This window comes from Brachypodium distachyon, chromosome 3 (assembly GCF_000005505.3).
Source record: "Brachypodium distachyon strain Bd21 chromosome 3, Brachypodium_distachyon_v3.0, whole genome shotgun sequence".
NCBI lineage: Eukaryota > Viridiplantae > Streptophyta > Magnoliopsida > Poales > Poaceae > Brachypodium > Brachypodium distachyon.
Window position 1 is genome coordinate 47,434,071 of NC_016133.3, and position 55,660 is coordinate 47,489,730.

The 55,660-nt window shown below is 42.9% G+C and overlaps 7 protein-coding genes and 1 long non-coding RNA gene across 15 annotated transcripts; 4 read left to right on the forward strand and 4 right to left on the reverse strand.

Moving 5' to 3' along the window:
* Positions 1-3,910: 3,910 nt before the first annotated feature.
* Positions 3,911-6,664, forward strand: LOC106866323. Its single transcript, XR_001406704.2, has 2 exons — positions 3,911-4,930; positions 6,134-6,664. It is a non-coding gene; the product is annotated as an uncharacterized LOC106866323 (long non-coding RNA).
* Positions 6,665-10,599: 3,935 nt separating this feature from the next.
* Positions 10,600-12,289, reverse strand: LOC100826877. The gene is made up of 2 exons (XM_003572564.4): positions 11,594-12,289; positions 10,600-11,504 (listed from the first exon to the last, which is right to left on the reverse strand). Exons 1-2 carry the CDS (start codon positions 11,948-11,950, stop codon positions 10,911-10,913), a joined length of 951 nt encoding a protein of 316 aa, XP_003572612.1. The 5' UTR covers positions 11,951-12,289; the 3' UTR covers positions 10,600-10,910.
* Positions 12,290-18,907: 6,618 nt separating this feature from the next.
* On the reverse strand, positions 18,908-25,754 carry LOC100836671 (N-glycosylase/DNA lyase OGG1). Of its 5 annotated transcripts, none has more exons than XR_731784.3 (5): positions 24,874-25,750; positions 24,140-24,350; positions 23,264-23,518; positions 23,016-23,197; positions 18,908-19,200 (listed from the first exon to the last, which is right to left on the reverse strand). XR_731784.3 is itself a non-coding variant. In XM_003575080.4 (4 exons), exons 1-3 carry the CDS (start codon positions 25,647-25,649, stop codon positions 23,282-23,284), a joined length of 1,224 nt encoding a protein of 407 aa, XP_003575128.1. In that variant the 5' UTR covers positions 25,650-25,754; the 3' UTR covers positions 22,667-23,209; positions 23,264-23,281. The 5 variants fall into 5 exon arrangements, 3 of the variants coding, with proteins under 3 accessions (XP_003575128.1, XP_010235540.1, XP_010235539.1); XR_731783.3 differs by having other exon boundaries at positions 18,908-19,206; XM_003575080.4 differs by lacking the exon at positions 18,908-19,200 and having other exon boundaries at positions 22,667-23,209; positions 24,874-25,754.
* LOC100827177 lies at positions 18,911-22,481 on the reverse strand. 2 transcript variants are annotated; one of them, XM_003572565.4, is made up of 3 exons: positions 22,296-22,481; positions 22,053-22,194; positions 18,911-19,206 (listed from the first exon to the last, which is right to left on the reverse strand). In XM_003572565.4, exons 1-3 carry the CDS (start codon positions 22,393-22,395, stop codon positions 19,179-19,181), a joined length of 270 nt encoding a protein of 89 aa, XP_003572613.2. In that variant the 5' UTR covers positions 22,396-22,481; the 3' UTR covers positions 18,911-19,178. The 2 variants fall into 2 exon arrangements, with proteins under 2 accessions (XP_003572613.2, XP_010235541.1); XM_010237239.2 differs by having other exon boundaries at positions 18,911-19,200; positions 22,296-22,453.
* A 1,424-nt stretch (positions 25,755-27,178) lies between the features above and the next one.
* LOC100836984 (probable L-ascorbate peroxidase 8, chloroplastic) lies at positions 27,179-31,632 on the reverse strand. 2 transcript variants are annotated; one of them, XM_010237240.3, is made up of 12 exons: positions 31,407-31,632; positions 31,184-31,324; positions 29,757-29,877; positions 29,552-29,652; positions 29,361-29,448; positions 29,156-29,223; positions 28,982-29,068; positions 28,377-28,451; positions 28,217-28,294; positions 28,015-28,119; positions 27,637-27,780; positions 27,179-27,549 (listed from the first exon to the last, which is right to left on the reverse strand). In XM_010237240.3, exons 1-12 carry the CDS (start codon positions 31,563-31,565, stop codon positions 27,397-27,399), a joined length of 1,320 nt encoding a protein of 439 aa, XP_010235542.1. In that variant the 5' UTR covers positions 31,566-31,632; the 3' UTR covers positions 27,179-27,396. The 2 variants fall into 2 exon arrangements, with proteins under 2 accessions (XP_010235542.1, XP_003575129.1); XM_003575081.4 differs by having other exon boundaries at positions 31,184-31,327.
* Positions 31,633-33,384: 1,752 nt separating this feature from the next.
* Positions 33,385-35,917, forward strand: LOC100837502 (tetratricopeptide repeat protein 33). The gene is made up of 6 exons (XM_003575083.4): positions 33,385-33,664; positions 33,783-33,993; positions 34,547-34,685; positions 35,097-35,128; positions 35,283-35,369; positions 35,489-35,917. The coding sequence occupies exons 2-6, from the start codon at positions 33,790-33,792 to the stop codon at positions 35,648-35,650; spliced, it is 624 nt and encodes a 207-aa protein (XP_003575131.1). The 5' UTR covers positions 33,385-33,664; positions 33,783-33,789; the 3' UTR covers positions 35,651-35,917.
* A 783-nt stretch (positions 35,918-36,700) lies between these two features.
* LOC100837805 (RNA polymerase II transcriptional coactivator KIWI) lies at positions 36,701-39,054 on the forward strand. 2 transcript variants are annotated; one of them, XM_003575084.3, is made up of 4 exons: positions 36,714-37,027; positions 37,144-37,249; positions 38,098-38,120; positions 38,657-39,054. In XM_003575084.3, the coding sequence occupies exons 1-4, from the start codon at positions 36,893-36,895 to the stop codon at positions 38,720-38,722; spliced, it is 330 nt and encodes a 109-aa protein (XP_003575132.1). In that variant the 5' UTR covers positions 36,714-36,892; the 3' UTR covers positions 38,723-39,054. The 2 variants fall into 2 exon arrangements, with proteins under 2 accessions (XP_024317832.1, XP_003575132.1); XM_024462064.1 differs by lacking the exon at positions 38,098-38,120 and having other exon boundaries at positions 36,701-37,027.
* Positions 39,055-40,739: 1,685 nt separating this feature from the next.
* LOC100838109 lies at positions 40,740-53,553 on the forward strand. The gene is made up of 18 exons (XM_003575085.4): positions 40,740-40,863; positions 40,988-44,384; positions 44,479-44,683; positions 45,158-45,297; positions 45,426-45,505; positions 46,192-46,323; positions 46,411-46,527; positions 47,491-47,583; positions 48,228-48,305; positions 48,546-48,602; positions 49,029-49,722; positions 49,800-49,855; positions 50,364-50,440; positions 50,517-50,599; positions 50,689-50,768; positions 50,995-51,074; positions 51,785-51,833; positions 52,398-53,553. Exons 2-18 carry the CDS (start codon positions 41,093-41,095, stop codon positions 53,283-53,285), a joined length of 6,201 nt encoding a protein of 2,066 aa, XP_003575133.2. The 5' UTR covers positions 40,740-40,863; positions 40,988-41,092; the 3' UTR covers positions 53,286-53,553.
* Positions 53,554-55,660: the final 2,107 nt, after the last annotated feature.

Sequence of the window (55,660 nt, forward strand, 5' to 3'; positions counted from 1 at the left end):
TGATTCCAAGAGCTAAGAAAGAAGGAGTGAGAGATCTCTTGGGCAATGATGATGTTGTTACTAATTCTCCTACCTTCGATGAAAGCTTGCTGCATGGAGTGTATATAATCAGGAAGGTGGCTTTTGAGACGGTTGGCAAGAGTTTTGGCAATAATTTTGTAGATTACATTACAAAGACTAATAGGTCTAAAATCTCGTGGCGTATTAGACACCATTTTCTTAGGAATAAGAGCAATGTGGGTGTCATTAATTCTAGGGGGAAGAGAGCCAATGGAATAGAAGTTTCTAACCGTGGTTGTAACGTCATCAGCAATCCAATCCCAAGCTGCAAGATCAAATGCAACATTGAATCCATCTGGACCAGGGGAAGCATTCCTTTTCATCTGCTTTAACACCTGAAAGATTTCTTCTCTATCCGGAACTGAGTAAGTGAAATCATGTGAGGGGTTAATTGAACTATGCAGGTTGAGATTAGGTTTAGGAATTACATTGTTAGAAGTAAATAAGTTGCGAAAATAATCAATAAAAGCTTTAGCTATTAACTCTGGATCATGGTGAACCATACCTGCAGCGTCCTGGATAGATATGACCGAGTGATGGAAAAAAGTTGTATTCCTATCTCCTTGCACCGTCCAATGCTTCTTTGCTCTTTGCCTGTATTGTTATGTGATTTTTGTCATTATTTCTTCATATTGCTTGGCTAGTTCAGCTTCTTGAGAGTGGATTTGGGTTTGCGGAGGCTGTTTTTGGATCTGAGCTATCTGATCTTCGATTTCTTCAAGTTGTTGGCTCAAAGCACCTGCAAGGTTAGTAGTTCCAAAAGCAAAGTCCTTGTTAGCCGTTTGAGCCCAACAGGATTTAGCCGTGTTCTGAAAGTCATTCTCCATGAGTCACCAATTTTTAAATTTAAAATTCAGTTTCGGCCTTTTAAAAGCAGACTCCGTATCAAATAAACAGGGTCAGACATGAAGCGCTTGTTAGTCCAAGTATAGGCTTGACCATTGTAACCCATATCAAATAAACCGGAACGCTTGACAATAAGATTAAAAGCACGCATACGAGCTCGGTTAATGCACTGATTACTTTTATCCACGGGACTCATAATATCGTTGAAGTCACCCATACGGAGGACGGGAGTACCTTGGTTATCATACACAAATTCTTCCACCAAGTCCCATAATCTTGCAGTTAAACGATGGTTAGGATCACCATACATGCAAACTAAAGCGAAAGACAACCTAGAAGTCCTACTATAAACCAAAGCTGTTATGAGATGATTGGAGGTATGCTTAACATTCACATCAACTTCATCAGTCCATAAAAGCCACATACCGTTAGATCGGCCCGACGAAGGAACAACTAAACTATCGGAAATACCAAAATGATTATTAAGATGTGAGGGAGAGAATTTACAGGATTTGGTATCATCCATATGATATTACTCTGCGTTACTAGGGGCTTCATTTATTGACTTATAAAAAACATTATGCCTTGAAAAAACGTTATGTTACCGGTATCATATTATGATACCACTGCCATCTCTTTTTTTTATTTAATGAGGTGCCACATCATCTAAATGCCAACGTGGTTCTGCATGATACTATCTTTGTTACTGACACTATGACCAGCCTCATCTCCAGTGGCGTCTCCTAAGCACAAGTAATCAGCTTTTCGACACTGCGGTTCAGAGCAAGTCCAACTGCTCTCCTAAAATTTCTCCCCTATATGTCAAAATGAGGGACTCCCCTAAAAATATTCTAGTCTGAAAATTGCCCAACTCCAGCAGTTCCCTAAAAGATCTCTAAGAATTTTCTATAACTACCATTTGAAACCCAACCGTTACTTCTTCAACGGCTTGTTTTTGAACAGCTGGATTTCTAACGGTTACTTTTCTGATCTATATATACATGATCATCTCTCACAATCTGGGAAGTACCAATCTCGAGCTCGATTCAGGCTTGATCCGAACCAAAAAGCCAGAGAAACGAGGATGGGGACGTACCTGTCGACGCGCATGGTGGCGGGAGGGAGCGAGCGGTTGCTCCCTGGCATGGATAAGGGAGGCCTCCACCACCCTGATCTATAGGGGAGAAGGTGGTGGATCGGGGACGCCGATTTTTCAGGGAGGGGATAGGGGAACTGGTTGAGAGCGTTTTTTGCCTTTTCTTCCCTAAAAATGCTATTGGGGAGGTGATAAGAGAACTGCTGGACTTGCTCTTAGAACTCGGATCATGCATGGTAGGCAGTACGGCCGTTTGCAAGAGCTAACATATTGTATTTGTACGTGATATTAAAGCAATTCATCCAAAAGTTATTGGGATATGAGCATCATTGAACGTTAGGAAGACAAAATTTATCAATCCTAGTAATACCTAGAAAAGTAGGGTAACCAATCCCACAACACACAAAGGTATAGAAGTATATTGAGTCAAATGATGTTTTGAACACAAGAAAACATTTTATTTGTAAGCAATTTTATATTGTCGGGCAATGGATCAAATGGTTGTAAACATACTGATTGAAGTTTGTACGTCATATTAGCTTAATATCATAAATTAAAGTTCTGATCACTTGCCAGCCACAAAGTTAAAGTTCGCATCCAAATTGGTCCAACGGTTGTTTACACTGATTGGTTGTCTGTATGTTTGTAGTAGTAGGTAGAATTTTCTATGGTTGTATATCATAATAGTACAAGATTATTGTCTTAATGAATATTCTGTTGATACTTGAATTAAAGCTCAAATTGCGACCTATTCGCTCTTCTAACTTTGCATGTTTGGTTCGCTACCTCATGAGTCGCTCCTCGCTTGCGTATGATATAAAATTAGTAGCAGGAGTTAACATTATGGAATCATGTGTAGTCCATATCTTAGCAATAATATGTTGACAAGTAGATTTAGAGTTTTCAAATATCTTTAATAATTCATCCTTACAAATTTATAGATTATGATAAATGGAGTTGCACTTGGTACTTCCTAAAATTCTCATGGTTTACGAAGAACCTGATCTTTTCGACTTATTGATCTGAAGCCCTTAATTGAGTTTTTTATTTTGGCTTTCAGAACCGATTTTTCCGGAAAAGCTACCCTTTTCCAACTTCCTAGAAAATCAGTCACCCACAGGCTTCCAAACAAATTTAGAATAAAAATATAAAATAATTTAGAAGCATAACCAAGTTTCGGGTCGACTTCTCTAGAAAGCTTTAGAGGAGTGTAGTTTAGTGGCAAAGCCGTGGCTGTGCCACCTACGGCATCTACCCCCACCGCAGGAACCACACATTTCGGAGAGAGAGAGTATTAGAGAAAGATGATTAACAAAAATGTAGTACTTGTGGCAGACTTATTAATGCTTTTGTGTCAGATTTTTCTTTCCCTTTTAGACTTGACCACTACCAATTTTTCGTATTTTCTTTGCTTCTCTTTCTCCTCTCTTCTTTTGTTGCTCAAATTTTGAAAGACGAAATAATTTACTCATGGGACATATTTTAGTGAGTCATGGTACATATACAACAAATGACGGTACATTGATCGTTTCTTAATGTACCCATCGGTACTAACGAGAGTACATGACAGTACTCAAATCACAGAATGAACATCTACCAAAAGAAGACGAGTACCTCTTCAATACTTAGTTGTACGTGATGGTACTCAAATCAAAGTACATCAACTTATAATTGTACATCATGTACCGGGAAATAAAAACACAAACATTCATCAAATCATAGTATCTCGTCATGTACGATTCATCAAAATTTAGTACCTCATGTGTAAATAGTGTGTACAGCAACTCATAATTGTACATCATGGACCAGAAAAATATCACAGCTCAAACATTCATCAAAAATTAGTACCTCGTCATGTATCCATGGTACATGATGGTACTCAAAAATTATATCACAAATATGATAAATACCTTATCAATTTGTGATGCGAGTACATCGATCCACAACAAAAATACATAGAAAAAAAGAAATAGGCAGCAAACTACGAACTTTTCAGCTAGCTAGCAGGCAAATGCAAGTACCAAATACTCATCCCATGTACCAAATAGACGTGAACAAGAAAAATGCAAGTACCAGCTAGGTACATCATGTACTCATCACATGTACTCATCCCAAATAGTAGCACATACATCAAATTCACACCAGAAATCCCAAAAGGGACGAGGAGGACGCGTGGCCTGGCGAGGGAGAGCACGAAGTGGTGGCCGAGCACCGGGAGTAGCAGCGGTCGCGGCGTCCCGACACGCGGAGCAGCAGCTCGCAGCATGGGGAGCAGAAGCTCGCGGACCAGCACCTCGCGGCACATAGAGCAGCATTACGCGGAGCAGCAGCTCGGCAGGAGCCCGTCCCGTGCCGGATGGGGACGGGATGGAGGAGGAGGAGGCGGGGCCGCAAGCGCCGCAGCAACGGAGTCGGTCTTCCCTGCCATGGCACTTGGGCTCTTGCTGGACGAAGAAAGAAGAAGGGGAGAAAAGAGAATAGAGAACAGAGAGAGACGAGAGAGGAACGGGAGAGGAAGAACGTGGGTGCCAAGGATTAGCCAAAAGTACATAGAGATTAAGAAGTGAAAGTGAACACGTGGATGTAGATAGGTGGGTTGGTACCGGGAGGTTTGGCGTTTAGTGGAGTACCTGTGCCTAAGCAAAAGTGGAGTAAGAAAAACCAGAGAAAAATGAGTATTTTAGATCTTGAGAGAGGATTTTTTTTCTTTGCCTCTCTTGATGATGGACAGCTCCGGCGCGGCGGCTGCTGCTACGGCGGCGGGACGGACGCGCGCGCGGTGGTGCTACTGCCGTTGCTTCCGGCGGTGGGGCCGCTGCTTCTGCTGCTGCTACTGCTGCAACTCCTTCCCCACCCAGGACGACCTCCGACGCGACGCGACGCCGCCGCCTGGCCCCCGCCTCTCCCTGTAGCTAGGGTGGTCTCCAGGTTCCACTCCCATCCCAGGCACCCAGGCTCTGCTCCTTCTCCCCGCTAATCACTCGTGTGACTCACGTGCCTCGTCGATTCGGGCGTGCGCCTTCTAGTTGGTGTGGTGTAGTCAGCATGATTAGGTTGTTAGTTTGTTATTCCGCTTCCGCGTGCCTGTCGCGTGATCATGGCGGGAGATTTTGCTTCGGTTTGCTCCAGATCGTCGTAGCTAGCAGCGTGGTGTGTCGTCGGGCGTTGCGTGATGTCCACGGGCGGCCGGAGGATCGCGTGATCGCGTCCAGGCTAGCTGCTCCTCTGCTCTGCCGGGATGGACCAGTTTGTTAGTTCATTAGGTGCACTCTGCAGGTGATCACTATGTTAATCTGTGCACGACCTTCTCATGCTTGATTAGTTGATCTTTGTAATAGGGAAGATATGCAGTTGATTGTGTATTGCTGTTGCGTCGGGCTTGTTTCGGCACCAGTGTGTAAACTAACTGAATTCAGTAATCAGTAGTGAACTGGGTCGGCATTCCAGTGTGAATTGCGCAGACTAACAGGTGATCTTGTGATTTGAGTATGGCCGCGTGTGGGGGGTTCTAGTTCTTGTATTCCAAATCTTGCTCTGTTTGTATGACAAAGAAATGAATGGATATTAATTGGGTGTTTTCTGTTGCCTATAAAACCACTCTGTGCCATTCCAGATTTGTCGCTGATTACTATTTGAACTAGTACTCTGCCATGATGCACTCTGTGGTTGAGCAACAAGTGTAAATTCAAAAGATTGTATTAATTTGATCAAGAGGAAGTCATTGATGATTGCTCTTGGCTGATGGTACAGATAGAATAATCTATGTGTCATTAGTTGTGATTATACTTTATTTGAGTGTGCATGATTTACCTTCTTAACTGTTATTAGCGCTGTAAATTCAGTTCATTGATAATAACACGAAGTTATCTGTTGCTTCTACTAGTATCATGAATTTAATTGTTTCTGCTACTGGTGACATAACCTATATGTTCTTGACAAAAGGCACTGGGCGCTGATACGGTAAAAAAAGCATTTCATTGGGCAGATACGGTAAAAAAAAACATTGGGCGCTAATTTTACATGTTTTAGATAGTTCTAAGCAACAATCCATTTTCTTAGCTTAATGTCCTGCTTTCCGTGTTGGGTTTCCACAAATGTTTGGTTTGACCTTCATTTTGTTCATTTAATCAGGTTCACTTTTCGTTTACACATATGCGAACCATGAGGAGAACTGTATCAGGTTTTGTTGCTATAGTTCACAAAGAAGTGCAAAAGACGTGAAACTTCATTAGTTGTTTGGCTGGTTGCTAGACAAATATATACTCCCTCGGTCCCTCAAAAAAGTGACGTGGATTTGTATTCCGGACGGAGGAGTACTTATGTTGCAGCTAGACTAGTAGGCTGTTTGGATTGGAAGTAATCTAGTTTAGTTAGAAGTCCATGACTAAAATTTTACTACCATGTGCAATAACAGGGACCAATTGTGCTTATATCTATATCAGTTTGCTAAACCAGAGGTGAATGCTTCTTGGAACATACATTGAGTACTTTAAGGCATATGCTTGAACTGTATATAAGGTAATTTCATGTGCCCCTTTACCGTACAATGCTTGAATTACCTGTATATAAGGTAATTTTATGTATATAAGTACATATTGATCATCCTTGTACAATCATACTGCTCCTCTCAGTGTGCAACGGCTGTTTAGCCTGCTATAAATTCATCTGGGTTTTGCTGGAGATCGACATTTTAATTTGACTTGTCATTAATTGAGCAATGCTCATTCTGTTTTCATTTTGTTGCAATTGGCATAATTGCATCCCTGTAAATGCCATTTTCAGATCTATCCTGGCATATAGTCATGTACTTCCTCCGTTCCATAAAGATTGGGGCGGCTTTTTTTTTTTTGAAACGGAGGCTAAAGCTTTGCCTCATCATATCTTCTATATCTAAGTAGAAATCTCCCACTACCTATTTTTCTCAACATGCAAGCATGTCACATCAAACCATGCCACCTTATCAAGTCATGCATGACTTTCTTTTTTTCAAGCCATGCATGTATTCATTTACAATTTTTGCATTTAATTATCAATTCAAGCATCTCACCTCATCAATTAATTCAAGTACTCACTTCATCCTGAAATAATTGACGTGGATTTGTATATTTTCAAGCCATGCATGTATTCATTTACAATTAATGCATTTAGTTATCAATTCAAACATATGTCACCTCATCGCTCCATCCTGAAATAAGCCTCTATTTCAGGACGAAGGGAGTATTAATTTTTTGGGAAAAATTTATCTCTCTTTATACATAATTTTGTCACGAAAACCATGCCACCTCATCAAAATCATGCATGACATTTTTTCAAGCCATGCATGTATTCATTTATATTTTTTCATTAATCTATCAATTCCAACCGTGACATCAATTTAATCATATCTTCCTTTTTTTAAAAATTGTTCCCTTTATATACATCATTTTGTCACGTACTCGTTCTGATCCTAAATTCTTGACTCAAATTGTTTTTGACCAAAAACAGGAGGAGAGGCTACTACTGCTGTATATATTATATATAAATAATATTTACATATTTACAAATGTACAAATAGGGGCATTCTCCTATTTTATTCAGAAAAGATCTATCAAACTAGTAAGAGAAGGAGAAAGGGATTGAGGCACCCTACAGCCTAGTAGAGATAAATCTGATTTGAACTTTACTAACCAACCCTGGAAATTGGCTCTCTCTCCCTCGAAAATGAGTTTATTTCTAATTTTCCAGATATTCAAAGCAGCTAACGAAAACACCTCAAAAAAGAGAGGGTCATTAAATCTTCTTTTGATCTCAGGAAGAGCTTCAATGCAGGTAGAATTTCTTGGCCAGTTTATATCAATGTGTCTCCAACACCTTTGACTGAATGGACACTCCAAGAAGAGGTGATTCAAGGTTTCTTCACATCCAGTGTTGCAAAGCACACAATTCAAACTTGAATCAATATTAAAGTGTCTCCTGGAGAGCATATTTCTGGTGTTCAATCTGTCACTAAGAAGAAGCCAAGCAAAAACCTTCACCTTTAGAGTATTTTTAGATTTCCAAATCCACTTAAAAGGGGCAGGTGTGATGATCCTGGAGTAACAAAGCTTATAGAATTTGCTTGATGAAAAGGTAGTACCCCAAGATGGCAGCCAAAGATCATTTCTGAGAACTGAAATATCAGCATCAATTATTAACTCATCCAGGACATGCATTTGCTCAAGAGCTTCTGGAGAAATTGGAGTTAAAAATCCTGCAGCAACTGAGCCAAGGTTGCAATATTTCTTAAAAAGCGTCTAGATACATGTAATATTTCGATAACAATTTAGGATCGGAGGGAGTACTTCTTAAATTTAATTGTTTTAAATGTAAAACAAGAACACTTTATATTTTTTTCCATTAGGTTTAGTTAATTTTAAACATATATTTATGCATTTGTATTAATACACGGTTCCGCGGCAACGCGCGGGTCATCATCTAGTTGATTAAGAAAGAGTGTTACAAGAGAATAACAAAACAAAATCTAGCCAAACCGGCACATGAACGAACTACTCTCGCGGTAAGAAAGATCTCAAATCAATGGCACCCGCAACCCCCCAAGTAGAGGCCTCCCTTTTAATTTTACTTGCGACGACCATGGGCATAGAGAAGATCTTCCAGAACACCCTCGCGTTTCTTTCATTCCAAATCTCCCAAGAAACAAGCATCACCAAAGTGGCCATGCCTTCTCGTCGATTCCCTTGAATGTTGATAACGGAACACCACCAATCCTTGATCGAATTAAAGCTTGACCAATGTAACAAATCAATATGAACGAGACCCAACCAATCTCTGATCATTCGCCAAACATTCAACGAGTAACGACATTTGAAGAACAAATGAGCCGCAGATTCCTGCTCCCTCTTGCAAAGCTGACAAAGGTTGCAGTTAGGCCATCCTCGCCGCTGCAGCCGGTCAGCTGTCCAAACCCGATTCTGAATAATGAGCCACGCAAAAAGTTTGCACTTTGGTGGCGCCCAATTCTTCCAAACAGCAGCCTTCATAATTGAACCGGCGGTTCCTTCAAAGTGAGCTCTATATGCCGAGGCCGCCGAATAAACCCCAGAGGCACAGAGACTCCAAGTGATGTCATCCGGAACAGGTGCACGGCCTGCAATCTTCCCCACAGATCAAGAATTTGATGAGATGCTGCACTGTGAGACCCTCAGAAATATTGATGTTGCTAATCCAGAGATTATGGCCCAAAGCTTTTTTGACACATGAATTCTTCAGCTTTGAAATTGCAAAGATGGAAGGAGTTGGGCTTGCGCCCTCCAATCCAAAGGGAGTGCCAACCTTTATGGAATGGAAGAAGTAGCTAATCTCTCTTCAGATTTGTACATAAGAAGTGTATCATTTGTCATATTTCTGTACTGAACTGCAAAATATGGGGACGGAGAGAGTAGTATTTTTTATGAACAAAAATGAGAAACAAGAAACGAAAAGGTTGCTTCTTGTCATGACTTGGCAAGCAAAGCAAAGCACCGGTTTAAGCAGGCAACACCATGGCGCGCGAACAGACGCAGAGCTGTCTATCTGTTGTTGCACGGAGACGGGGAGAAAGCGAAACGAGGAAGGAACTGCATGCGGGGGCATTGGATAGCTGCTGCTGCTTCCACCCTTTTCCTATTTCGTTGCCTAGCCTGTCTCATGTGTCCCTACCTCCCAAGTTGTTCACTTACACAGACAGACACGCCTTCTTTCATTTTTCCCAACTAGTACTGCTATTGCCCATCACACGCCTCTGTTCAGTCATTCTCGCACCACCTCTGACCTCCCTCAACCACTGCTCTGGCTACTTCTTTTATGCTTAAACTGCACCTTCTGCTGCAGTTCTGATACTTGGCTGTGTAGAGTCTAGACTGAGCTCCCTGAAAGCTGAAACTCTGAAACAGACCAGCACCTCAGCTCCATCCCTTCATGTTTGCTCTGCAAGCAGCATCAAGCCCAGAGCATGCATCTGAGCCAAAGCAACTGCTCGCTCAACTTTGACATGGTCAATACAGCACGAAAAGCCTTTAGCAACTTTTTTCCTTTGTCCACTTTCTGGCCGGTGCAAGTACTGTTTTTGCCGGAGTCAACTTTGTACGTCATGGAGGAGTGGATGTGGAGGGGAAGATCTTTCCATGCCAGAGAGATCTCCCTCCTGGCCGGGGTCAACAAGCGGATATGGATTCCATCCGGACAAAAAAAAGCTTCAACCTGCAGCAAATACTTTCAGTTCCGATTCTGTCGTACAGGAATGGGGGAGATCGGATCAGGTCCCTATCCGTCCTACTTTGTCCCTCCATCCATTCGTCCGTCCACTAGCACTTGTATGATCCATTCATTCCTCCCCTGTTCCGCCGGAAGGGCGTCCTAGAATCAAACTGTTCCGAGCTTTTTAGCCAGATCTCTCTTCGAAAAGTTCACACCACATCTTTTTTTCCTGTTATTAGTAGCTTTTCTGTTGCTCTGAAAAGAGGCTAGTGGTAATTGACTTGTTGCCCAACATCTTGGTTCCTGGGGAAAAGGAAAGGAATGTACAGCCGGTCAATCTTTGTACAGGAGGCCTAGAGGAATTATCTTTCGGCTAGACAAGATATGTGAGAATTGTTTATTTCTGAAGATCGTTAATTACAGTACAGCAGGTTAGGTTAGCCTTAATCATGGATGGGTACGTACTCCACTGTACAGCGCAAACTGGAAGAAGAAGTTAAAAGCATCTTTTCCCCATCCATTTCGGGTGCCATTTATGATCAGACAAGCATGTCCAACTGTTATGAACTCGGCAGGCAGCATTTGGTCGATCGGTCGGGAACCCCAAACAAAGAAAGAAAGAAACACACAAGGGTGGTGGAAGTGGAAGAAGCAGAGCCGGCGGCGCCATTGACGAGTGAGTGAGTCCGTTAAGTTAGTTGCTGCCGCTGCAGAGGTCGAGCAGCTTCTTCCTCCCCTCGACGATCTCGTCGAACAGGTCGTCGATGAGCGCCACCATGTCGTCGCAGCCCGACCGCAGCGTCCCGGCCCACTGGGCCACCTCCTCCGCCGCGGCGCCCGCCCCGCTGCCGCCGCCCCTGTCCATGGCGTCCTTGAGCTGCTCCACGGCCGTCCTGGCGCGCCGGAACTCGTACATCATGGCCCCCGCCGCGGACGCCCTGTCGGCCTCCGCCGCCGCCCGCTGCTGCGCGCGCGACAGCGCCGACGCGAACGCCGGGCCGAAGTGGGCGCCGCCGCAGTCCCCAGGAGCAGTGGAGCCGGCGCGGGAGGAGGGCGAGTAGTGGAGCAGGCCCCAGGAGAGGAGCGTGAGGAGGAAGGAGGCGAGCATCCTGGTGGCGCAGAGCACGCCCCGGAAGCCGTTGAAGCCGCTGAGCGCCTTGGCGGCGTCCGGCGGCACGCCCTCGCTGAGGCGGAGTGCGAGCTCCTCGCCCCGCGTCTCCACCAGCGCCCTGTTCTCCTCCTTGAGCGCCGACGCCTCCCTCCTGCACACCGAGATCGCCCGCGTCACCTGGTCACAAATTAATCACCGATTCGAGCCATTAATTAACCATGGCATGATGCAATGCAAAGGTTAATTGATCGATCGAATTGGCTTGCCTGGCGGGAGAGGTTGGGGCTGGCGCCTGAGGCGGAGGTCTGGAGGAGGGAGGCGGCGTGGGCGGCAGAGGCGGAGAAGGCCTCGATGGCGGCGGCGCCCAGGCGGAGCGCGGCGCATGCGTCGCAGAGGCGGGAGGTCTCGTCCATGTACTCGTCGAGCCAGGCGGCGCCGCCGGGGAGGTGGAGGGAGGCGACGAGGCGGGTGAGCCCCGCGTGCGCCGCGCGGAGGAGCGCCAGGGCGGCGCGGAGGGACGGCAGCGAGAGGAAGGACCCCGACGCCAGGGAGCGGTCCAGGTCGTCCAGCCCCCGGGCCAGCGTCGCGTAGAAGGCGGCCGCCGTCGAAGAGGACGGCTTCATCAGGGCTATACCGGCAGTCCGTGTTTGTGGGAAGCCAGAGAGAGAGAGAGAGAGAGATGAGCTGTGCTGTGTGCCCGTGTGTCGTAATAATGGCGCGGCGCGAATGCAACCGTGCGGTGGGGGAGGAGGACGAAGGCGACCTTGTTCTTACTCCCAAGACAACTAGGCAAGCCAAGGCAAGGTGAAAGCGATGTGTGGAGCTAGCTTAGGCTGCCCCTCTCTTTCATGTGGCCATGGAGGCTGGCTGGTCCAAGAGAGCGAGATGGGATGGCGAATTGGCGATGGGAAGATGGAAACTCTCTGTGGGGCTAGCTGTGCCTTATATAGGGCCGGCATTCTGCTAGCTACGGCCTGGAGTAATACGGCGGGTGCCTACTGTGGAGTATCAGCCAGCCGGAGCCGCACACGCGCTTGCCCACGGACGGACAACGGCAGGCAGAGTCGGTGGGTCGCAGGAGACCGTGATGAGTCTTTTGCGAATTTCTAACTTGATTTAAACTTGTGAGACTTCGTTAAGATATCGAGTAAAATAGACATGAATCCATAGACTCTAACGAAATAAACATTTTAGCCCACGAACTCACAGAACGCACACCTAAGTCCATAAAGTGTAACACTTTGGTCCAGAAACGGTTCGGCCAGACTAAAACGACGTGGCCGTCACATCGGCTAAGGGCAGGACGGGGGGTTGGTACCCCTCTGTCTTAGGGTGTTCTTTTTTGCATCCAAAGGGAGATTAGGAGACGAACGGTTCGGCTTCCGCATTGCGTTCGTGCGCTCTGCTCTGCCTCTCTCCCCCTCGACGCATCGGGGCGATCAAGAGAAGTAAAGAGTAGGAAGAAGAAAGAAAAAGATGAAAAGACCATCCTACCCTTCTGAGTTTGGGGAGGGGGGTGTATTGAATTGGGCCTCGATGCAAGTAGAGCCCACATTTAATTTCGACTGCTGAGAGTTGGCTTCATGCCTTCATGTCTAGACCCCGAAACTTTTGCTCTGGTAGAGTTTAGAGCGATCGCCATAATGGAGGTTTAGAGCAAATTGCAGGAACATCCTGCCCAAAACTCGTACCACATTGCGTTGCAGCATTTTTTTTTCCGATGTGTAGCATTCATTTCATAGGAATTGAGGTGCTAGATTCCTAAGGACTGATCCCAGATTGATCTAATTCCTCAGTGTAGATTAGGTGAGACCTCATTTAAAATTTCTAAGGATTGAAGTGTACATGACATTTCAATCCTCTACTTTTTCCATTCCTATGATTCTAAAATCCTACAAACCAAATAGGCTCTCCATCTACAGCAGCACTTAGATCTCCGGGATCTTATTCCGATTCCATACGTACTCAACATCGTGTAGTACAAGCGAACTGAGCCTAACTCAGGTGGTTGGTTCCTTGTGGTGGAACCAGCCCACCAAAGTTCAAGTCCCAGACTTGGCATGGGTGCTCGCATTTCCTGAATTTATTCCAGGCTTTAACCGGCGTTGTGCTTTCAGTGGGAGTGACGTACCCGTCAACTACGAGGCGCCTGTGGTGATTTCGTCAATCTCAAGATGATCAGCCAGTGGATCAGTCTCTCGGAGGTGCTCATTGGAGGTGTTCATTGGGGTAGGGTGTGCGTGCGTGCGTTCATAGGGATGAGTATACGTGCTTGTGTGTGAGTGCTTGCGTCTGTACTGTGTTTTCTAAAAAAAAAACATCGTGTAGTACAAAGGTACATTCTCCTGCTTCTAAATAGTTGCAGAGATATGCTGATCTTATTTGACAATATAATACCACTCTTTGATTGGCAAATACTAATATATACATCGCCGATCGTAAGTACGTACATTCTCATTTGAATAAAATGTTCTTTATCTTGTGATGGGATCGACATGAAACGTCTGAACATAATTAAAAGTGAGTCCATGTCTTCACTAACCTACACTACTTGCATATATTGCCGCCTTCTTCTCCTCCTCTTTTCTTCTTTTTATGACAAAAACATAATCAAAAGGTGCCTCTCAGGTTTCAAAAGGTCCTAAAAGTTCCCAATGGTACATGTAAAAATGTTTTCCTTTTTGGTACGTAGAAATAAACAAATATGATCATTATGTACCTGTGCTCTAAAAAAATATTGACCACTAAATTTGCTTTTTACAAAACTCATCGTTTTCTGGTAATAGATGATCACAAACATGCATGGGTAGAAAAATATTAACATTTGAAAAATTGTCTTTCCCGTGGGAGCGCAACTTTGAATTAACCTTATCTACCACCCAACTACAAGAGCGACGAACTGGCCCTCACAGAATGAGTAAACATTTAGAATTGTCAAAAGTTTCTAGCACATGAACATGTATCATGTATGTGCGTTTTGTGTGCCGCCAATTTTTTAATTTTAAGGCCGGCAAAAATATTAATGAAATGGAACCATTTTGCACTCAGGGCTGAAATACACTCTCATTAAACATTTTCACACAAGGCACAAAACTTATTATTTGTTTCCACCAAAAAAATTTAGGGACACCAAAGACACGAAAATGTGAATATGCAACATCCAACTATTACACAATAGACATTTTAAAAAAATCACTCAGGAGTGTTTGCTAGTTTTAGCTCATCATTTTGTTAAATTTCTGCAGCCCACGCATGAATTTTTCATGAAGTCTTAAAGACTCATAATTTGGAGCTGTACCACTAAATTGGCACACTTGCTTCTGTTTCCCAGGAACCTGGATTCTTGAGAAGTAGTGGCAGTGGTTATGGTAGGCTAGAAACAACATTGATTGATTCTAAAGAAAAGGTCGTTGATTGTAATATCGAAATGATTACATGGATGCCGAATTGCTGATAGCTTTCATTTCATTTCACTTCTGTTCCCATTCAATCCCAACGATCGATGGCAATGTTGAATATATCAGTGCAATGTGTTCACGGTGGTTTATTACCGAGACTAATCATCTGTTCCTCTTTTCAAGACTTTGGAATAATGATTCACCATTCTGTTTGGGAATCATGAACTATGTGACCACACGGATCAAACAAGTTTCTTTCTTTTTGTTCCGATCAATCACTCGCTCAAAACCCCTACTAATTCCCTTGAGATCCTTGGGAATTGAAGTAGGGGAGGGTGCGTAATGCGCTGCATCAAATCCATATCTTGAACCACTGTGTAGATCTTCTTTTCAGATTCTCCCTTGGCCCAAGCTCTCTGCTTTGTCCTCTGGCAATTGATGCATCTTATTGGAATCCTCCTGTTTTTTTATGTGCATAATAGTTATCTGGCACTTCCTTTGGGGCCTTTACATATTCCAAGCGTAATAAATATGTTATTATTCGGTCAAAATAAAATAAACACTATGCTACTACGCTAGTCTATTTCAAACTTGAATAAAGAAAATACTCATAAGGAGTGTATTTCAATTGTAAGCTGCGGAGCCTACTCGGTTTTGTTTGAAGCTAACACTTTTAACAAGTTCCCAACAAGTGTTTTTTTTTTCTCAACTGAACTGAAATACTCCTTCCATTTGTAAATAGATGACTCTTTTTACATTTGCATGGTCTTCAGTATATAACTTAGGCTATATATATGAACTTTTCACATGAACAAATAAAAAAAATATAAACTTACCATACCATGAAAATATTTTCCGTAACCAAGATAGCATGAACATGTGAGCAATCTGAATTCATTTTCATATACTAGTATTCAAAGTGTGAGATGGATAATATTGATTCACTTTTCCAATAGAAATTATGCAGGGTTCTACTTTCGTTACGGAATCAAACACACATGATTGTCTGAAGGAGTGATCTTTTTCTCAAAAATACTACTACTATTGCATATTTTAGGCATTTTCAGTATAATTCCAATGAGAACTTTATAATATAGGCACAGCAGATCTATAATTACATGTTCTCTTAGGTTGGTGTTCGTGGGTTCTTGGAGAATGTGATGCCCGGACTCGGAGGAAGGCATGTTGGTCCTCCACGAAGATCTCATTATCTACTTGAAAAGCCTAGTCTTCAGCACACTCACTCACCACTTTAGGCTGTCCTCTAGTTATATTTTGAGTTTTTGACGATGGTCTTCCAACTGAAAAAAAGAAAGAAAAGGAAGCATATTTTTTTTAGAGACCAGCATACTAATTTATTCTGCCGGTCTTGATTTCAAGCTAAGCAATGTGGTCACTCCTCATTTGATATATTATCTTCTTCTTCTTTTTCCAGTATCAAGGCAGTAGCACTATCTTTTTGTAAGGTGTTGTCTTGCCTTAACTCTAGTAACAATAGCAGAGAAGCAAGTATTCTTTTACCATTATGATTCTTAATCAGCTTTCATCTCAACTCATGACTTCAAATCACTTATCTGATTCTTTAATTGAACTATGATATGTTTTCTGAAGTTTCAAATATCATACGCATCATCATCATAATCGATCACTTTTTCCTGTGGTACCTCCTGTCAATGCTGTAGTATCGACATGGTTGAAGAAAGGGAGTCCATATGTCAGCATCTCAGCTCTTCTCCCCCCTCCTCCATCTTTTATCTGCAAGTGTTCCTTACCCATTACATAACTGCAAGAAAAGCTTGGACAGAGCCTACCTATTCTGAGCTGAGCACAATGGGTCCCAAGAAATTTATTTGGAGTATCTAATATGCATATCATGTGCAAACTCAGCATTTTTGGATGGTGCAAAACCATCAGAGATATAAATAACATACTAATAGTACTAGCTAGATGCATGAGCTTTGCTAGGGATAAAAATGTACTCCATCCTTCCCATATTAAGTGTGGCAACTTTATCTAGATATGCATATAACTACACATTAAAATACATATGAATATATGTATATTTGGTAAGTAGACAAAGTTACAACACTTAATATGAAACAGAGACAGTATAATGTTATATTAGGTTCAGCTTGACACCAAACCTTCACACACAGTGCCCCTCAGTCCACAACTGTATATATATCTAGCCGTGGCTCTGTGACACGTGACATATTCCAATTTTTGCAGTAGAGATGTAGGTGGTGGGAAGTGGTGAAAGACGTGGACTAACCACGAGTGGTGTTTCTTTAACATTCAGCATGCTTGTAAATTTTCATCCAGAAAAAAAAAATACTTTGTTTCTACTCTCTCCGGTCCACAACGAGTGTCAATGATTTAGTATAAGAGTCTTTCAACATTTAACAAACAACTTTGTACTAAGTCTCTGACACTTATTATGGATGGGAGGGAGTAGAAGAAAAAAACAAATTTCATGCTTCTGCATTAAGCTCAAAATGATTCTTTTACACGAGCATTTACCAAAGGCAGATATACTGACATGTATATTTTTTTTGTAACTTTTAGATTAAGAAACAAAAAAAAACACTCAAGAGGGCTGCGGTGCGGAATTACCAAGAACAACCACCCACTCTCATTAATTTATGGTAGTAAAGATCATTCGGAAAGCACAATTTTAGACTTCTAGTCATACCACTGAGACACCTCTCGATTATAGGCAGTACGAAGGCATCTAGTACGGAGGCACCGTAGATTCCACATCACGTGTGTCTCATTAATACAGACTATCCTTATGGTAGTAGATGAAGTATTTGTTGATAACGAGGTGTCAGTGGTGATGTCATTAATCTCAAGACTACATGATTCCGTTCTCTGCCCGCTTTGTATGAATGTGCGCGCATCATTGTAAGTGGTGTTTCAAGTAAAGGATATACACGATAGGTATAATTTAGGGAGACCTACCTGTCGGTGGCTGGTACTAGTGACATTTTTATTATACAGTTCTCCTCCCTTCCGATCCATAAAGGGTTGAGGTGACTTGCACGATCGTTGGTCTTACTGTTACAAGCTTAATTTAGGATAGATAGGTCAAGAATGACCTTTTGGGAATTCTCACAATTTTTTTCACCCTTTCACATTCCTAGCAGCTAAGCCAGCGATGTGTCCTGTGTGATCTCACATGTGTTCTTCTTATTCTTTTATTCTCTTTTGGACAACGGCCACCTGAAACATTCTTAAGAAAATATTGGCTGGCTCTACATCCTGAACTGTGCCCTTTTCTGATATGCTTTTTCTTTGCATGATGGGGTCTTTCTCCCTCACTCGGCTACCTACCTAGCTTTGCTTTCGGTCTAGAAATTAGCCAGGAAATCTTACCGAAATCTAGAGCAGCCGAATCCACCACTGACACTGATTACCTTGGAATCTCCATAATGCTCAAAATTCGCTAATCATGCTGCCCACACCCACCACACCACACCGCTAGGTCCCCTGAAAACGCTGCCAGCCGATTTTCAATGACGGCGACCGGTACGGTCTTCGTCCTCGTCACCGGCGTCCTTGTCAGTCGTCCTTTCCGGTAGGATATCAGGCGATCAGGGTTTCAAGGGGGGCTGAAGATTGCCATAAAAAATGTGCCTGTGCTTGCTTCACTTTGTGCCACTAAAGAGAAGCGCGGCTCCCTGAAGAGGTCCAATGTACCATCATTCCATTCCTGACGTTTCTTAAGTTGGAAGCATTTTGCATCACTCTTTTGGAAGAAAGCAAAGGGAGAAGAGATGTGTTCGGTTTGGGTTGGGCCTTTGTTTATGTCAACCCGTTCGGGGGGTTGCGTAATCGCGTGCGCCGGTACTGTTTAAGGATGAACAGGTCACACTAGTCCTGATTAAAGATGGGATTACAATCATAGGGAAGCAACCTTTCTGGTGCAAAAAAAGGAGTGGCTTTCTTTTGGGCAAATGATGGTGATGCATGGTTTCCTTCTTGCCAGGTTAGGTTAAGATCCTCAACCTGCCAGGTCACCCAATGATTGAATGGATGATCATTGATCAGCAAGGAGGAATAGAATGAGAGGCACAATCCCATCAGATAAAAGCAATCTTCATCTTTAGGAGTACCATCATAAGCCAATGATTAGATCTCAACTTAACAAGGAAAACTTTGTGCAACAAAATGGTACACTGATTATTCCAGAGGACAAGTGGTTCTCTTTATTCTCGTACAGGTGTATCATATTTACAATTTAGTTTTACATGATCGTCGACTTTACACTGTGCAGCGCACAAAGGATAAGATACTGTGTATTTTGGGGCTGGAATCTAAATATGTAGAGATCTGCCTACAAAAAGAAAAACAATTCTGCCATTTATTGGCAGTACAACATCCTAAATTGGAGGGGCGGGATTCAGATGCTGTGGTCTGAAGGTGCTTCTTGCAAAGTGCCAAAGTTTATTCCTTAAGAGGTCCCTTCTGGTTTACTGTTCCTGTCAACCAATATCAAAGAGCCATGTCCACGTTAGAATCTCAGATGGTTTATGGATTTCCACTTACTTTTTCAGCAAAAGTGACCCCAGGCTATAAGCCTATAAAGCATATACAAAATGTGGGCTATCTTGTCAGGATCTCATTTAAGATATAACTTTTGCAAGTGACCACACTAGGACTTGTCAGGATCTCATTTAAGATATAACTTTTGCAAGTGACCACACTAGGATGTGAAATATTGGCATATATCTGAAAAGAGTGCAATACTCTGAATAACCAAGGTTTTCTAGAAAGCACCCTGAAAGCAATCCAGCTACTTATCTTGTCTAGATTTCATGTCAGAACAATGTGTTGTAAAGTTGCAGGAAGAAATCAGAAAAGAATGCAATGTCTGAACTACAAAATATGTTTGCTATCTAGTATTTGTATTTCTAGTCTGAATTTCCTAGAAACCAGCATGAAATCATTCCATTCAAAGTTTCAGCAGCTCTCAACCACAGGTGTAATTTAACATTTGATATCAAACTGGTTGCCACCACAGCTATTTGTCAACTACCAGCAACAAACTCTGCACCATTTTTTTGGCAAAACAATGATATGTTGTTCATAAGTTCGAAGCAGTTCTTAGTCCCTGAGATAAAGGAATGTTATTAGGGAATAGCCACATATTGCCATGAATGAAAGGTAGGCTGGTAATTTCAGATGTTGGCACTATGGATGAAAGAAAAACATGAAGACTCTAGGGAGACCAAAAAAAATCTAGATCAAATAATACATCATAATAGTTTGAATTTCCTCTATTCAACAACTTGACCCCGTACAGGTAACGTCTGGATTGAAAACAATGCTTATTGATGTATGATTTGCAATTAGTAGTGAATTGAATGATGAAAAGCAGAAAGTATCATATGCACTTCTAAATTTTAATCATAACTCAGATTTGTTATGCTATGAAAAATATTACTTTAATAGGGTAGCAGATGAGTATTTATATAACTGAGCAGGGGTAGCATTACAATAATTTGACACCGAAAATGTGGCCGACTCAGGAACCTGCAAAATGGGAACACTACTGCAGGACATCGGCCCAGCTTTGTTAACTCATCTGCTACCCTATTAAATCTCACTTCTCAAGCCAGAACCTGGCAAAACTGAGGCCAGCTACTTGATACTATATGACATTGACATTATTTTCTTCTATAATCTATCCAATGCTATCCAGATATTCCCAAAAAGTTTGATCGAAAATTTAGAACGTCCAAAACAATATAGCCACTGTAACCCCGTTAAATTAATTATGCTTTTTAAGAGTGCCTACAATTCTATCACGGATTGCTGCTCCACACCCTCAAATGCAGCTGTGAAAATAACAGCCAGTGCGACATCTTAACATATTTTATCATTCCATAGCCATTTTCTTAGATAGAAACCTGCTTCCTATTCCCAGGAAATGAGATACACAATTTAGTGAACTGTCTAGGTTTCTTTGAATTGGGACACAACACTTTTACTTCAGCATCAACATTTGACTTGCATGGACACAAGGACCACAATGCGCAGACAGGGCCGTCGACGGGCATGAGCAAAGTGCTCGACCGCTCAGGGCCCTCAAAAAAATGGGCCCCCAAAATCGAGTAGTTAATTAGGATATTAATAGAGGGAAAAAAGAAACAATCGATAATCGCGGTCATGCACGTCTCCCGCGGAGGAAAAATAGGAAACCGCCCTGCCGCTTCGCTCGCTGTGTGACTTCGATCCGGCAGCGCTTCGTCTAATGGTCTGCTTGCTGGCTTTGGATTGCTGATGTGCGCTTGTTGGTCATCTCTGTGCTTCTCTCGCCTGCGTGGTTGGGACACTGCGCTTGCATTCCGCATTGACGGCCCGTCGCGTCCATCTGTGTCCTCCATCCAGATCCGGCGAGTTGGCAACACTGTGCGCTGCGCAGGCAATCTCTGGTCTCCACAATCCAATTAATCATTTTGCACAAGGCGATCAAATTCCCGAACATAATAAGGTCAATATTGTTCTCTACTTCTCTATTGATTCGTTACGTCAATACAATCGATTTCAATTTCCAGGCCTGATCAATTGATCGATTTTGTAAATTGTAATTACCATTGATCAGTTTAGTTATCCGGAGTTGTCTAAGTTTTAGAACAAATGTTTCAAGATCGCTCCCGGGCCCCGAATTCATGGAGACGGCTCTGTGCACAGATAACACCACCTTCAGAGTTTAGATACCTTTAGCAGATGCCCTAGCCTAAGTAGCACACAAATTTCAGGTGAACAGAGAGCTAATGCTTCACATCCTCAAAAGTCAGGTTGACCTATTGGATCAAACCAATTCAACCTTTATATACTACCGCACCCAGCTCAAACTGCAAGACTGTAGTGCAATCCCAAAGAACGACACAGCTAATGCAGCAAACCTCAAGGCAAGTGGGCAATATATAGCCTAAGTGACAGCAGAACTGTAATACCCCCTCCATTCCTAAATATAAGATGTTCTAGCATTGTCCTAAGTCAAACTTCTTAAAATTCGACCAAGTTTATAGAAAAATCTACCATAAGTTTTATTAAATCCGTCATGATATATATCTTCATAGTACACTTATTTGATTTTGTAGATGTTAGTACATTTTTCTAATAAGAACGGAAGTAGTAACAAGCATATATACTCATGAACAATTGCTGGCATCAACACACGGCTAACCATGAGTACACCGATCTAATCTACAATGTGCATCGCAACTATCTCAGCCTTGCCAATACTGACATACTCAATCTTGGGTCGAATTGAGCGGAAGTGAATTGAACTCGATAGCTTGGGGGCTAGAGCCTTCACCTCTGGGCTTGCGACTCGTAGAACCTGGCGATGCGGCCGCGGTTGAGGGGCTTGGGCTTGACGGGCTTCTTCCGGCGCAGTCCGGTAATCTCCTGCACAAGTGGGACATGCACCAGCACCGTCCTCCACGCCACGTACCAGCCTGGGGCTCAACAAATAACCAAAGACGAGAAATTTCAATCAGGAACCCACCCAGCCAGAGCGCATACGGACGAGACGAGGAGATGGAAAGAGCCTCCGTACTGAGTACGATGAAGGAGATGACGAAGGCAACGGCAAGAAAGGGGCGGAGGATAAACAGCACGGTGAGCTCCCACGCCGCCGCCAGGTTGCCACCGGCCATAGCGCCGCCGGCCTTTCGGTCGGGGAGAGGAAAGGGATCAAGCAAAAGGAATCTCGTGCTGGGAGAGGAAGGGGTCAGCAAATGAGTCCATGACGTGTGGGTCCCCACACAGAGGAGAGCAAGCAAGCCCGGTTCGAACAAGGAAACGTACCAGGCAAAACAGTTGGTTGCTAGGGGGTGTAACCGTGCGAACTGTAATAGGACAGGATTCCGACTGAGTACTGATAAAATCATGTTTGCTCATATCCCCTTGTAAGTGTATGGCTCCAAATTCGATTCGACTATTGTTCCAATCAGATTAAGATGTTTACGCAATCCCCACATCAGAAGGAGCCATAGCCAAAGCCAATGGCAATAACCTTGTACGCTCACATCACATAGAACATGAATACATGATAGGCCATGTGACTTGTTACATGACCTATCAGAGATGAATCCAATTAAATTTCTGGTTGCAATTTGGCTCGCGATACTCTGTGCACCTCCATTTTATGGAAGATGCGCCAGGACAATCATACAACAGAATCACAATACCGCCACCAGCACGCACACAGGAAAACAAGATTGGAACCGATGACTCCTGGTGAATGGGATGTTGATGTGGTCAAGATTCAAGATACCTTCTAATGAGTTCCTGCTGTAAGAAGATTTTTGCCATCAGGCTCCGAGAATCGTGTTGGATGGTTGGAAACATTTCTCAGCACTTCAGCTCAACAAAAGAAATTGCATCTGTTGATGAAGCAATCATGCCACGCATTCTGAATCACTCCTAATCCAACATTCTTTGGCATTCCTGCAAAAACTGATATATAACCTGTGAACAGATTAACAGTGTGATCCCCGAAAAGAACCGCAAAAGAAGGCAAACCTTGGTACTCATGATGTCTTATGTCCGCATTTCAACAGTCTTTCCCCCACGCTTCCTCTTGGCAGGTTTTGTGGCATCACTGGGAACTTCTGCAGCCAGGAGTTTTTGTGTAGGCAGCTGACCGATGAAAAGAACGTTCTGTGCCCAACCGGCATAACTCCCAAATTTAGCGACAAATGCATCAGCAACAACAATACTGAGTTTTGGTGTCAAGCTCTTGCCAGCTAGCTCAGGCAACAGGTATTGTGTAGCAACCTGTGTTAAACTCACATGGTTAGGTTTGAAGACTGAAACAGAATAGGCTTTAGAATCATATACTCCCTCCGTCCCATATTATGACTTTCTATTACATGTATCTAGACGTTTTTATGAATAGATACATCCATATTTGGACAAATTTGAGTCATTTAATATGGGACGGAGGGAGTAGAACATATGCATAGATTCCTTTTCCTTAGTCTGCCTCCTCAAGGTTGAAATATATTTTCCAATGCCACGCGGATTATTTTCATTTCAAAATAGGACATTTATTGTCCATAAATTTCAGTAGTGATTGGTTTATTTGCCCGTTTCAAAGGATGAAATTTTATTTCAAAATAGCATCCATGGATCCATCACCCATGCAATTTAATCATAATCAACTTGGAAGTGTGTAAGATGTTACCATGGTCCAAATGGCTGAAATGAAATTATGTAGCTAACACCTTAAATGGGTCTAACAAAATAGAAAAGGACTACTGTAACTAATTCCAACTCTGCCCATCAAAACCACCTAATTTTCTTACAATGGGCAAAGAGTAAAGTGGTAGAAAGGCAAAGCAGATTGAGCTGTTATTACAGCATGAATACAACAAATGTTTGATCGATATAGTATACCTTCCAGACATGTGTATCAACAGGAATAGCCTGATTCTTATCCAGGGAGAACAGAGCAATACAGGCTGCAACTTTTGGGCCAACGCCTGGCAGGGTGCAAAGACCCTCAATCACCTCTGGAAGTTCCCTGTCACGTAACAAGGCAAGCCATTTCTCACCACCGCCAGGCTTGGCCATCAATTCTGTAGCAGTGCCAACGATGTACTTTGCCCTGCGCATATATTAGCACACAGCATTTGCTCAAATCAGCAAAGTATGAACTATCTAGACACAACAGATACTCAATATGATGTTGACCATCAATTGAAAATCGATATCTTTATGCCTGCTATAAAGTTTGTTTCCCCAACGTTGAAATTTTAGTGCACAAATAGTTAAATGTGAAACAGAGATTCTATACATACATATATGTAAACAAACAGTACAACATAGGAATACCAATACCATTATTGCCAACATAAATGCTCATCGCTTGATTTTGATCCTCAAAGGAAATACTGTAGATCAAAGACAACATAACAATGCAACTGAACTAACAGCAGGTAGATGGAAATTCGCGATCCACACGGACCACGTGACCACCTCACAGGCTCACAAGCTAGGAGTTTGATCATCTCAAGCAAATGAGGCTACAATAAAACCAGACTAGCTTGCTGAATTCAACACAAAGAAGTACCAATGCGTAGAGCGTAGTATAAATTGCAACTAGAAGCAGACAGAGAACACCAGCTGACCTGTAGCCAAAGCCGGCGTCCCGAAGCTCCTGCTCCGACACCTGCGCGAGCTGCTCGATGGTGGGAAACCGGTGGAACACGAACCCGCCGACCTCGCCGAGCCGCTCCCCATAGCCGGCCAGCGTCCACACCATCTTCTCGATCCGCGCGATGTTGTTGTTGGAGGAGCAGAGGAACTGGAACAAGCACTCGACCGGGTCTTGCCTGAGCACCCGAGCGCCACCGCCTCCGAGCCGCGCCGCGACCTCGGCGAAGCGCGCGTCGGCGGCGGTGAACTGGCGCCAGAGGTCGGCGAGCGGGACGGTGGCATTCAGGTAGTCGCAGATCGCGGCGCGGGCGGTGGCCACGGAGCAAGAGGAGGTGTCGGCATCGTCGTTGTGGAGGAGGAAGGCGAGGCCGCCGTCCGGGAGGTGGGAGAGGGAGAGGAGGTGCGAGCCCACGGCGCCGGTGAAGCGGAGCGGGGAGAGGGAGGTGCGGCGCCAGAGGAAGGTCTGTCCGGTGGGGAGAGTGAGAGGGAGGAAGAGGTCGCCGGCGGAAAGAGGGAGGGGGTGCCACTCTTCTGGTTGTGCGTCGCCGTCGAGGGGAAGGCGGCGGCGGGCGGGCGGAGGGTGCTGCTGAGGGGTTTCGAGTTTGGGGGTTTCTGAGAATGGGGTGGGCGGTGGGGTGGAGGAGAGGACGGGAGGGATGGGTGGCAGGGCCGGCCCGGCGAGGCGGCGGCGGCGGCGAGGGGGCATGGCGGGGACGGCGGCGATGCGAGGGGAGAGAGGGAGACGCATGGTAGACGTTCGTATACTCTGCGCGAAGGCGGAAACACGCGATTACACATCCGTCGCCTGAAAATTGGACGTTCCGTGCATTCCGTGGCTGTGACTGTGAGTGGCCAAGACGATCGCAAAACAATGCAACTGACACGCTCATCCTGTATTCGATCAAGGGCCGATCTATCATCCATGAGTTGGATGCAACTGAAGAAAAGAAAAGGACAAGAAGAAGAAAAAATGGTTGCATCGTGATCGTGGGGAGCCGAGCAACAAAGATGGATGGGATATGTTTGACAGTTCGAGACGGTATTATGATGTTTTGCTCACCATGCGTCTATTTTTTTTCTTTATCTCACTGGCATGTGATTAGTAGATACATCCGGCAGTGATTCTCGCCCTGCCATCCACGCACTTATCTCTCTCATTTCTCTGACACATTTATCTCTCATGTATCTCACCTCTCTAACATATTTGCCTCTCTCATCTTGCCGCTGGGACCGTGATTGAGAAGGTACTTAGTACTCGCTAAACGTAGCATCGATGTGTCTTGGCAGTGTTGTTAAAATTGATGATTTCTGTGATGAATAAAATTGATGACGTACCTGTCGTATACCTTGATGTATTTGGTGGAAAGAAAAATATCGCTATACCTCATAGCCTCACACCACGTGCAAAAAGCTGGAGAGAAGTAGAGAAGAGAGAAAGATTGTCAGGTATAGTCATATCTCTCAATGAAGAAAGAATAAACTACGGTTTGCTTTACTAAACTACGAAGTACACCTTTAGTTACTCCTTTAATAGCTGGCACACATCTAAAAAATTAATCATGTGGCTATGAGGATGGATGTAGATCACATACGTGTGTCATTTTCGGGTTACAGCCAGAAGGCGTGACACGTTTTTCTATGGGGAGCAATTAGTCTATCACAATTATGACAAAAGTTGGCTAAAAAATAAATCTACAACATGTGGTTTAAGGAGTTATGAAAGTACATCATGTGACGATTGAGGCTGTAACCTAACATTTTCTAACATGTTTGCCTATGGTTTGGCAAAGCTTGGCTATGACCAACATGCCCCGCTGTCACCAAATGTTAGTTTTGCTAACAATTTATTTTTTATGATCAACGATCTGGCTTTATTTATTGATTGAACCCTGGTCACACTAGCATTGTGTCCGTCAACATCGTGTGGTGAGCGGTTGACAGGTAATCATTGAGAGATCATGTTTGACATAATATCTTCCCTCCTACAGAAAAAAATACTAATTTGGTGTCGGCAATTCGTCATCTTTTAACTACATCACTTGTTGATTTGGCGCAAATTCTCAAGACAAAACATAGTAGTTTATACAAATCCACTTCATTTATTTTGGGATGGAGGGAGTATAAATTATACAATATGATCGAAAATAACAGATGATAGTGCAACGTTTATTTTAAACATGTACTGTCATTTTTTAACATGTATTAGCAATGCAGGGATGATGCGCAAGTATTACTCAAATTTTCGAAAAGTATAACAAGAACCGGACGAGACACGCCTGCACAAACAGAACAACATCTGTCTTTTTGTTACCAAGACGTGAGGAACACCAGGGGCTGCTACAATAGGAAAATGTGGTTTTGTGTTGCTTATGTAGCGGTACATAAAACAATGCAGCTGGTTCACATGCTCATCCTGTACTCTGGTCAATCTCTGGACAAATGACACTCCGTATATTCCAACAAAAAAAAAGGCAGATCCGTCAAGACCAACGCTCTCAGCTCCCGAGCAGAGATGTCAAGAATGCCAGCCCTGCGATGACGATCATAATGTTGAGGAAGTAGTTAGACTGCAGAGCCTTCTCCGGGCTGCCTCCAAGCCCCTCGTACTCCGCCCTGATCTTCTGCTTCATCGTGTCCGACAGCTCCGTCTGCAATTTCACGGAGCAGGCAGTTTCTCAGCATCCTACTTCCTTACGTTTAGCATCCAGCTGGGCCTGGATTGTACAAGTGCAAACCTTTTTGTAGGAGTATTTGGCGGCAACGAAGGGTTCTGGCTGCGACGCTGCTCCATTGTTATCATCTGCTGGTGCTGGATCAGCATCAGCAACCTTCTTCTCCTCCACCGGGGCGTCACCCTTGTCATCGTCCAACGAGATTCCCTGCATGATATTATCAAACCACACGTTAGGTTTTACAAGAACTTGAGCAGCTACGCAAAACTGAACACTGAAAATAGGACGAGCAAGCAAGCATGGCATATGCTGGAAGAGCTAAAGAACTGGATTGCCTTCCTGGTGATTTTGCTCCATTTGGCAAAGTCTCCCTTATTAGGTAAGTTTGACAAGAACCCCCAAATATGGCAAACAACCAAACAGGCCCTAAACAGGGTTCACCTCAGGAGGATCAAACTTTGCACCAAGGTTGCTGAGTTTAGCATGGGCTTCAGCGTAGTCTTTGAAGAATGCCTCTTGGTCTTCTGCGTACTTCTCTGCATATACCTGCGTGCATGCGTGTTTCAGATTCTCAGATTCAACTAGAAGTACCACCGTTTCATAGCATCCTCACCAGTCACAAATTAAGCATAATCAGGTATACCTTGAATGATGGGTCCTCAAATAATGCAGCATCTGTAGGCAATACTAGAAGATCCTGATCCCTTTGCTCTTTTATGTCCTGAAACATTGTTAACCGTTCGAACCATCCGAGACTCAAATGAATAATTTAACTCGCAAGTCTTGAAGAAAATGGAACACACCTTGAAATAACTGTTGTCAAACTTCAACCATTCAGCTGTCCATGACTGACCTCCAGGTTCACCGGGCCCATCCTTCTGTACACACAATAGCAGAACAGCTTAGTTTTCTCAGATGATCACCGATCGACCGTCAGTTCAAATTAATCACATGATCACATCCAAGTAAGATCAAGGACTCAAAGATTTTGAAAACACAACATTCTTTTTTATTTTTCTTCAAGCCTCTAAATGTGTGCCAGAAGAGTGGTGGTGACCAGGCAACCAAAACCAAAACTAACAGAAAACTCCTAACGAACTAAAAACCAAAGGGAGAAGCTAGGAGGTTAGGATTTCAGGGGGGTTTGGTTTTGTGTGCCATGAGGCTTCTAAGCACATTGTGGTTTTTAAATAGAAAAATTATAGCAACACTGTGCATTTCTTTCCAACTCGATTATAGGATATGCAGAATCCCCACAGGTCTCGAAAGAGCAGTTGTGGGTCTATAGTCTATACCCACATGTACAGTAGTAAACGCTGTATGGGACTGACATTTTTCACTCATATTACAAAAAATAAATTAATGCCCTGCAGCTTTAAACCCGATAAAGAGACCCAGAAAAACATACTGTATATTTTGTTTCTGACTTTCCCCAGCCACTCCGGTCAGGCCTTGATCTTCCAAGTGTATGTGCTCCGGATAGTGCAACAATTTCCTGCACAATACTCCAAGGGATCAACAACACAGCTCAAGCACAAACAGGCCGAAAGGGAAAGTTCCAGTTTCTGGCATGATCCCACACCTTGTCATCAAGGCCCATTCTATAGAAGACCTCCCTAAGGTGCTCAGCAGGTATACGTGGGCCAGCATCTGCGGAATGTGCATATTCAGCAGCAACCAATTTATACATCTTGATAAGTACCTCTCACAGATCATAACATCAGAAATCGATCGAAACATGGAAGGAGAAATCACTGTGGAATGACGAGCTTGTCCGAAGCACTAACCAGGAAGCCTCCCTTCAGGTGGACATTGCTCAGGTGATGTGATATCTGCCCGTCCATATTTCATCGGAATTTTCGGGCCACCAGCTTCCTGGAATGAGATTGACAAGACATATTAGCACATATATACACTCTACTGATCCTCTGTCAAAATGGCCTAGTAAAAATACGTGAACAGAGAAAAAGGCTGAGACCTCAACTGCAGTAGCACTCGCCAACTGGAACAAATCTGCATAAGTGATACCTGGGTATTTATCCTTGATTGGCTGAATAAGCTTTAAAGCGCTAGTCAGACCTGGCCAAAAACAACCAAATATATTAGCTATTACTCTACACTTTCAGAGTTTGGAAGATTCAAGGATTGATGATATGAAACTGTCAAGAGTCAAGGCAAAATACCAGCATTGGCTCCATGGCTCAGCTCAGGATCAAACCTTAAGCTACCATCCGCTCCGCCTCTCAGTGGCCACTCCTCAATATTTTTGTCGTACGTACCAGAATCATGCCATCCCAAGCGGATCTGAACATAGTTGAAAGCATTAGCATCTGCACACAACAACGGGTGTGTGTGACCAGAGTGTCATGATGATTGATGACTCCTGACTATATGAGCACTTTTACAGTACCCACGAACTAAAATAAGCCGTTAATTTCTTCTAATCTAACGGACAGATTTTATCTGTACTCCAAGCTAGCAACCGGGGAGTACCATCGATCAATAATGGGGAGTACCGTCGTTTGTGGGGCTAAAATCGTAATTACGAAGTCAATTAACAGGGGATAACCGGGTAAGTGCTGGATGGACGGACTTAGCGCAGTTAATTACGGCGGCCAGTATTGAGGTGGCGAGATTTGGCTCCGATATCTAGGAAATTTAGTCCAAGCAGTAGCACGCCGGCCGGCCGAGCCTGCCGTCAGCCCAAGCCACTGATGGCAAACTTGATCGGTCCTGTACTCTCGTACATGGAGCATGGAGTTCGATCGATCAGGCAGCGGCGCGGTGTGCAGTCAGGAGGCGCTCGTGAAAGTCCAAATCATCCTAGGCAAAAGGTCTAAACTACCCTAACAGATGGACGGACAGATTTGTTTGGTACTCCTGACCCCTTCTGGGGAGTACCAGGGTACCATAAAAATTCTCGACTATATTGCACAGGTACCACTATATTTTGCGATGGTTGCCAAACAATGCATCACTTAGCAACATAACAACCACCTATTACATTCACGAAACTATAAACTAAGATAACATAAGAACAATATCATGGACTAGCACTGATTGCAAGATGCAAGATAACCGATAGCTCTAGCATTGTTCCATGACACATTTCTTGAAAAGTTGAAAATATGAACAACTAGGGCTGATCAGAAAAGACATGAAATTACAAGGAAAAGATGCGTTTCAAGGTTTAAAAGGATAATTATCAACCTATAAATAACATTATTTTAAACTTACAAAAAAATAGTGGAGTAGGTAGCATCGCACAGGTCACATAGCAATTAGGGGAGATTTCTTTCATTTTCCTTGTGAGCAACTTATTTTTTCTACTCTGCCCACAACCCATGCATCTTACATTGTGTGAAAACGACACGGCAGCCCACAAGAAAAGCGATTCGATTCAAACTGGGAGTATCTAAAAACTAAAGTTAAGAATGAGCGGCTAACAGTGACAAACCCGAACTGCACACTTCGACGTGTTACAGTCTGGCGATCATAATTTGCAGCAATGTGGCATCAACAATTCACGACTGGAATTGATTTACCACCTACGTTAACTTAGCCTAGAGATTATAATTAAGAAGAGCACTGAATAGTAGGACATCCATACCAGGATGGGATGGCAGTAATTGGTCTTGAGGATCTCCTTGATGTCCTCCCGCGCGCTCTTGAGCTGCCCGGCGTCCGACGCCGCCATGCACCGGACCACCCGCAGCCCCCCGCCGGCGCCACCGCGGCCTCTCCCCGCAGCCTTCTGCAGTTCACTCCCACGTAAGCAGATAGCAGATGTAGGCGCAATCAAGCTAGAATGCTAAACAAAAATCGAACCCGACCTGCGAGAAGCGCGAGGGCGACGGACGGAGGCGGAGCCCGGTGCGGGCGGAGCCGGAGCAGGAGGGGAAGGAGGCGACGGCCGCTGCCGCGGCGCGGCGGGTGGACGGGGAAGGCGAGGCCGGGAGGAGGGAGGCCGAGGAGGCGAGGCGCTCCGCCATGGCGATGGCGCGGCGTGGGCGGGGTTTGGAATATTTGGAGAGGAGGATTGATGGCTGGTCCACGGCTTGGGCGACTGAGAACAACTGGGAACTAGCCGGGGGACTGGAGGTGGCCAGCGAGAGGCGCTGCGTGGGCGTGGGAGACGAGTCTAATCTTGGCCGTCCAATGATGGCCGGACGCGTGGCAAATATGCGGCCAACTAGTGTACTCCGTACTGTACTGTTGGAGCGCTCTCGCGAGCCTACGGCGTAAGTACGTGTGGACTGATGGTTGTGTACAACTGCTTGATGCATACTCAGCTGTGTTTATAGTTGGGATCCCTTTATAGTTAGCTTGACTAATGTCGTGTGCGTATATATTTGGATTTTTAGACATGAAAACTCAAACTAAAATTACGACAGAAAATGTGGAACGGATGGAGTAGTTCAAATCTCATCGTGCCAGAAAATCACGTCGGTATCGTCATGGACCATTTTGGGCATGTAATTTAGGGTTTTTACCCATTGTTGCTTAACCAACACATCACTGCTTGATTGATGATCTTAAGTCCATACTATAAACAATGTTACAATTTCGAAAAAAACTACTCTGTATAAACAATGTTTCTTGTAGAGCAAAATGCATCGGAAGTGCTTGAAGTATCGACATGTGCTATATACGAAAAAACTAAATCACCGGGAGTCCTAACATTACACAGCGCAACTCTGAACTACATGTCTGGCGGATTGGCTAGTCATGTGTGCAAATTTTTTACAAACAAAGGCCCCAAAAAATTTCTTGATTCTAATGTTGTGGTATTTCTTCCTATTTCCCGCATGAGCTCAAGCACCGTCGCACGGGACTCCTAATCATGTGACGTGTTATCTTTCGTCTGATTGTGTCGACGAAGCAGGTCGACCAGCCGTGCGAGCTCGATTCCATAATACATCAGGTCGGAAGAGGACATGTACCTCTTCTTTGAGTGTATTTTGGCTAAGGTTGTTTGGGGCTGTATTGGTCACTTCCTTGGCACTAATTGGATCCCTCGGTCTATTTGACAGTACTTTATATGGATCGGGGGCTGTATGTTGGGCCATCTTGCAGTGATGTATGTTTCGTGAAGAAAGTGTTTCTTAAAGTGGTGTTTTTTCTGTTGTGATCTTTTATACAGTATTTGACAGATCTTCAAAGGCAGTCGCAACAACAAGACATGAAGGATGGGACAAACTGACTGATGTATACCTCGGTGGGGTTGCTGCGCTGCCAAAGGATCGCTCGTTTATCGGTTGGGATGGATGATAGCCTTCACTTGGTAGTTTGAAATCTACTTGCGCATCTACGTTCCAACTGGTTATATAATGCTTTATCATTGGGATTGGGTGTGTGGTGGTTTTATTTAGAAACAAATCAACTATTTTGATTGACTCTTCAACCAAATTGGTGCTTGTGTAAGACGTGACCTGTTGTACCGATGATGTGCATCTCAAAGAGTCATGCATAACTGAACTTGCTGACTACGGCGGTATTAACCCTTCATTAGAAGCGACATCAGCTATGGTGGTCAAAAGGAAGAAGAAATTGATAGTGTCTATAAAAAGAAAACAATTTTTTTTTGTGAATTGAGTCTAGATGAGGTGGTCTAATTCCTTATGGTGGAACCAATCCACTCCAGTCTTTCGGAGGTGTTCATAGGGGTAGAATGTTCGTGTGTGCTTTCATAGAGGTGAGTGGGTGAGTATATGCACGTGTTGTTAGAACGAAAAAACATTTTTTTTAGGTTAGACAAATTCCGAGACTACTTTCTTCTTCACATGGGCCGGTGCTGGTCTATTTTTCCTTTTCTCCTTCTCCTTCTCCTTCTCCTTCCTGAGCCGCATCCCTCGCTCGTTCGGGGCTTCGGGCCCATCTCGCTGCCGCCTGCCGAGCGCCTCAGCCCCCTCGCTTCGTCCGCTTCGTCGCTCGTCTTCCTCCTCGCGCGAGCGCCGCCGCCGCCGGTTTTGGTCTCCCCTTGGATTCTCTCGCTCCCGACTGTTTCTCCTCCCATCACCCCACGAACGGATTTAGCTCCCCGTCTCATCTCCTTAATCTTCCCCAATTCGTAACTGAGGCAAAAATCAAGGTAGGGAGGCCGCCCTACCTTGCCCTAATGGGTCCTCCGCCCGTAGCTAAGCAAATCAAAACTATTTTCCTTTTTGATGATGTTGTTGTTGATACATAAATATGATCTTGTAAAACAGTTCCATAATGAAGATAGCTTGGAATAAGAACGTCAAAGCGAAGAGGCAGCCAGTGGTGGCACCACTGAAGCCAAGGCTGCCATTTGGTACCGAGGTTGGGGAAAATGAGGATGGAAAGGACGGGAGCAGAGAGTCGGAAGCTAGCTGTCCTGGATCCAGGCCACCAGATTCTGCGCAGTCGCTCCAAGACCAAGGGAACAAGCTAGCTGAGGTATCTCTATACAGTTTTATGAGATTCCTATTTGCTTATGGGCTGATGTGTAGTTGTAGTTATATGTATTATTCCTTAAGAGAGGTCAATACTGTTACAGATGCCATGGCTAAGTAATGTAGAATAACCATGTGATAGTTCTAAGTTCTAACTAATTTCAGGGAAATTTGGTATCTGTGTTCCCTAGTGTCCTTTCAATCCTAATAATAAAAGGAACATGATATGTCAGTATATATATACATATCTTTTGTTTTAGAAATATTAAAGAACAAATGAGTAGTATAATGCTACAAGTTGCAACAGAATCTCTTGACGTACCATCAAGCTGCAGCTGACAGCCTGAAAGCATTACACTTATCACTCTATTTCGTATTGTCAACTCACTTTTTTACTAGAAAATCTGTAGCAGTATGATCTGGTGTGCTATGAATTGTTGAACGCACCAGAAATGCTAACTTTTTTTGTTTTATCTCTTGTAACACGGCTGTTGCTAACTAACACAGGAAACAAATAGTATGATGTAACTCATAAGTTCCCGTTCTGTTAACTCTAGGAAGGGAAGTATCATGAAGCGCTCAGTAAGTGGGAGGCTTCACTTAGCTTGATACCAGATAATGCAATAGTTCATGAACAGAAAGCTCAGGTTTTACTTGAATTGGGAGATACATGGCGTGCCCTGACAGCAGCAACTAGTAATTTTCTCTACTTCCTTTGTGTTTTCCAATGGATGATTTACTGAGTTTCTGTTGCTGGGCAAAAACATGTCATAAGCTGAGAGTAATGCAAACTTTTTTAATCAGGTTAGTTTGTAGTACTAACCATCCAATGACTGGGATATTCTCAACCAATATGGTTATTTTCTTTGTATCGGAAGTGATCAATATTTGTCTTCTGATGTAGAATTGCATATATCATGTGAAAATATGTGATCATATAATTGTGAGGATTTATGTTAATTTGTAGTTGCACAATGCCTGTTTCTTCTTTGTGTGCAATACCAGTGATAATACCAGCATATATGTGTTACGTCGTTAGGTCAAGTGTTTGATGCTCATTTTGCTGCTGCAAACAAATCAGTTATTCTCTGTTGGGTATGTTTGTAGGAGCAACAGAAGTTGAACCATCATGGCCTGAGGTCAGTATAGCATTCCATCAGTTAAACTGTAAATCAGATACCATATATAGCTGCCCTGGCTTGACTCCTTGCATAAAAGCTCCATCCCTTATACTCCGTATTTGATAAGGTTTCCCACTGCTACCAACTGATGAATGATATTACTGATTCGCAGGCTTGGGTGACGCTTGGTAGAGCACAGTTAAATTTTGGAGAGCCAGATAAATCGATTGAGTCTTTTGACAGGGCGTTAGCTATCAAGGTACCCACCATCCTACTGTTTCACTTTGTGTCGAAGTTTGATACAGCATATTGTCACAGCCTCACGGGCCATCATGACTTACTCTCCTCCTTGATTTCTCTGCTGGATCATATGCACAGCCTGACTACAGTGATGCAAAAGCCGACCGTGAAACCGCATCCCGACTCGTAAGGAAACGAGGGCAGTTGCATTCGTCAGGCGATCTGAGTGCTAACAAGAGACGATTCACAGTCGGAGGGAACTCAGAGAAAGAAAAGGAGAGTAAAGATGAGGAAGCATGACTGCAGGATGTAGCCATGTAGGCTGGTTGCTCTTGATGTGTAGATAAATGTCACATACAGTAAGTCTGTAGGTGGTCGGTTACTTGTGCTGAAGGATCGGTGTCCTGTGCAGCTACTGTATAAAGTCTACAACTGACATTTCGTCCTTGTACTACCTGTTTGCGGATCAAGCGGTAATTCGCCATTCCTGTCCAGAGTTTTCTTGAGAAAGATATGTTCATTTGCGAGTTCTGCACAAACAGTGATGCACAAGAAATAATTTATGCAGCTCGTTTGCACATACGTTTTAAAATTATTTTTCACTGAATGCAAATGAGCACATTGTTCTTACGAAAATTTACAGGACTGGTTTCGACATATGCTCAACAAGCATGGTTTTTTCTGTATTTTTTTGAAAATTCACAAATACTATGATCTTGCTAAGTTTTCTAAAGTGAGTTCATATGAGTACCACGGTTCTCCTTTGTCATCGTGAACATACTTCAATAGCAAATAGGAGCACAAGATATCTCAAAGTGAATCCAACAAAAACAATTCAAGAAGGTCCACAAAAATTAACAGTTTGTATGTTTTATGTGTAATTTACGTAAGTACACAAATTTTAGCAGACCTTGTGTATAGTTTAAAATAAACCTATGTGTTCAGTCTCAGTAGTGTTTGGTTGCAGAACGACGTAGAATGGAATGGTTCTATTCCTATATGAATGTAACCGAGTGAAATGGTTTTATTTTTCTACTACCTCTGTTCCTAAATTCTTGTCGAAATATTACAAGTATCTAAACGCTTTTTAAGAATAGATACATCCAGGTTTTGACAAATTTGAGACAAGAATTTATGAATGGAGGCAGTATATTATTACAGGGACCAAACACTGAGCCACTTGGGTTCCTACATTTTTAAGAAATAAGTTGGTTAAGTATATTAAAAGAATATTCCTTTTTAAAAACCAAATGACTTCATTCCACTTTCGTATACTCTGGGAAGTGGGAACCAAAGGCAAGAATCGTCTTCAAATTTGTAACGATTTCAGTACCTTTTTTTTGGGGAAGGAATTCCAGTACATTCCATCAGAACCAAAAACTACCTTAAAGAACGGGCTACCAGACAGTCCTTCGTTCAAAGGCTTGAAGCGGCGGTTCGAGCGCGACACCCGAAAAGTTGCCCATAGACATCGGTTTGAGGATTTGCCTTCTCCGCTTCTTCTTGCGGTTTTCAATCACCCGTGCGAGGAGATTCAGGGAGATGTGGCGCAAGGGCAGCAAGCGCAGCAAGCGCTTCGGTGGCGGCGGCGCCGGGGGCGAGCCGCCGGCCAAACGCCAGGCTGCCGGGAAGGAAACCCCCTCCGAGGACGCCGACGACAGCACCGTCGTTGCTCAGGTGCTGAATCCGAACTCCCAACCAACCTACGGCTGCCTTAGTTACCCGCGCCCTCTCAAAAAAATTGCAGATCCCTAAAACCCTAGGTCGCTCGATTTGGCTTTTTTGCTGTTCAGATATCGAAGAACAAGAGGGTGTCCGTGAAGAGCTGGAACGGCAAGGTCATGGTCGACCTTCGAGAGTTCTACGTCAAGGACGGCAAGGACCTCCCCACCCGCAAAGGTACTGTGATTGCTCTTTCCTGCACAAACGTTAAATGTATGTGCCTATTGGCTGTTGCGCTGTGTGGTGGAAATATGAAGGGATCGCATTTCTTTCCCCTGTCTGGATACCACTCTTGCTTATTTTATTGTCCTTCCATAATCCATGTGGATGTAAAATGTTTGTATTGTCTAAATATCACCGGATTGCATTTCCTGTTTATAGCCAGCAGAGAGATAGCTTAGACATCACTAACATTGTTATGGATTGATGCCAATATGTCATATGAAAATGAACTTGTATGCCTGTTGCCCATTCCTTATGCTTATGATTTTGTGGCTTCAAATGTGTAATCTATTATTGTGTTATGTTGTAAGCTCAAGCAGGTGCTGAACATGAAATTCTGAAAAATGGTTATCATAGTTGTAGGCAAAGAACTTGTTAAAGGAGAATCTACCCTATCTTAACCAGCATCCGACATGTTGTTTGTTAGCCACCTGAATATAAGGACTTATGGCTGTGCACTTCTTGTTTGGTCAAATGATAAAGCAGGAGGCCCTGCTTATGATCACAAATATTACAATGCCCTAGTTGATAGAATATGCATGAGTTAGATTTCTCGAGAGTAAACTTGCAAATAATCAATATGGCACTGCCTTCATCTTAAATCCAGAACACAGTTCCAAGTTCCAACTACTCATTCAGTACCATGGTAACTACCAGCTGCCAGCAATGGTACCGTAAATATGAAGATACATTCAGCTGGAATTGAATTACTTATTCCCTTTAAACTTTATAATTACCATTCTATGATTGCTCAAGATGATGCCATAGCTTCTCTGCTTATTATTTCTTTTGCCTCTTTTCAGGTATATCGCTTCCAATAGATCAGGTCAGATGCATTTCCCGCTTTCCTACATCTGCTTATATCCTATATGCATACAACAAATGTGTTACCCTGAATAGATATATCATGATCTGTTTGAAACCTGAATTCTGCTCTTGGAATATCAATTAGCCTTGTAAGAATTTACTTGGCAAGCTTGACATCCTTTTTTGAGCATAAAGATATTCTGAACACACGAGAAGACTATCTGCTATGCAAGCTTATTGGCAAATACTCCTACAATAAACTGAATAATTTAGTAACTTAATGTGTCGACATACATCTCTCAAGTATGATATCTATCACAGGAGCATGATCACAAGTAAGCTTAATGTGTTGAATTGTCATGTGCATATGGTCAGGTTCTGACCTATTACTACACTTGCCAGTTGCCACATATATATGCATGGTCTTTGTTGGCAATTATTGTATTATTGGTACAATGATAGCAACCCACTGTGTAGTACTGTTTGCTCGAGCAGGCAGCAGCAACTCATCCATGATTTCCAATGATACATATCGTTTGTGTCTTATCCGTGCAGTGGAAAATACTAAAGGACAACATCAAGGCTATAGACGAGGCCGTCAAGGAGAAGGAGAACAAATGATTGAAGAAGCGGTCGACGAGATAGTGTTGGGCAAACATTTGCTCATTCGCTGCTCAAGCATGCAGTAGTAGTCTAGTTCTGTCTTTGGTTAAACCTTACCTGGAATGCTGGACTTTCTGTAGGCTGTAACCACCTCTGTCGTGAAGGTGGCCTCGTAGCATAACGGTTTAGCTTAGTACTAGTAGTACTTTTTATGCCCTCTGTGGTCTTTAGTATGGTCATCCAGGTATGTGACTTTGTGCTTCGTTCTAGCTGGAGAAGATGTCTAAATGGCTTCTTGTTGCCACATGGTTTTCTCTGCTAAATGAATCCTGCTGACGCCCTTTGCTTAATCTGGTCCTCGTTTTGATGCCATAGTAGTCGGTTAAAAATTCAAGACCCATGACACAACTACGGCCAGGTGAACTGCCTTTTTCTTTTAGGAGATTATTGCACTTTCAATAAACACTTGCTCGAGTCAACCGGGCAGGTCAGTTATTAGTCGGTCATTTCTTAGCGTTCCGAAGCTACCAGCATACCGCTGCTCTGCTTCATGTCACATCACAAGATGGAGTACTTTTTCATTTCAGTGGAGATAATTTTTACTCCGGGAGTCAGTTGAATGGACACGTCAGTCAACGAGGAGGGCGACCCAACTGGCCCCAAAAGTCTTTCAGAGTTCAGTCCATCCGAGATCCGGAACGAAGGAAGCAGCGTTGCTGCACGGCCAAAGTCCCCACCGCGACGCCGCAGGTCTTTCTCGCACCGGAAACCAAACCAAGGTCCCGCTACGCCACGCAGGCGGGTCATGTGGGCCACGCGTCCATCCCCGCTCACATCTGGCCGTCCATCTCCATCACGCCACCGCTATAGCCACGCTTTTACGTGCGCAGAGCCGGCGTTTTCTCCAACTGACTCGCTGATCCCACGCAACCGTTTGTCCTACGTGTCGGAGGGCGAACCTTGTTCCATCCTACGTGTCATCACGCCGGACACGAGGGCCGGCCTTCACCTTTCGCCCTCTCATCCCTATGATCGTCCACTCTAAAGTGTACCCCTCCGTCCCATAATACGAGTCACACACGCATCTCTGAATCTTAATTTGATTAATTAAATATGTATTTTTTTTAAAAAAATACATCATTAGACTCTGTCGAAAGAACTTTCTAATAATGATATGATTCTTATTTTATTTTAATTTATAATATTTAGTTAGCTAAATTGATAATCTAATGATGCGTATTATGGGAGAGTACAAGTACCAGTCTACTGCTCTTTCGACCGATGGTTCGTGCACGAAATTTGATACGACGCGACGCGAGTGGCGTCTGTATGATTGGACGCTTGGATATTTTTAACTTTTCATCATCGTCTTTTCTCACTCTCTCGTTTTCAGTTGGAGCAGACAGCGTTGAAGTCAAGGTTTGGGGGAAGGGGTCAGGGACCAACAACCTCATCCCCTACCACGCGGATTCTTCTTCGCGATTTCTTCGTTGGGTGTGGTTTCTCCCAAATCGATTTTACACGGACGATGGGAAAGTGGTAATTCAGGGCCCTAACTGCTTTCCATTTTCACCCAGATCAGACCTAGGGGTTCCCCAGCCTCTAATTTCCTCACGTGTAAAAAACTTTGCGTGAAAACGGTTGGCGAAATCTCCCCGATTTCGTAACGTCTGTTTTGCCACAGCTGTATCCGCAATAAATAACAAGCATTTTTTTTCTTTCGCTTCCAAAAGTAAATACTCCAAGATTTCGTTTTTATTTTCTTCCCAAGTGAAAAGGTTTATAAATGACTAGTATCCTAACCCTGGCCCGTTTCACTTGCAGATCCAGGGATTCGCAGAACATCTCCAGCTCTTTTCCCTGCCTTGCAACCGTCAAAAAACTCGAAGAACATAAACAAAACAGGGGGAACACGCACCCCTTCCTCCCTTTTTAATTTGCCCTTTTTTTTCTCCTTTGCTGATATTATACTCCTTCTCCTCCTCTTCGTCCCCTATCCGCCTCCGCCGTCGCCTCCCCGACTCGGCGACGACCGCTTCCCCGCCGCCGGCTCCGGGGCCTCCTCGCCCCCACCTCCGCCGAGCGTCGACGGAGGCCGCCGCCGGCTTCGCTCCGCGGCCGCCAGCCCGCAGGCATTCGCCGCTCCGCGCCCGTGTAAGGTTTGTTCGTTCGTTCGCTCCACGTTTCGTTTTCCTAGAGGGGGTAGGGTTGTTGCCGTTGGTCCACGGAATTTTGATCAGGTTTCTCCTTGCTGTCTCACCTTCTGGCGCCTGGATAATTTAGGGTTTTTGCCGGCGGGGCGTGGCGTGATCGGCGGGTGGAGAAGAGGACGGGGCGGCGCATTGGATGGTCTCGATCCGTACGGCTCCTTGCTGACCACCTGCCGCAATGAAGGAGGCTGGCGCGGACGGTCGTAGCTGGGAGGATCATCTTGCCACCGCTCGGTTGAATGGAGAGGCCAAGGCGGCCGCACCTCAAGTGGGCCATGGATTGGGTGCTGATAAGGCCTGCGCCATGTCCACAGAGGAAGATGAGGAGAAAGATAAAGGATGCAATCTTGCTGTGAAATTGGAAGAGTCTGTTGAGGCTATTTCCCCCCCGTTTGAAGTAAGAGGTCGGATAAGTGAGGAAAAGGGTTCTAGCATGGAGGAGAGGCCTTTGAACATGGATGAAGAGAAGACGTGCAATTTTCTTGTGGAATCTGCTGAATCTGGCAATTTGCAGACGTGTTATGGGGCCAATGGCAGGGTGCTGAGTAAGGCCTTATGCATTACTTGTGGTGATACATTGTGTTCCAAGGATGTCGGATGCGTGCGTGGCTCAGTGGATAAAGTGACCGAAAGGAGCCAATATGAGTTGGGTGGTTTGGTGTGTAATGGGGGCTTGTCGGATTCAATTAAGCACGATGCTGATCGATGTCCAAATGGGGTTGATGACATCATATTCATGACAGATGATAACTATGAGCTGTCACAAGATGATTTGATGCTGAAAATTGAAGCTGAGGCCTCAGGGCAGTTGCTTGAAGATTCAGTTCCTTCAGTTTCTGGAAGCATTGATGTTTCTTTAAATGGCAAAGCAGGTCAGTGTGAGGAGGATGTTCTGTGTAATGGAGCGTTGGGAAAGACAAGCCTAGAGGATGTACAGTTGCGCTGCATGAAACCACACTGTGGTGATGGGAGTTTGCCAGATCCAGTAAAATTTGATATCCAGCAGCTGCCACATGACATGGATGTCACTCGTTTGAAGAAATATGTTAATCAGCTGGATGAGGATGGCTTGTTGCAAAAAATTGGAGCAGAGGTCTCTATTCCTGTGCGTGAAGATTCAGTTCCTTCTAATTTTGGGATTGGTGAAATATCTGAACATAAAACAGGCATGGAGAAAGTGGCCTGTGGCTCAATGGGATTTTTTGGCGTGCTTTCATGTGAGGGTGGGTTTTGGAAGGAGGCTCTTGAAGACGAGAATCAGAGTCCCAGGATGGATGCGAAAGCAAGGGAAGACAACTTACAGACATGTTGGGTGGAAACATGTCATGGGAATGGGAGCTTGTCAGATTTACGGGAGAGTGACAGCGAGAACTTGCCTTGTGGTGCTAATGGCCCGAGTTTGATGATTGATGCTAATCATGAGCTGGAAAAGGGTGTGTTTTTGCCAAGTATTGATGCAGACTTGTCCTTACCAGTATATGAAGCTTCACTTCATTCTGTTAATGATAGGCCTATGGATGTTCCTGTAAATGGCACGTCTGGTTGGATTGGCGAGTTATCTACAAATAGAACATGTGTTGAGAAATTGAAATATGAGTCACTGGGAGAAGGTACGCTCTTATGTGAGAATGAAGTTGGTTTCCAGACAGAGGCTTCTGTAAATGCTAGGATGGGGATTGCAAAGGATCCAATTTCATCTATTTGTAAAGATGAAATTATGGAGAGTTCAGAAGCTTGTGGTCCTTTTCCTGAAATAAAAGTTCCACTCCAGCACCAGCAGACTGACCAAAAACACGAGACCGTTGATTTACCACTGGAGAGAGACCTGATTAGATCTTCCTATAACCAACCTTGGGAAGATGAACCTTTTCATAGTTGCAAAGGGTCTTCTGCACCATGCCTGGGCCATCGAGATACTTCTGGTGTTAAATTGGGTTCTCCAGATCATTTGGCCCAAGAGCTCAATACATGTAATTCTGCCATTGACAAACCTTGCTCTGCTGATTTTGTTGAAAATGGTAATGATGGAGAATTGCAAAACCAGACGTCGGAGTCATTAAATGTCTTCAGACGTAGGAATCCAAGAAGAGCTGCATCATCAAGAATTAATCTTGAGAAGCATGATCAAATAAATAAAGGAAGCAAGAACATAAGGAAATCTAAGAAGATCAAGAGATCATGGTCATTAGTTGAAAGCACCATGATCAAGTTCCCAAATAAAACCACAAAAGGAAGAAGTGGCATCAACAGGCCACCAAAATCTACTGGTTGGGGCTGTCTACAAAAGCTAACAGATGGGTTTAGTCAGAACTGTGGGCCTTCAACTTCTAACTCTCATCTGACTTACATTGAAAAAGGTAGGTCAAATACAAGATCGGAGGATAAAAAGCAACCAAGTATACGGAAGACACGAAGTTTAAGAGGCTCAAGAAATAAGTGTCCTGCCCTTTCTGATATCGGATATGCATTGGATGAAGTGAATGGAGAATCTGCCTTTTTAGCTACAACTGGTACCAATGCCCCCTCAGAAGGTTATATCGGGAACTTTCCAAAACTGGTTCCTGATTCATTGGTCAATGTTTCTTGTGATGCTCGCAAAACTGCACAATATATGTCTATCCAAACTGAAATGCAGCAGTTAGACACACACTTGGAGAGTGTTACTCAAGAAACATGCCCCACATACATCCATGGGCAATTTGCTAAATCAACTTCTGAACCTTCTCTGAATAATTCTGGCGTTGGATTTTCACCTGACTCTGTTTTGGAGGTAGCTTCTGTTACGTGTGAAAACAACACTTCTGCAAGCCATGATGTTACACTGCGTGAAAACACATCTTATCCTGCTGCATTGGCCGGAGATTGTCTTCATGCATCTACCCTATCTTCTTTTGACTTCCAAAAAAATCATGCTTCGTCATCAACTGATTTGGAGCAGTGCACCAAAAATGTGAAGGGAGATGAGAACACAAGAAAGGAAGAGATGAATCCATCTCACGCCAGGATAGGTAATGGTATTGGTGAGGTAAAAGTGCAATGCCTAGAGATGTCCAATGCAGTGAGAAGAAGTAAGAATTTGAGAAAGCAGGAATGCCAAAAGAAAGATGGAATAAAGGGAAATAACATGAAAAATATTAGTTCCACCAAAATTCCTTCAAGTGAAGCTTCAAAACTCAGGGCCTCATTTAATGATTCATCATCACTCGGTCCATCTGAATTACTGCTTTCAACAGGACCTGCGAAGTTTGGTTCTTGTTTTGAGGTCATAACTTCTGCAACACAAGATCTCAGTCTTCATGAACATAACAGTATGCAGGGTCCATCTGTAACTGGTTCTGTACGAGATCCAAATGCGAAGGGAAAAAACAAGATGAAAAATATAGCAGATGATGTTTTCCTTGATCCTGTATCGTCTACTTTACCTTATCAGTTGGTTACTGACCTGGCAGGATCTCATATGAATGAACAGAGTAGGTCTCCTCTTACTTGACATGTAGACCTTATTATGTTTGACTATCATGTATCAAGCAACTGCACTAGATATTGACATTCTGATTTATATAGGTAATCATAGTCCAGCTACTGAACGTGCATTCAAGAACTCTGCCGCACTAGCTTTGGAGTTACCTAGAAATGCTGCTTGTAAAAAAGATGGGACATCTTTACCACAACCGGTACGTTCCGCATGGGTGTGTTGTGATGATTGCCAAAAGTGGCGCTGCATACCAGCTGAATTGGCAGATACCATTGGAGAAACGAATTGCAGATGGTATAGCTTTCCCTCTTGTTATGATATATGATCATTTTTCATGCTTTCACCAGTCTGCTAATATAGTTGAGAAGCTTTATACTGGAACCTGGTACTGCATTATTCCACCCTGCAAGAAGTCTGTATAATGTATTTTGGAAATCCTTTTCTGTTTAGATAAATGGTTGTTTTACTGCTAATGTAGAATTACCTACAGACCTACTTTTAAATGGAAAGAATTTTGAGAAGATGGAATAGGTTGTTTTAAACAAAGAAAGGTGCTAATTTGAGTAGTGTCAGGAGATTAACTGGCAGCAAATACTGATGATACATCACACTACATTCTTTCTTATCTGTATTTAGTTGTTTTGTTAATTTCTGCTGTTGGTCTATTCTGTCGAGTGGTGATGTATTATTGTCGCATGTTTGCATATTAATTTTTATTTTGTTTGATCAAATGATTTATGCTTCTGCCTCATTCTTTTTACTGTGAAGGACTTGCAAGGATAACCGAGATAACGCGTTTGCTGATTGTTCTATACCACAAGAGAAGACAAATGCTGAGATTAATGCTGAGCTTGAACTTTCAGATGCTTCTGCTGACGAAGCTGACAATGATGGATCAAACTCGAAAGGTTCAATTTCTGTTTTTTCTCCTTTTTTTCCATCCACTATCTAGTCATATAACGCAGATAGCTCCCTTGTGTTGTGCATCTATAATATCTGATTTTATGGCGTGCTTTTGCATCTTGCTGTTGTGTAGCTTCTAGAGCACCATCCTGGACAGCGGTTAAGACAAACTCGTTTCTACATCGTAACCGCAGGACACAATCCATTGATGAGGTATATGCTAATCCACTCACTTCTTTTCTGTATTGATTATATATCTTTTTCTGCTGTTTTTTTTTGTTTTATTCAATCTAATTTACATGTTACAACAGGGTTTTCTTTGTTAAGGACAATTAGTTAATAAATCATGTAGACACTTCTTATATTCAAAATGATTTTCAATCTTTCTCCACTTCCACATATTACCACTTCTCTCCTCCACTTGTTGGATGAATAAGGAAAAGTTGTTGGGGAAGGGCATAAAAGGATAAACATCTGTACCACAGTCACTCCCTGTCAGGGATGTGAGGATGGCTATGTTACATGACTGCACGCACCTACGGTCACAAGAACTTTGCACATATTTCTGTGTCTTTGAATAGTGGAAGGTGTAAACTGTTGGTTAAGGTATGGAAAAAAAAATACAAATTTGCATGCTAGTCACTACCAATCTATGTTCGCTTTTGTTTTCCCTATATATTTGTAAAATAAATGAAAAATCTGCTCCATCCTCTTCTTAAAAATACATTTGTCTATCCAACTATAATTCTTCTAGCCCATTGGAGATCATACTATTTTGACTCATTGTGCACAATATATTGATCCTTCGTTCCTGATTCATTGGGGCTTGAATATTAGTTGACATTTTAAATAATGCCCTTTTTTTTTCATCTTATGCCTTTTCCATTCAATATTATCAGAGCATGGTATGCAACTGTAAGCCTCCTCAAGATGGCCGTATGGGTTGTAGAGATGGCTGCTTGAACAGGATGCTCAACATTGAATGCACAAAACGTACATGTCCTTGCGGAGAGTACTGTTCCAATCAGCAGGTCATTGGTCTTTTTTGCTTTTTCTTTCTTTTTAATGCACGTTTTCTGTACTACATTGATTTGATCTTCAAAAGTTCTCTGGAGCAGTTTCAAAGGCGCAGCTATGCAAAAATTAGCTGGTTCTGTTCGGGCAAGAAAGGCTTTGGATTGCAGTTGAAAGAAGAAGTAACTGAAGGACGGTTCCTCATTGAATATGTTGGAGAGGTACCAGTTCGTACTGCCTATTTCACCCCCCCCCCCCCCACCCAGCGGTCTTGATAATGATCCTACTGTACAGGTGGTAGTGTCATAGTGGTACTCTCTCACAGAAGCGGGTCTTTGGTGTTGCGATACCTTGTTTATGTGGATCCCACATGAGCTTTTTATTTATATTTCCTTGCCAGTAACCTGTTTTTGTGAACTTTTGTTATATGCTATTTGGAATGTTTCAGTTCTTTTTGTGGCAATGACTTTGATCTACTTCCAAATTATAAGTGGGGACTACATTTTGTGTGTGTATGCGATACTAGTGAAGTAGTGAACACTTGAAAAGAACAAAGGGAAAATGAATTAAGGACCTAAAGTATTCAATCCTTTCATGCTGCCATAGTGCCATCCATCCATGTGTGAGTGCCTCATATGCACATCGTCTATCTTTCCTACTTATAGAGTTTGGAGTTGGTGGTTGTCTGTTCACTTCTTCCTAACCCTTCTCTTGTCACCCATGACAAGTAGATTGTACAAACCCATGAACATCAAGTCTCTACTGCTGCCTTTCCTCTCCAATCTCCATGAGTTTGGGTTCAGAGTTCAAATTCAGCAAAGCCTATCATCAGGCTTTATGGCATTGGTCCATAGGCTGACTATCATGTTGTCCTTAGTTGTAAATTTTCTTTTCTTGATGATTTTGTAGCAAAGCACGGGCACAAAGCTAGTTTTAACACAGTTGTAGTTGTGACATCGTTTTTTCCCAACATACAAATGACCCACTACACACTTCTAATCCATATCTACCGCCCGCTGAGATACGGATCCTACTTTTCTGTGCCATTAAATCCAAAAATGCGGTCATGTATGCGATCTACTCTCTTCCTCATTTCTCTTTTACAAAGCATAAATGATACCTGTAAAGAGAATGTCTACTGAGTTTGTTGATTTGTTGACCTTATTGCTCTCTACTTATCTCAGGTCCTTGATATAACTGCTTATGAATGCCGCCAAAGATATTATGCTTCTAAGGGCCAGAAACATTTCTACTTCATGGCACTAAACGGTGGTGAGGTATGCCTTCTTTTTCCTGTCATTGTGTTTTGTACATGAACTCTCTGCTCTACTACATTGGATGCCTATTTTCTCCATTTCTAGTTTCAAGTCTTTCACGTTTTTATCTCAGTCTAGTATATGCGCACGATGAGAAAGTATCTAATTATTTCACTTTATATCCTTCTCTCTATCTTTCATATACAGTATCACACACATAAACCTATGTGGCGCTCATGCTTATCTCTACCCACATGGATATCCTCCCTATATTCTCTCTCTTCCCGCACTATTAAACGGTGTGAATGTTTAAAAAAAAACATGTATGTTTACCATGCACAGAGGGAGTACTTGCAAAATTTCTGCAAAAATATGATTGTGCCTTGCACAAAAAGAAAAAATTGTGCATGTTTGAATAACATACTATTAGCAATTCAGGCTGTACCAATTTGTTTTTTTTACAGAACACATACAGTCATATTTTTATCACCAATTTTTTCTACTTGTGCAAGTGTAAATGTTATAGCATTTGTATATGAAAGAATCGCTTTTGTAACATTTGCTTTTGTATCTGAGAATAACTTTTCTCAAGTCATTCATCAATGCACAAGTAAATCTATCGAAACCACTTTTAAGTTTTAACCTCTCGCTTTGAATCCTTCCAGGTAATAGATGCTTGTACTAAAGGAAATTTGGGCCGGTTCATCAATCATAGCTGCAGTCCTAATTGTCGTACAGAGAAGGTCAAGCTTCACTTTTTTTATTTTTATGTTTGCTTTGTCATGCATGTTCTTGTCTTGCCAGTTAAAATGTCATGATAATATCCAATATTACTTTGTTACCTGAACATGAATTCAATGCCAACATGTGTTTACTAAGTTATAAACTGTCATGTTAATATCCAATAATACTGTTACCTGATCATGACTTCAATTGCCAACATGGGTTTACTAATTTATATTCCCTTCTTTCCTTGTAAATAGTGGATGGTAAATGGAGAAGTCTGCATTGGAATTTTTGCTATGAGGAACATCAAGAAGGTAAGGCTAGATCTTATTAATGAACTTGATGTTTTTTGGATGTTTACTTAAATGGTTTACTCTAATGGACGGTTTGCTGATAAGTAAATATTGACTTACTTTATGTATGAAGTACTCGCTTGGTTTTTATGTGTTATATTTTTTTTTGTCGATTTTGCGAAATGTAATGCATAGCCATTCCCACACACCACCCGTTTATCACCCATGACATTTAAGTTACCTGATAGTTGCATGTAGTCCCAGTTAAAAAGCAAAAGCGAAACAATGGCCAAACTGCAGCGTGTGGCAATGCCTTGGTATTCAGGTAAAATTTAAACGCCTTACATAAAAACAGAAGGAGTGACTTGCACCAATCAAAGTTCCCCTTGAATTATATTGTCAGATTTGTTTCATCACTGCATGTAACGGATATTTATTTTATCACAGGGTGAAGAATTAACGTTTGATTACAACTATGTTCGCGTATCTGGTGCTGCTCCTCAAAAATGCTTTTGTGGCACTGCCAAATGTCGGGGTTACATTGGTGGAGACATATCAGGGTCTGGTATCATTGCCCAAGATAATGCAGGTGCAGAGCATTTTGAAACCCTGGCCGCTGACAAGGATGCTGAAGAAATGCTCGCTAATGGGGCTTGTTCTCATGGTGTAAATCCAAATATTGCTGAGCATGGAACCTCCATCCAAAGTGAAGATTTAAATGACTGCGCACCTGCAAGCCCGGAGTCTGAACCTCACCAAGAAACTTCACTTATCTTATTTGACACTAGTGAGCCAGAGTATTCCCTGGAAGCGTTGAGCCCACAGGATAGCGAAGAAATCACTCGTACACCTGTCCATGTGTCCCAGACAGAGAATTCTTTGCAGCAGTTTCCAGTACATGACACTCAGCCATTAGACATTTTACAGAAGACTCGAAACACAATGGATTTGCAGTTTCCAGTATATGACACTCAGCCATTAGATACAAAGGCTCCAAATGCTATGATTGGGTCTACACCTAGCTCTGATTTGGGGAGCAACCTGGTACCTAGTTTCCATGCTAATAAGAAAGACAATCTAAAACGTCGTAGAAACGTAAAACCATCATTATCTCCTATTGACAATGAGCACGCTCTTGGAGGTAACACTTGGCTCCAGATGTGTATCTCAATTGCAGCTTAACACAATAGTTTTATGATGTCTCATTGGTATCTGCAGTTGAAGGGACACTGAACAACCTGTTGGATAGAGATGGAGGTATCAGCAAGCGAAAAGTACGTACCATATTTATACATTTTATGATAAATTCTTGAAAACTAGACTAGGGAATATTTACTTTGGCTGTTAGGGTGACTTGTAATTAACTAGTATGCCAAATTGAAAACAATGTTGTATGGCATTGTTATGGTAGGTGGAGGTTTAGGAGGTTAGCGTAACTTAGATTAGTAATGCCCACTTTTTGGGAGAATAAATGCTCAAGAACAGTGCGTGAAAAACATATCAGATTATCAGTGTTGCAAACATTTCTTCAGTACTCAAAAGCTCGATGGCATATAATCTGTAAAGCAACACTTTTCATTGTTTGAATTTATCGAACATTCTTAGGTTCTAAATGCTTCTTGATTGAGTAGTCCTGTAGATGGCAAATCATCGTGTGAATTTAGATGGCCTGCTATTTCCATGTTTCCATATTCCATCAATCATACCTCCCGTAGTGCGAATATTTGTTTGTAGCCACCTATATGTTCTGACTTTGTGAAAATATTTGTTTTCTCTGAACAGGATTCAGCAAATGGATATTTGAAGCTTCTTGTTCTGACCGCAGCGGAAGGTGACAATGCTGGAGGCACATCTAAAAGGTTTGATTACCAGTTATCATGTCTAGTTTGTTTTCTCTTATCCAATCTAAACGCACTACTGTTTCATCTCTTTCAGCGTAAGGGATCTTTCGTTGATTCTTGATGCACTTCTGAAAACAAAATCATCTTCCGTCCTGTTGGATATCATCAACAAGAATGGTACATTTACTCACCTTTCTGCAACGTTCTTTGTGAAAGATAATCTTCAATAATTATGAACTGGTAAATATTTTCCTATTCTATGACAGGATTGCAAATGCTTCATAATATATTAAAGCAGAATAGAGATAACTTCCATCGAACACCGATATTAAGGAAGCTTCTGAAGGTTCTCACTTCACTGGTTTTATGTTATCAATTCATAATTTCCTATAAGCACCTATTATATGGCTTCTGGTTGATATAATCACGCGAAGTTGTAATTGCTTTTATGTCCATCACTTGGTGTTTTTCCTTTGAAAAATATGAGAATCACATTTTTGTTACGTGATTATGGAAGCACAGCCATATTATTCCATCAACTGTTCCTTACGAATGTTGGCATCTTCCTTCAGGTATTGGAGTTTCTAGCTTCGAAGGAAATTCTGACACCTGGAGATATAAATGCTGGTCCTCGATGTGCTGGAATGGAAAGGTTGGATTAATGTAACTTATTGTTCTGCTTTGTTAGAACTTGAAAACTTTTCCTAGCCATGAAATCTCAAATAAACAGATTATGATTTATGAAAGGTGGAACCTCTAATCACTTAAACATGTCTTATGAAATAAAGTCTAGACCTCTAATCACAAGTGCCACCTCGTGTTTTTTTTTTCATAAAATATGTTTTAAGTGATTAGAGGTTACACCTTCCATCTCACCCTTTTAATTGAGACTTAATGACTAGGATTTAAAGTTTTCACTAAATAGAGATTTCCACCTGATACGTCCTCTTGTTAAATACTTAATAATTAAAGAATTTTATAGACAACTTGACATTTCCCCCTTTTTAGGCTCCTATTATATGTTTGTAGATATTTGCTTTGTTGTTAGCTAATTGAAGTTTCAGGTTTTCTAAAACATCTAACTATATGGCCTTGTAATTGCCTATGTCCTAAGTCAGTCTTGGACCTATTTCCTAACCCTGCCTGGAGTGAACAGTGCTCAAGTGGAGCTTTTTTTTTAGAGGTTTTGATTTACAGCTATGTGCACCCCTGATCCTGTCAGTCTATTAGTAATCTTTATCTAGTGGATTACATGCTACAGAAAAACCCCTATTGGTCTAATAGCTTCTATTTTTGTTCTTTTTGAAGCTTCAGTTACACAAAAAATGATTACCTTCCTGATTTAGTTTTTTGTTATTGCAGCTTCAGGGACTCAATGTTGAGTCTGGCTTCCCGGCATAGTGACGTGCAGGCAATATTCTAGTTATAATGCATCCTTTTCAATTTGTACTGTGAATATGTGTGTGTTTATTGTCTATTTGTTAGATTTGTGAATGCATAGCTGAATTTCTGCTGTGAATATGTGTTTGTTTATTTGTTAGATTGTGAATGCATAGGCATAGCTGATCCATGGAGCATAGAAAGACTGTCTTGTGATGTAATATTACAAACATAACAAATAAAATAAATAATCTGGTAGGGAAGTTCCACTGCAAAATAACAACAGAGATGATGCGACATCAATAGAGTTAGGAGCAAGTGCTTTTCATGAAATTGTGTGGTGTGATCCAACTGCAATGGATACTTCTCTAAGGTTTACTGGTTTCGGTCATTGGGAAATCTGTGAACCAGCTAGCAGTATTCGTAGCCCAGCCCTATGGTGTTCATTATAGGTTTAACAGTAAGAAATTTGAAATCTTTTTATTCTTGGCATGCATAGGCTAGGTAGTTCATAAGTAGTTAGTACCTGTCAAGCCTAATCCAATTTCTCCAATATGTAAAGTGACCTGTTTAATTTCTATGTTAACTTTAACAGGTTTATAAGATTGCTCGGAAATTCCGCGATGACTGGATCACTCCTTACATAGCTGGCCCTGTTTCAACTTCCAACTGTTCCACAGACTCCTATTTCACCAGAAGAAAACACAAGAGCCGCTGGGATTATCAACCAGAAAGCCACTACAGAATGGTTGGATTGCAAGTTCAGAAAGTTTATTCTAGACATGGAGAGTTGGATCTTCAGACTGGCTTGAAGAGAAATAGGTCGCAGGGGAATTGGGCAAACATCTATAATGATGATGCTCCTGTCATGGGGCGTTCAACAGATGGTGCAGATGATGAAGTGCCTCCTGGGTTTGAGCCTCAACAGGAACATGGGCCTGCACAAGCTTCTTTAGACTGGGGTGCAGATGATGAAGTGCCTCCTGGGTTTGAGCCTCAACAGAAACAGCAGCCTGCACAAGCTTCCTTAGACTGTGGGGTTGCTCCAGGATTTTGCCAGGAGAGGTATTTGCCTCACCTGAGTATTTCACATGGGATTCCGATCGCTCTTGTCCAGCACCTTGGAACCTCTGAAGTTGAAGGAGGCCATGGTGGCGAGAAATGGAAAGTAGCACCTGGTATGCCGTTTAGTCCTTTTCCACCGCTGCCGACTTACCCGCGAGGAAGTCCTTGTCCTTCCACTTCGTCAAATCAGATGTCTCATCACAATGGAGCACCTGTCATGAAACACAACAGTTCAGAATATATGGGAAGAGCTGACGGCAGAGGTGGAAGAGGGCATAGGAATTGGCGGAATGGGGCGAGAACAAGGTTTCCATACAATCAAGGAAGAAGATTCCCAAGCAATCACCATAGGTTTGAAAGATGCCAGCCCCCAAGGCCTCAGGAGCATGGTGGTTCAGGATTTAGGGGCAGAGAATAACCCAGTCCTGGCTTTGAACCTCAAGTATTCATGGTAATTCCTGTTCATCAGAAGTGTAACAGAAACTATCTTAGATTTTCATTTTATCTAACTGAAGTTTTGTACTACCATTTCATTAACAGTAGAACATATGCGACAAATAGGTCATGGCCTTTGCAATTTTGTCTTAATTTTCTCCGTAGGTTCCACAATGTGTAATCTCGAGAGGAATAATTGATTTGATTCAAATCTTCTTACAGGCTAAAATGGCTAATTTGTTCATTGACAATCTTCTCATTGTCCGTGTTATGTGTGCTATTTTCATTTTGTTTTGCTGTGTGCTGTAGTTTTTATTTGCAGCAAAGCGACGTGTGCTTTGATATTCGATCTTCAGCCTTAAGCTTTCTGTTTCTTCTATGTGCACCATTTGTGCCAACATGATTCCATGTTAGCTGTATGTTGAGTCCATATCATTTCAGTTTCTGTTACCTAAACCATATTCACTTCAGTACCGCTAAAATATACAAGTTCAGTTTGAAACAAAAAGGTACGTTGTTGTCATGTATATGATAGGTCGATAGATTCTTCTATATCTGGTCAATTTTCTAAGGTCAACTGCTTGTATGGTGCTCCTAATGTGAGCCTCCTGTCACTTGACATTCTGGTTCTTGTGCTGTCTCTGTTTAACTCAAAGCTGATTCCTGCTCCTTGCATATTCTGGGCACGAACAAGGGCAGTCACAAAATTGTTGCAAGGCATATCAGGTAAAAATCCTGAATCTGTATCACATCTCATGGTTTCATAAGATTTATCTCGTTTTGTATTTGAAGTTTTAGTTCTGTTATGCAGTATATGAGTTCCAGCAGTTCTGTGCATTATGTGACGATGACCTGCTTTTACATTAATGCCTCACCTTTTTGATAATTTCCTGCATGAATTGATTCCTGGAGAAAAATGTTTATCCATATTTCCAGTAAAATATAGCAGTTGCTGTTGAATCATCTCTTGACTTATCAATGCACATTGTGGTATTGAATAGTTAGGTGTCAAGTCAAGCAACGATCAGGATTGCCTCGTCAAGTCGTCATGTCTGATTGGCCATTGAGTAATCTGTTGTTGAAGCTGCATGTAAAACTAATGTGCTGTCTGATCGAATTCCTATCTCGTGGCCGTGAGCCTGATGCTTGAACACTTGCGTGTTCACTCTGTATGATGCGTCTGATCCGAGCAATTGCACTAGAGAGACTACATACTGGAGGAAATGATTTGCTGTGATATTGATGCAGGTTGTTCACTTGTCACTACAGAAGGATGCATGTGCAGTGTGAACACCTATGCATTCGTGTGTCACTGGCTGCTACTGCTGCTCTGCCACTATATCGGCAGTGTCGATTTCACCTCGTCAGCCTCTTTGCCTACTGTGCCCCTGCCCATGTAAATCTGATAACATGATCCAATTCCTGTGTGCAAATATATACTGTCAAATATATTCATGAGTTTCAAGAATTGTGAAAATAAATTCGTAGATCTAGGACTTGCAAAAAATCATACTCTCACCGTGCCATAAAGGTTGGCACGGATTTGAACTAGACCTTTTATGGCACGGAGGGAGTATGAGACTACGACCATTGGTGAACCGTGTCAAATTTGGGCATGCATGTCTGTTACACTAGTCATTTGCCTTGTCTTTTTTCCATAATTCATACTTCATCCGATTCATAATAAGCGTTTCAAATTTGTACTAACTCGAAAACACTCATTATGTATGGGAGGGAATACCAGTTACAACAGAAAACAAAATGTGAACTTACAACGGAAAACAAAATGTGAACGGATCCAAATCAGTACCACAGTGAGCCTTTCATAAACTAGCAATGTATAGCTATAGCAGTCGTCATTAATTCCAGCGTAGTGCTGCAATGTTCAGCCATTAGTGGAACGTGGAAGAAAAACAGTGAAGGAAGAAAGGGACAGGGGCATGGGGGCATGGCATGCCCATTACTACTCCTAGCTATATAGACAGCTGCAATGCGCACATACGCTCCGTATATATCTGCAGCGCGGGCAATAATACGCATCGTCCTCTCGGGCGGCCGCCTGATCTGACCGGCCGGAGGGCGCAGCAGCAGGACGGGCTCGATCATCATAATAAAGTAAGCAAACGACTTCCACGAGCGCGGGCTAACGGATCCAGCGACAGCCTAATTTCAGGCTAGCCGGCCCATGCTAATCAAAGTTTTCAGTCGGGGGCATTGAATTCCCCATGGAAAACTCGGTACGGCTGGAGATCCTGTCCTGTGCACCTTGAACAGCGATGCAGGTAGTACATGGATCAATCCCAATGTTAACGTACTCCGTTCACCTACCTTTGCCACGCACCGGTTGGCTTCTTTCGT

Coding starts and splice junctions, on each gene's coding strand:
- LOC100826877 (XM_003572564.4), bottom strand. CDS start 11,950: ATGAAGCCGTCCTCTTCGACGGCGGCCGCCTTCTACGCGACGCTGGCC. Junction 11,505..11,593: donor GCCCCAACCTCTCCCGCCAG/GCAAGCCAATTC, acceptor ATTTGTGACCAG/GTGACGCGGGCGATCTCGGT.
- LOC100836984 (XM_003575081.4), bottom strand. CDS start 31,565: ATGGCGGAGCGCCTCGCCTCCTCGGCCTCCCTCCTCCCGGCCTCGCCT. Junction 29,224..29,360: donor ACCTGAAGGGAGGCTTCCTG/GTTAGTGCTTCG, acceptor CACATTCCGCAG/ATGCTGGCCCACGTATACCT. Junction 27,550..27,636: donor CCAAATACTCCTACAAAAAG/GTTTGCACTTGT, acceptor GTGAAATTGCAG/ACGGAGCTGTCGGACACGAT.
- LOC100838109 (XM_003575085.4), top strand. CDS start 41,093: ATGAAGGAGGCTGGCGCGGACGGTCGTAGCTGGGAGGATCATCTTGCC. Junction 45,298..45,425: donor TGATGGATCAAACTCGAAAG/GTTCAATTTCTG, acceptor GCTGTTGTGTAG/CTTCTAGAGCACCATCCTGG. Junction 49,856..50,363: donor GAGGTATCAGCAAGCGAAAA/GTACGTACCATA, acceptor TTCTCTGAACAG/GATTCAGCAAATGGATATTT.
- LOC100836671 (XM_003575080.4), bottom strand. CDS start 25,649: ATGCGTCTCCCTCTCTCCCCTCGCATCGCCGCCGTCCCCGCCATGCCC. Junction 24,351..24,873: donor GACGCCGGCTTTGGCTACAG/GTCAGCTGGTGT, acceptor ATATATGCGCAG/GGCAAAGTACATCGTTGGCA. Junction 23,519..24,139: donor TTGATACACATGTCTGGAAG/GTATACTATATC, acceptor AGTTTAACACAG/GTTGCTACACAATACCTGTT.
- LOC100827177 (XM_003572565.4), bottom strand. CDS start 22,395: ATGGCCGGTGGCAACCTGGCGGCGGCGTGGGAGCTCACCGTGCTGTTT. Junction 22,195..22,295: donor CATCTCCTTCATCGTACTCA/GTACGGAGGCTC, acceptor GTTGAGCCCCAG/GCTGGTACGTGGCGTGGAGG. Junction 19,207..22,052: donor TACGAGTCGCAAGCCCAGAG/GTGAAGGCTCTA, acceptor ATTGGTTGACAG/GAACAGTAAACCAGAAGGGA.
- LOC100837805 (XM_024462064.1), top strand. CDS start 36,893: ATGTGGCGCAAGGGCAGCAAGCGCAGCAAGCGCTTCGGTGGCGGCGGC. Junction 37,028..37,143: donor ACAGCACCGTCGTTGCTCAG/GTGCTGAATCCG, acceptor TTTGCTGTTCAG/ATATCGAAGAACAAGAGGGT. Junction 37,250..38,656: donor GGACCTCCCCACCCGCAAAG/GTACTGTGATTG, acceptor TTATCCGTGCAG/TGGAAAATACTAAAGGACAA.
- LOC100837502 (XM_003575083.4), top strand. CDS start 33,790: ATGAAGATAGCTTGGAATAAGAACGTCAAAGCGAAGAGGCAGCCAGTG. Junction 33,994..34,546: donor AAGGGAACAAGCTAGCTGAG/GTATCTCTATAC, acceptor TGTTAACTCTAG/GAAGGGAAGTATCATGAAGC. Junction 35,370..35,488: donor ACAGGGCGTTAGCTATCAAG/GTACCCACCATC, acceptor TCATATGCACAG/CCTGACTACAGTGATGCAAA.